This window comes from Perognathus longimembris, chromosome 11 (genome assembly GCF_023159225.1).
Source record: "Perognathus longimembris pacificus isolate PPM17 chromosome 11, ASM2315922v1, whole genome shotgun sequence".
NCBI classification, from domain to species: domain Eukaryota; kingdom Metazoa; phylum Chordata; class Mammalia; order Rodentia; family Heteromyidae; genus Perognathus; species Perognathus longimembris.
In genome coordinates this window covers 15408263-15480351 of record NC_063171.1, presented here as the reverse complement: position 1 = coordinate 15480351, position 72089 = coordinate 15408263, and the positions used below count along the sequence as shown (strand labels likewise).

General features: G+C 35.8%; 1 pseudogene; it reads right to left on the bottom strand.

The window, feature by feature from the left end:
• Positions 1–31486: 31486 nt before the first annotated feature.
• LOC125359282 lies at positions 31487–36848 on the bottom strand (annotated as a pseudogene).
• Between the last annotated feature and the right edge of the window lie 35241 nt (positions 36849–72089).

Sequence of the window (72089 nt, the reverse complement as noted above, 5' to 3'; positions counted from 1 at the left end):
ATGGGAAATCTAAAGCTGTTTTGTGTTGGTGAAAGTAAGGTTTCATGGTAATTTGCCATGTTATGGAAAAAACTCAGATTACAACACAAATGAGCACATTGCATTAAACAGCTACTACTATTAAATTTACTCATTTCCTTGGCTTTTCCTATATCTGTTTTTGAGCAGGCTGTAGAATTGTTCTGTCATTGCTCCTGGCTTTAGTATTCTGTGTTTATTGTAATGTGGTGGAAATTGTTCTTTTCTATTTCCTTGAGTGGACCTAATGTATTACTCACTCCAGGAAGAGCAAGCAGTACAAGGAGATTTCAAATAATATGTATAATATTGAGTTTTATCCACTGTAATTTCTGGTGTGTTACATTTCAGCAATCCAAATTATCTACCTTTTCAAGGGATTCTTTTTTAGCCTCAGGCCAGAATTAATGGTGTGGGTCAAATAACAGAAACAATAAGGACCCTCTCTCCAGAATGCTGGTACTGGGCTCTACTTTTTCCAGTAGCATACCTGTTATTCGAAAACATGTCCTGTCATCAGAGCAATCAACAACAAAAACAATAGCAGCAGAAGAATTCTAGTTGCCAGCAAGAGCATATCATGATGGCTCTTCTCTAGAGCATGACTGCTTCACCAAGGGTGATTATAAAGTGTCTACCCTGGGCAATGTTCCATCTAATGTTCTAATTTGTTTTGGTATTAGTTAGTACTTTGGCACCTATAATTTATAAAGAAACAAACACATGAATATTTCATGTGATTTTGAAATATGTTCTTTTGGCATTACTGCTGTAATGAAAGAGAAAATATCATTTATTCTGACATTAAGAATCAGAAAGCTGATATTACATATTGGGTTAATGGCCTACCTACCCAAAAGTCAAGAATAAAAGTGAGAGAGAGGCAGAGAGAAGCACAGATACACAGAGAGAAAGTTAGTGTCTTTGAATCATTTAAACTCTCAGAATAAACACTGAATAGAGGCAGAAGAGAAATGTACCAAAGGCCTTACTTATGAAACTGTAACCTCTCTGTACATCACTTTGACAATAAATAAGAAGAAAAAAAAACAGCAATACTCAGGAAGAATTACACTTCTAATTTTATACTACATTAGCAACACAACACTGAAACACATTTTCATAATTCTTATCATAGTAAATAGATGGAAATTTTTTATGATTTTTATTAGTTTTTTCCTATGTAAGTAACCTCTTATTTCTCTTTATTAATCTTCTTTTTCATAAGCAAGTTAACATACTCATTTTTGTAAATTTACTTTATTGTTATTTTAGAGATGATGTACAAAGGGATTACATTTACATGAATCAGATAATGAGTGCATTTCCATTGCCTTTCATACTGTGTCTTCTGTTCCCTCATTCTTTCCTAATCCTCCCTCCTCACTTCACTCACAAGTTGCATAGTTCACTTCCATCAGTGTCCATTGCAATCCATGGATGCATGTTTGTAACCTTTCCCTTACAGTTCTGTACCCTCCACACAACCATTCCAAAGTTGTACACTTGAATACACGATACATAATATAAAGAAGACAGAACCATAAAAAAACAGAATTAAAAGAATAAAAGGGGGGATTAGGTCTCTTGTTTCCATATCTTGACGTTTATTCTGGATTCATATTATTTTACATAAATATGAATCGGCCCTTAGGCATTATGCCTTTGAGTTTCTCTAAGAGTATCTGCTTTTGGTCTTACTGAGTGTGTGTATCCTGTATAGGATCCTGTATAATTTCTCATATTTCAATTAATTTTAGATCTAATTTTCATGTTATCAGAGAGAACATGTGCCTTTTGTCTCTTCAAGCTTGGCTTACATCATTTAATATGCATTGTTCTAGTTCCAGCCATTTCCTTGCAACTGACATCATTTTACTTTTTTTTTCTTCCAATTTCTGTGTAAAATTCCACTGTGTGTATGAACCGCATATTTTGGACCCACTTATTTGATGTGGGTAATCTGGGCTGTTTCTATATCTCGACTAAAGAGAATAGTGTATGGCAATTAACATGGATATACAAGTTTCCTTATCATATCCTGGTTCAGGATACACAGGTTACATCCCTAGGAGTGGTATGGCTGGGTTATAGGGAAGATTCAGGTTTAGACTTTTGAGGAACTTCCAGACTGCTTTCCAAAGTGGCTATACTATTTTACATCCCAACCAACATGGCCATAGGGTTCCTTTTCCCCCAAATCCCCACCAACATTTTTTGTTGGTTGAATTCAGTTCTGGCTAATCTTACTGGGATGAGATAGCATCTTATAGTTGTTTAGATTTGCATTTCCTTTATGGCCAGAAATAATGAGTATCCCCCTGCCCGCTTCTGAACCCTTCTTCTAAGAAGTCTCTCCTTAGCTTCTTTTCCCATTTAGTAATTGGTTTATTAGGTTTCGGAGAGGTAATTTTTTTTTGAGCTCCTTGTATATATTGGATATTAGGCCTTTGTAGATACATTACTTTTGAAGATCTTTTCCCAGTTGCTTGGCTGCCTTTCTAGCTTGGTAACAATATCCTTAACTGTACAGATGTCTTTTGTTTAATTTTTTTTGTAATCTCACTTATCAAGTCTCTCTTCTATCAATGTAATCTTAGATAAGACGAATAAAGGCAAGAAGAGAGAAAGAGGAAGGAGTGAAGCAAGGAATAAGGAAAGATAGAAAGCAAGCAAGCAAGAAAGCAAAGAAAGGAAAGAAGAAAAAAGAGAAAGAAAGAAAGAAAGAAAGAAAGAAAGAAAGAAAGAAAGAAAGAAAGAAAGAAAGAAAGAAAGAAAGAAAGAAAGAAAGAAAGAAAGAAAGAGAGGGAGGGAGGGAGGGAGGGTGGAAGGGAGGAAGGGAGGAAGGAAGGGAGGAAGGAAAAAGAAGAAAGTAAAAGAAAGGGGGTCTGATTATTATCTAGTTGCTGAAATTTAAAAGGGAACTGTATATTTTTAGAAGATAACTGATTAATGACGGATCTTCTGTGACAGTATGATATACACCATTCCTGTTATTTTGGATGCTAATAATTCTATTAAGTACAATAACAAAATGACTGTGGATCTGTGAGAAAAGTATTAGAACAAAATACTTTATCATTTTAGTCTTTAATGATCTTGTTATGGTTTTAAACTCTAAGAGTTAAATTAAATTATAGCTAGACACAATATTTCACATATTTCCTCCTAACAACTCTTTGTGAATTAAAAAGGCAATCTACAAGTTTTCTATCAGTTTTCTTTCAACATACAGTTGCTACTTATTTTAGGCTCCAAGTTTCTGAATAAATTGAGGATATCTTTATAGGAGGAAAACAGTTTGAAACAGTCTCTATTTCAGACTAATCATTCAATTCACATGTATTTTGAAAAGGATTTTGGAGGGAGACTATAACCCTGCAATATGTACTTCTCTAAGACTGTATTTTCTAAAAGTCACTACAATCATATGTAAATGATAGCATAATACAACTTTTGACAGCATTAATTTCCTAAGCTATTCCAATAAAGAGATTGTTCTTTTAGAGCTTAATCATATTACATCATTTCCTCATTTTATTACCTTCTTCTGAAAAAATAATCACCTGTTCAGGAAAATGCAAAGAAAAGATTATCCTTGAAATATGAGCATGTATCCTAATGTTTTCAAGGTAATATGTGCAATACAATACTCCCTATTATAATTGTGTTTTAATGCAAACATACAAGTGTTTACATCAAAGTTCATATAACATACCTCATAATCAATCTCATCAAAACAAGCATATTTACTGTCATAAAAAGTGAATACATCTGGGAGCTGGTAGCTCACACATATAATACGACCTAGTCAAAAAGTTGAGATCTGAGGATGGCACTTTAATGCCAGACTGAGCAGGAAAGTCTGTGACACTTATGTCAAGTTAACTTCTAATAAACTGGAATTAGAGCTGTAGCTAAAGTAATAAAACAAGAGCCTTAATGGAAAAGCTGAGATAGTGCTGAGGATTTGAGTTCCAGCCACAGTACTGGCACACACACTCACACACACACACACACACACACACACACACACACACACACACAAATTGAATGGCATATATTTCCATCGAATTCTCTAATTGGTGTAGCAGACACTGTAGTTTAGCAATGCCACATAGTGAATGCAGTGAGAAGTCACAAAGAAGTCCCTAAACCTAAAAATAAATTAAGTTGTAATTTTCAAAGGCAAATAAAAGAAAAATCAGTGTAAAAACTGATGTAAAACTTAAATTCATCTAGAAGTAATCCAAGTGTTTGAATGATTCTCAGTAAGTTAAGATGCTGGATTTGTTTGTTGTTGTTGTTCCCCAAATCTGATCTCCACCATTGGGCAGGTAGGGAGGCACCTAAAAACAGTACAGGAAAGAGGATCACACAAAATCTATATTAGGCAGGTGACGCAGAGAGTGGGTTGTGCCTCACAACCTAGGAAAGGTAGTTGTCACATGCCATGAGGGCCATGAAGGGAGGGTCTGAACTTAGAGTAAAGCATTTGAGGCTGTGGGAAAGGAGTTTTGCAGTGAATATAGTTGTTGGTTTTTGCTTTTTTTTTTTTGACTGACACAGTCTTATTTGAATAATTTTGCTGGTGTGCAGTGAACTGAAACCACTGTACTCAGAGATAGGCAGGCACTGCCTGGTTCCCATGATAAGGAGAATTTGGATCATAAGATCTTACTCAGGAGAATGCAGTTGAGAGGGAGCTTCTGGTGTTCTTTCTGAGGATTTCTTAATTTTTCTAAGTGTCAAGACAGTTCTTAATATTAAACTTTAACTTCATGAATCACTCAGCATTTAAATAAAAATATAGTAAAATATAGTATTTCTTCTCATTTGATAAGCATACTCCTCATCAACACTGTTTATAACTTAATCCATTAAAATAATTTTTAATTTTCTGCTTATCTGTTTTTAACTATGAAAATGTCATTTACTGGTGAGCTAAATCTTCAGGTGAAATTTAGATACAATAAATATACATAACATAAAACAGTAAGTACTAATGTGATGATTCATTTTATTATATCTACCTAGTGCTCACACACAGATAGATACATTGATATACAGATATTTCCAATTAAGCAAATTAGTAAAGAGAAATTACAATTTGGTTTATAGAAGTTCAAAAGCTCAATCTCATCATCATTTTCCTGAGAAGTTGGTATCAGGTGTATTTAGGTAAGAGTTATTTTTGTTTTGTTTTTGTTAAATTTTTCTCAAATAAACCCTCTGTAAGCCACACATGTACTATGGATAATTACTTCTGTCCTCCAACAATAATTCCTACTTTGACAGTTTAAATGGACTTGTGGTTTCTTTGTAAGATATCCCAAAGTAGTAAAGGTCTTTAGACATTTTATTTTGTTTTATGCAATTTGAAGCTAAGATTTTAGAATGATTCATCAAAAATCACCATATATATGGGGTGAGGGTATTGACATCATAATGGTGAGTTTGCAGCATATGTTTGCACCCTATATGTTAAGGCCATTTTAGTTGTGGGCAATGGTATATTCTATTTTTAAAATACATTTTCACCATGGTTTATGAATGAAGAGATGTTAACTCATAGTAGACATATATTCATACTTTGGAGCTGTACTCAGGCAGGAACACATCAGTGCAGTATATAGGAAATGAAAACAACTTTGTAGTTTCTAACAAAATTTTAGTATAATTTGTAGAACTGAGCATATGAAGGAACTCAACAAACTGAAGTTAACAACCTGACCATTATTTATGGCTTCATAAGTAGATTAGTGTTTTGTTTTAAAGAATATAGCTCACTGACTTTAAAAGGAAGCCTTGAACATGTTAAATGCTGACTGTATACTTAATGTAGTTTAGATGTGTCAGAATTCATACTACAGTGTCTGAGGACAGGGCCATACCTTTGTCCTTATTTTCCTTGTGATAATGTTAAACTAATCTTGTGTAATAAATCTGAAGTACAGTCTAGTATCATTGGATCTAGTCTTTAAGGAGTCTATATCAAATGTAACAAAAACATAAACTTAAATTTCCATGATCCAAAAAGATCTACATGAGCTAATGTGGTTAAATTGTGCTGGGTTTTACATTGTGAAACCCTAAATGTCAGCGAGTTTAGATGAAGGGTTCACTGAAGTGTGCTGTACTCCATAGGCTGATTATACCTTTAATGTTCATGAGAAGAGAAGCAGTGTTACAGTATTTCCATATTATAGAATATTTCCAGGATAGAAATCTTTCTAGGATAAAATATTTCTAGGATAGAAAAAAATTCTTTCTGAATTAAAAGCCTTTCTCTTAATGGGCAAGTTTAACCTAAAGGATACCAAATAATTATATTATTCACTCTCTTTTTCTCTGTATGCATATGTATATATACATATATATTCCATATAGAGAACATAGAGAATATATATGTATATAATCAGTGAATTCTATTATTCACTGAATCACTGAATACTTTTATTATTGCTATCTTTAAATAGTTGCATGAAGGGATTTCAATTCACTGTATAACTTGAGTATAGTGCATCTTGATCAGTCTCACCCCTTTCTGTCCCCACCTCATTTATCTGATATAAGTTGGAAAGCCTTTTCTAAAATTTTCTGGCCATGGAAACAACACAGCCTTAACAGGTTAATACCACCAAGCACAGAATTTAAAAATGTAGAATAAAAAATTTATTAGGTAGAATGGAACTTAGTAAAAACTACAGTATGTATAGTAATGTTCATAAGTCTTTTTAACTGGTGTGCAAGAAGAGCTCTGGCACTGTAAATAGTGCTATTTATACTTCTTACCAAGTATTATCAGATATAAAGCTATTGGTTCCAAACAATAGTTTTAAAATATATTCACAGTTATAATAGACAAGAACTTAGAAGAAAAAATGTTCATAAGTTGAGCTTAGTGAACAAGCATTGGAGTTTTGAATCAAGTGTATAATTTATCAGTATTTATATGTTATAAAATGATAAATGGAAATGAATGCTATGAAGGTTCAAATAGAAAGGCATCAAAAAAGTTAAGCTTAATTTTATTTAACAAAATGTAAATAATTGATTCCACCTATTGATTTAGAAAAACTCAGAATACATCACTTTGAAACAAGCAATCGGTCCGTTTACATTTCAAACATCTATTCCAGCCCAATTATTTATTAAGTGAGGTTTAATTTTCAATTCAGAGAGTTTTATCCTTCTCTTTCTTTCAGCCTCAAAATAGGTTGACAAAAGAAAGAAAATACTTTGTTAGACTTGATGAGAAAAATCCAACATCTATTGTCATTTTGAATGGCAAGACACTTATCTTACAAGTTCATATGGTGAAGTGAAAATGGAAAGCAAGACTGGTTACCAAATACGGACTTGTCAGTTATACTGGAGATGCCTCAAAAAATATAAAGAAAAATAATTGTAATTATCTATGTTAAATATAAGAATTATTCAGTCTAAATTGCTTTGTTTTCCCCAGCCTCCTGTCCTTCTATCTGAATGAAACAGGTACTTATAATTACATGCAATGGTGTAAAGGGCCCTCTTTTCTTTCTGATATGGAGCTTTAATGAATTTCATTATTCTTTTTTAATTTACATGCTCTTGCAGTATAAAGATTCCCAAATCATTAACTAATTTGATATGTCTGAAATACCAATTCAATTGTCTGGTCCCCTGAGATTTTAAAATATCTTGTTCAAACACCTCTTAACTTAGTTTCTTAATTAGATACACTATGATGGATAGGCTTTTATATTGTAGTCTCTCAGGAACAGTGAATAAGCCTAATTTTTATGACAAATTAGGAGACTTAGATTAAAAGTCATTTTAAACACTCCAGTTCGGGTTGGTGAAGAAATAGTTGGGGTCCCAGGAATAACTGTGGAAGTTATACAGACATGCCAATAGTGCTGATCATGCTATTAGTTAATGATAAACATTGGTGAATGAGATTCAAAAATATTGGTTGGTTGTAAATATAGGAAAAGAATGATATCCACTTTAAAAGAAGAGAAGGAAATTAAATATTGGAATAGACAATATTACTGAGATTTTTAAAAATCTCAGTTTAATTTGCTGTATCTTTAGTGTATGTGTGAGGAGTGTAAATGTACATAACATTTTTCCCTGTAATACTCCCTTAGTGAATTGAACATAGTAATATGTACTGGTTAAAAAGCAAACTTGAATAAAGTTTGAAGGAAATGATGAAAGTTTCCTATATTTCATAATATTATACACAGAAAAGTGACACAATAATAATTTAGGGCAAATGTTACATTCTATTTTATTAATCACATTTTACAGAATCTGTTTGATCTTTAATAATGTTATGCATTTGAGAAGCTTTGATTTAGTTTTGTAAATTAATGCAACTTATCTTCTCTAGGAGGAAAATGATAGGTAATGTTTTGCACTTCATTCTACAAACTAATGAATAAGATACACTTGAATGGTAGAGCACTAATAATTTAAGAGGAATCTTGGAAATACTATATTGTCATGTTATTTCATTTTATACAGTCCTTGTAAGAATATATTCTTATGTTATGGTACATGAGAAAATTATAAAGTACTGGTGTTTATCAGAATATTTACCAAAATGTTTAGTTTTGACTCTAGGAAGAAATTATAGAATAATGGTAGTGATTCAGTGGCATATTTGAATGAAAAAATTCAGAATAATTTAGAAAGACAAGATTGAATATTAATATTCTACAAAGTTGGTTTAGTGAGATATAATAAACCATTAACTAACTTCTGTACATCAGTCAATTTGATACATCTTTGTTAGGTTTTGCCTAAGAAAAGGGAGAGATCCTGACTGACAAGGCATTTCACTGGTGTTAAGGCACTTTGGTCTGGAGTTTCCAGAAACAGCCAACTGACTCCATTGTACAGAACATGGTGATGTAGTGCAGGAGCATCAGAGTGGAGTCACGACTTCACATCACAATTTCTTTAGTTGTTAATTGTACACAACAATTTGACCTTTTGAAACATCAGTTTCTTTATAGGTAATATGAGGAATGCATTTCTTTTGATAAAAATAATTCCAAATTGTGCTTTGCTGCTATACACACACACACACACACACACACACACACACACACACACACACAATATACTTTCAGTTAGCGGCATATTTGTAGGATATTAACATATTCACTGAAATTATATATGTATATATATTTATTATGTATTGAACGCATAAAATAAGGAAAAATTACATATGAATAAAGTATTGGACATGTATTTGAATATAGAAGTATATGTATGTGTATGCCCTTACAAAACATCCGGACCTACATAATTTATAGCTAGTAGAAACATCAATAATGAGACAGATTCAATTCAAAATTCTAAGAAATAAATAAAGAAAAATTAATGCCAATTAGTCTAAATTATTTCAAAATTTGAAGAATTGGTCATTTTTGCCAATCATTTCTATAATATACCTAATAACTTGTTACAAAACCAGATGAAAACAAGACATATAGAGAAAACTGCAGGACAATAACCTTATTGAAGATAGACATAGAAATCATTAACAATATCTATCAAATAACACATTAAAATTCAACAGCACACCAAACAGTTTTGCAAGTATTGTTTTTGTAGTCGTTTGTCTTTTTACCCTGTGTCTCTCGATTTTGGTATTCCCTTTCAGTTTCCTAGTTCTAATACCAGTATACACGGTTTCCAATGTACTCAGATAAGATATAGAGATAGTGCAGGTACAACCACAGGAAGGGGATACAAGAGGATCATCAATAATAGATCAACTGAAAAACTCATGGGGGGAAATGGAAAGAGGGAGGGGGAAGGGGGGAATGAGGAGGCGGTAACAAACAGTACAAGAAATATATCCAATGCCTAACATATGAAAATGTATCCCCTCTGTACATCAGTTTGACAATAAAAATATAAAAAAATTCAACAACACATTAAAATTCAACAACAGCACAATAAAAAGAATATTTATGAGCAAGAGGTATTCACCTACGTCATTCATCCAAGGAAGATGTCAATGGTTAAATATATGAAATTCTGTAAGCATGACTCAACAGAATAAATGAAAGCATTATGATCACTTAATAGATGCAGGGAAGGTATTTGAAAGAATTTCTTATTTCAACATTTTTTTGTATTAGGTCCTCAGAATCTTACAGGAACTATACACTCATTACTGTAGTGTACATTTTATATGACTAATCACAGAATTAACATCATGCAGAATGACAAATGCTGAAAGGTTTTCCCTTATTATCTGGAATAATATTAATGTAACTACTCAGAGCACTTTTAGTTAGCACAAGTCCAAACTTCCCGTGTGGTGCCGGGGAGAAGGAGATGGAATTGAGGAGGAGGAATAGTGGGAGAAATATAAGGAAGGAGATAACAAGTTTGATAAGAAATGTACTCACTCCCTAACACATGAAACTGTAACCCCTGTGTTTATCACCTTGACAATAAAAATAAAAATAAATAATAAATCCCAGACTCAGCAATTAGGTAAAAGTTTAAATGACTTCTGTTTTCTTAAGGTTATTTTATATGTGGAAACCTTTAGATACCCTATTAACTATTAGAATTGCAAAATGAACTCAATACTATAGCGAGTACAAAAATCCCTGATTAAAAACTCAGTAGTTTTCTATAGACAAATATCAAATCTGCAGAATTAGAAATTGAGACAGTGAGGATTTTTAATGGTTACAATTTTAGGAGTATATTTAAGCAAGGAAGAGAAAATTGTCTTCAATAAATGATATAATTCACAGAGAAACGAAATTAAAGAAGACTCATATAGAAAAATGCCTCACACTCAGGAATTGTAAGATTTAGTTATTAAAATTTCCGTGTTACCAAAGTGAGTTACAGATTAAATGCAGTCTCTTTCAAAATGCCAATGATATATTCAGAGACAAAGAAAAAAATAACTATCTTGCAGTTTAAGGAACTTAAAAAGATTCAAAAAATCTAAAGCAATAAGTACTGAAGAAAAATAGTTGGATGCAGTAAAATACCAAGCCTCAAAATATACTACACAGTTTTGTAATGAAGACTATAAAATGGTATAGAAAGAGTCATGAAGACCAATGGAAGGAAGAGAAATCCCAAATGTACAAAATGATATAGCCAACTGATGTCTAAACAGGTGTCCTTGAAGAAAGGACAATCCTTTCAACATTATTATTGATAACACTGGATATCCACTGCAGAAGAACGAAGTTATATTCTTATTCTTAAGTGTACTTATAAGTCAATTCCTATTGGATTATATACTTAAGTACATGACATATACGGAAACTACCAGGACAAACTGAACTAAAAAATATTATTTGATCTTATCTTGGATCCTTTTGAAAAAGTTATGAATATATGAAGGTATATTAGAAATGGATATGAATATTAATAAATTATTGTTTATCTTATTTCTCTATGTTGTTAATATAATAATTTTATTTTTGAACACTTTCTTATTACTTGTAATATGAATGCTGATATTTAAGTTAGATTCTTGTAGTTTTCTTTTGTGTTTCATAATTGTTTATCACAAAGCTAACTCTTAAGAGTATTTATGATCTGGATTTATATATAAGCTATTAAATATATATGAACTGTTAAAATGAAATGCAAGTTTTTCAAAATCCCAGGTCTAAATGTAATAATTGGTTTATTGTTCTACATCCCCAGCCCATCATTTTCTGTGTAAATCATAAACAATAAACAGGATATTCTCAAAAAAAAAAAAAGAAGAAGGTGGAGTAGAGCTGTGATTCAAATGTAAAGGGATAGCCTTGAGTCAAAAAGCTCAAGGACAGTGTCCAGCTCCCACATTCAAGCTCCATGACCATCAAAATAAAATTAAAAAAATTAACATATTGCTATATATTATATTTCAGTAATCACTTCTTGGAATATCCAGTATGTCAAATAAACATTTATTATAACATGATTCACAATTCTATACAAAGATACCCTCCATTTAATGAAGAAATCACAAAACATTGTTCATATATATATATATATATATATATATATATACATATCTATCTATCTATCTATATAAACTCGGGGCTTTTCATTCATACAATGAATGAATACTTGTCAGTTGTTATATCGATGAAAACAGAGATCATAATGTTAAGAAAAATCAACTAGGCACAAAATAATGGGCACATCATGATCTCATTCATAGGTAGGATCTAAAATGGATGGAATGCTAGAATTTGAGAGGGCAGTATTTGAAATTATTATAATGCCTGTTAGGATAACATCAGGCTTAATAGGTCATAGTAAAATATTTAACAACTGGGGCTGGGGATATGGCCTAGTGGCGAGAGAGCTTGCCTCATATACATGAGGCCCTGGGTTCAATTCCCCAGCACCACATATACAGAAAATGGCCAGAAGTGGCGCTGTGGCTCAAGTGGCAGAGTGCTAGCCTTGAGCAAAAAGGAAGCCAGGGACAACAGTGCTCAGGCCCTGAGTCCAAGGCCCAGGTCTGGCCAAAGGAAAAAAACAAATATTTAACAACTAAATAATGATTTTATGACCAGAAATTATTTATAAAACATTCTTACCACATAGTAAGTTACTTGGAAGGCTATTCATTGTGATCATTCTCCTGGAGAATTAACCATCTAGAATTATTTTCACATGGAGAAATATCTAAATTAGATGGATGTTCCTTCTATATTAGCAGTTAGGTTAACTTTTTGATGAATATTTGTATAGATTTCAGTGTATAAAGTAAGACCCAAATCACTATCTTCCGAAGATAAATGTTTTGTTTCCATGTGTGTTCTTTTCAAACTAATCGACAAACTTACTTAGTCTCCCAAATGAATTAAAACACATACTCAGGATAAAAAGGAGATATTTACTCATCCTATTTTTACAAAAGTGTTTGTGCACATCTGGCTTAAAATCTCTCTCTCTCTCTCTCTCTCTCTCTCTCTCTCTCTCTCTCAAATGATTGCAAATAAAACTTATTTGCAAACTTACATCAGCTCAGGTCAAACATCAACTCAGCACTAGAAGATAATGAACACGAGTAAAAGAATTGATGGTTAATATTCTGTACTCTTCAAGGGTGAACATGGAGGCTGTGTTGGCTATTCTCTTGCTCTTTTCTCCTTTTTTTTTCTCCTTTCACCTTTTTTCCCCAAATGAGTTTGAAAGACTGACTTTTCCAACTGCCTCCCAGACCTTCCTTGCTGGGTCTCAGTTTTGCTCAGCCCATGGGAAAACCCTGAAAGGACATAGAAGGACAGGAAGAGGGAAAATATATGTGAGATAATTATTCTGAAATTCTGTGTTCACAGTAAGGATTCCTTTTTTTTACTTGTCTTCAGGCTTACTCTTTTTTTTTTTTTTTTTTTTCGGCCAGTCCTGGGCCTTGGACTCAGGGCCTGAGCACTGTCCCTGGCTTCCTTTTGCTCAAGGCTAGCACTCTGCCACTTGAGCCACAGCGCCACTTCTGGCCGTTTTCTGTATATGTGGTGCTGGGGAATCCAACCCAGGGCCTCATGTATAGGAGGCAAGCTCTCTTGCCACTAGGCCATATCCCCAGCCCTCAGGCTTACTCTTTTTCTAAGACTTTAGATCCTCTTCTTAGACCTCTCTTTTCTCTTTTTGTCCCTACAAACTCAGCATTGATGGGGCCTCCAGCAGTTGCTAACTACTTTTTATGGATTCTTTCAAATTACCTTATCTTTCTTAAAAATATTATCTGTTAAACTCTTTAAACTTGTTTAGCAGAACTTCTGTAACGTCCTTTTGAGATCATCATTCATTTTCTTTTCTAGTAGAAATGCATTAGAATATTGGAAGTGGACATGAATAGCAAGAGAAAGTAAATGTGACATTGAGTTGTGCAATGTCAAGTCAAATACCTCTGTGTTAGTTACCAATGATTTATCATGCACATTGAAAAAATGCTTAAATGCTCTTGGATGCCAGTTTCTCCATTCATCAAATGAAGTTATTGACAAAACACTTCTATGACTCTTAATATTGTCTACAGGCAACAAAGTGAAAGTAGATGTATGAAAAGAAAGATTTCATGAATGTTAACCATCTGAAATTTGTTAAGTGATATAGAGATCTCATTTTTTCAGGAGATGTTATCTGTCATTCATCACTCCAATCTTGTATGAGCATCATATCCATGGTTAGGAGGAAGTTACTTTCTCCAGGTTGACTTTGGGTTCAGACATGCTATATGTCTTGGCTAGTGGAGTATTGTTAGGCATAATAACAAGTTGACTTTCCATATAAGGAAATACAAGTGTGAAAATTGGTTTCCAATGTGAAATCCAGACAGAAATGTGAATCAAAGGCTTTCAGTCTGGATGGGGAGGGCAATTGAGGAGGGCACATAAATGGAGGAAGGAGAAGGAGCCACTATGTTCAATGTACATTATGTATAAATTGAAATATGTAAGTTGAGAGTAGTTATGGGAAGAAAAAAATTGGGGAGAACGATGAAAGAAGTAAAACTGATCAAGGTATATCTTACTCATATCCTGATTTATGACTTTTAATTCCTTTGTACATCTAATTAATAATAAAAAAGAAAGCCAGTCAATCTGTATCCAGAGTTAGACTTAGCTTTTCTAAATTGATATAAGAAGAATATATGCACACAATTTTGATTTTTTTATGTATTAAAAATTTGTCAGTTTTTTCTTTCTTCCTATTGATGTGAACATTAGTACTCATCCAAAATTTGAAAGTTACACATATGCAACCTGTATAAAAATATTTGTTGTTTTTGCAAAGGAAATGTACAGAGGTTATGGTTATGTAAGTCAAATAATGAATTCATTTCTTCACCCCTTCCCTGTCTTCCAGTTTTTCCCTCCAGTACTCACCCATGAGTTGTATAGTTTTTTTCAACAGTGTCTAGAAAATATCACTGCTGTTTTTGTTCATTCCTTTTCCTACCATATACTCCCAAAGACAGATAAAGGAAGAAATAAGGCAAAAAGAAATGAAAACAACAGCAACAAAGAAGGCAAAGAAACATACATTATTAAAACCCTTGTTTCCTGGAGCTCATTTTGATAAATACTATTTTATATATTCAGATGCACATAGCTATTGTGCATTTGTGATCCTCTCCTAAGAATATTCTCCTTTGGTTTTACTCTGTGAATGATAGAGAAATGTATAATTTAAAAGAAACCGTTGCTTCTATTGTTGATGATCCTCTTGTATTCCCTTCCTGTGGTTGTACCTGCACTATCACTGTATCTTATCTGAGTACATTGGAAACTGTATATACTGGTATTAGAATTAGGAAAGTGAAAGGGAATACCAAAATCAAGAGACACAGGATAAAGAGACAAACGACTACAAAAGCAATGCTTGCAAAACTGTTTGTTGTAAACCAACTGGACAACTCATGAGAGGAGAGGGAGAGGGGGAGGGGGGGAGTGAAGGAGGAGGTAACACACAGTACAAGAAATATATCCAATGCCTAACGTATGAAACTGTAACCTCTCTGTACATCACTTTGACAATAAATAAGAAAAAAAAGACCAAACTCAGAGCTTCCCTACGACCCAGCAATTTCACTTCTGGGCATTTATCCAATAGAACACAAACAAGACCACACTAAGGCTACCAGCACAACTAAGCTTATTGTAGCATTTTTTTCCATAGCCAAGATACAGAATGGGCCCAGATGCTCCTCACTGGATGAATGGATCAAGAAAATGTGATATATATACACATTGGAATTCTACTCATCCATTAGAAAGAATGATACTGTATCATTTTCAAGGAAATGTAAAGACTTGAAAAAATATATTAAGTGAGGTAAGCCAGACCCAGAGAGACACAAGTTGCATGGTTTCCCTCATTTGTGATAACTAGAATGTGTCTATAAATCTACAAGTAAACATATTGGATGGTAAAAAGAAGTAGAAATATACATATATATATACATATATACATATGTACATATATATGTGGATATATATATATACATACATTTTCTTGATGGTTTCACCACCTCTAGAGCATCCTGTATATTTACGTAGCTCATTTATTATGAATAGTGCTGCTTGAAAATTAAAGTAACATTTGATCCAGTACATCACTGTTTTAGTATATATCCAAAGGAATTTAAATCAGGGCACAATATAAGAAAGTATGTACTTTTATGCTAAGGTTTGCTTACTAGTATGCAATGCTAAATAGTATTACATGTCATAGTGTAAGCCACACAGAACTTAGCAAGTCTTACATGTACTGATTCATCTCAGCACCCTCCAGTCTTCAGAAGTAAGTTGTTCCATTCTCATTTCAAAGAAGTATAAATACTTTATGGTGAATCATCAAGACTGGTATTTAGGGAAAAGAGGAGAGAAAGTGTTAGCATCTTAATTATACAACCTCCTTTCAGAGAAGAAGATAGTATGAGTAACTTCATGTTGTATTGTTTCCTCAATGCCAAGGTATCATATTTTGGGGCAATATGTCCTGAACCACATCAAATAAATATTACTAAATATCATATTTTCCACAGTTCCATGCTAAGCACATTTTATTTTATTCTAAATAAAACACCAGTATTTTTGAACAAATTTTTGGACAATTTTGTCTGACTCGGACTATAAGAAAATGGTTGTAACAAGAAATAAAATCTATTTTTATATCTGTACTTAACCTACAGAGAAAATTTGTGCAAGTCCAGACCAAAGTTTTGCTCAGGTCTGTATAATTTAAAGACATTAAAGCAAATGATTAGAAACTGAAAGAATAAAAATAGCTTAGCCTGAATTAGAGTGGAACACAGAGAGTGACATGAAGAGAACAGAATTAGGAAGTAGAATGAATACTAAACAAAGAGTTTTCAGCATTGTCAAGGAGTCAGGAAATATTCTCTCTGTGGGATATTCATAGCAATAGGTAGCCTTGTACTAATGGAATAACAATGCATGAAAGCCATCGAAAAGAACAAAATGTGCAACTTACCAGAAGATATATGCTCAGTATGTAAAACACACAAAAAAGTCTGCCCTTACCTACATGGTCCAAAAAGTTAGCATATCAGTCTACGAACAGAGGGACCAGGCAAATGATTTGGAGAGTATTTTCTTTAAGCAGATAAAACAGTCAAAAGAATAAAGGACTTCTATTGCTACTATTTCCATACGGCATATTTTTTGAAGAACAACATAGACAATAGAAAGCTTTTTAACATACACACTAACAAGAGATGTGCATCCTAGCTTATTTGGTTGTTATATTTTAAAAGAAGCAGTTTTTTTATCTAAGAAACTAAGATATCAAACATGATCTCAGTAAAATCTATCCATTCCTTTGAATGTGGACAGAATAAATTTCAAGGTAAGTAAAATAAAATATTTAATGTTTGTTGATCAAAAGCACCTTCTCAGGGGAGGAGGAAGGGCAGAAGTCTCCTCTACTTTGCCCGGTTTGGGGAGCAGAGGCCGCACACAGCCACAATGCTTAGTGCAGGCAATAGCCTGTTAGAATTATTTGGCATCCCCAAATGAACATTCGTAGCACTATTGGCTATCTCTATTAATGTAAAAGAACGGCAGTGGAAAAGATTCCCTAGAATACGCTAAGGAAAAAAGAAAGTAGGAAGACAGAAAAGGAGGAAGGAGGAGGACGAAGAAGAATAGAAGAAGAAAGGATGTAAGAAGGGAAAGAAAAGGAAAGGAAAGGGAAGGGGTTGAGGATTTAGCTCAACGGAATAGCATTTCCCTGGCAAGCATAAGGCCCTGAGTTCAGTCCTCAGTTCTAGAAGGAAAATAGAAAGGAAAGGAAAGGGTGGGAGAGAATGGAGGAAAAGAGGGAAGAGGAAGGAAAGGGAGGGGAGAGGAAAGGAAGGGAGGGGAAAAGAGATGAGTAAAGAAGAGAAGATAGCACCTAAGGGGAAAAAGCTATAAATTATGAAAATTTAGGTTGAGAATAGATAAGTGCAGTTAAAAAGTTAAAACAAGGCATATTTAGATAAGTAGGAAAAACAAGATAAAGAGCTCAGTAAAACTCACATTTGCTGAAGGTGATGCAAAATACTGCAGATTTTCAAACAGAACATGAGTCCATTTATTCTAACAACTGGGGAGCCAGTGGGGCTTATTAGGGAATATTTAGAAAGCTTATAGATGTTAAGATTAAACAATGTCCACTGCCTTTCATTCTGAAGGTGCAGATGAATTTCTACATAGTGATAGAATATAATCCCCTGGGGAATGAAAAGTGAAAGAAAGCATAAGTCAAGAAGTAACAACTGGCTCTGTGAATTCGGTTGATGGAGTTAGACCTTAAATATACATGTGAATTAGGGCCAAGTGCCTGTCACACAGGTCTGTAATCCTATGTATGTATCATACTCAGGACATATACATGGTGTATCACGATATTAAGATGGCTCACTGGACACCACATTGAAAATGAACTAGATATCTTGTGAGTGGGGATGAAAAGAGTGGTGGAAGAGGAGACATCGTTCAAAAGGAATTGTACTCATTATGCATTACCTTATTCATGTAACTGTAACTTCTCTATATATCAACTTACAGCATCAATAACAAAGAATTCATTCAAAAATGAAGCATTTATTGTAAATAAACCATAGGCTTATGGAAACTTTTATAAGGTAAGAGTATTCATCGCATGTCATTTTTTAAACTTTATTGTCAAAGTGAAGTACAGTTACAGTTTCATATATAAGGCAGTGAGTACATTTCTTATCCAACTTGCTACCTCCTTCCTCATTTTTCCACCGCCTCCTCCTCCCTGTTTCTCTCTTCCCCACCATGAGTTGTACAATTGGTTTACACCAAATGGCTTTGAAAGTATTGCTTTTGGAATGTTTTTTCCTTTTATTCTTTGTCTCTCAATTCTTGTATTCCCTTTCCCTACCCCGGTTCCAATGTAAGTATATACAGTATCCAAGGTACTAAGATCAGTTACAGTAATAGCAGGAGTAAAAATCACGGGAAGGGAATAGGAGAGAAAAAAAAAAAGGTATGGTTTCACATAACATGTTGAAATTAACTACAACAATGATATACTATTTATTTCCATAACATGGAGATCATTTTGCTTAGCATTATCTTATGTGTTCACACAGGCATAGCTATTGAGCTATTGTGATCTGCTGTGTCTACCGTAGAGATGTACTAATTATTCCCTATGAAGGAAACCATAGCGCACTTCCTTTTTAAGTAGCTAGATCCTTATATAATTTTTTCTATTGAAATTTAGCAATACAGTTTCTCATGTCTTGGTGAGTTTTTCCTTTATCTTATGTATATCTCTCTATATAAAGATGTATCTTCTGCATAAATCAAATAAATATGCATATAATTGATTATATCTCAAAAGTATTCAATGTTTAAATAAACTGAGTGTTTTAAGTGAAATCGATAATATCACTAGTGACTATTCATGCATGACTGGCAAAAGAAGTTATAACTCTAGGAAAATAAGCAGATGAGATACAGTGACAGAGATTGCTCCTAATGCCACTGAATATTCTGCATGTATGAAGAGAATCACCAGGGTGCCTTTGTGCCTTTTTTTTTTAATTGCCACATAAAAATAGGACATTAGAAAAGGTATAAAATTAAAATCATGCCTTCCTGCCTTTTTTTTCTTTTTTTTAATATATATATTTTTATTATCAAACTGAATTACAGAGAGGTTACGGTTTCATACACTAGGCATTGGATACATTTCTTGCACTGTTTGTTACCTCGTCCCTCATTCCTTCTCCCCCCTCCCTCTTGCCCTTCCCCCTCCCCCCCCATGAGTTGTTCAGTTGTTCAGTTCATTTTCACTAAACAGTTCATAAGTATTGGTTTTGTAGTTGTTTGTCCTTTTTTTACCATGTGTCTCTCGATTTTGGTATTCCCTTACAATTTCCTGGTTCTAGTACCAGTATACCAGGTTTCCAATATACTCAGATAAGATACAGAGATAGTGTAGGTACAACCACAGGAAGTTGATACAGAAATATCATCAATAATAGAGGCTACAGTAACATATGGCATGTTGAAAGTAGTTACACCTGTGATATAACAATCGTTTCCATAACATGGAGTTCATTTCACTTAGCATTATCTTATGTGTTCATAAGGGTATAGTTATTGGGCTCCTGTAATCCTCTGCTATGACTTGCCTAAACCTGTGCTAATTATTCCCCATAAGGGAGACCATATAGCCCATGTTTCTTTGGGTCTGGCTCACTTCACTTAGTATAACTTTTTCCAAGTCCTTCCATTTCCTTAAGAATGGGACAATGTCATTCTTACTCATAAGAGGCATAAAATTCCATTGTGTATATGTACCACATTTTCCTGATCCACTCATCTACTGAGGGGCATCTGGGTTGGTTCCAGATTCTTGCTATGACAAATTGTGCTGCAATGAACATTGTTGTGTTGGTGGCTTTAGTGTGATTATGTTTGTGGTCTTTTGGATATATACCCAAAAGTGGGGCTGCGGGTAATAGGGGAGTTCTATGTTTAGCCTTCTGAGGAATCTCCATACCACTTTCCAGAGTGGCTGAACCAGTTTACAATCCCACCAACAATGAAGTAGGGTTTCCTTTTGGCCACATCCCCTCCAACAGTTGTTATTGTTATTTTCTTGATATAGGACATTATTACTGGGGTGAGATGGAATCTCAATGTTGTTTAGACTTGCATTTCTTTTATGGCCAGTGATGGAGAGCATTTTTTCGTATGTCTCTTGGCCATTCTCATTTCCTCATTTGAGAAGTCTCTTTTTAAGTCTCTAGCCCACTTGATGAGGGGGCTATTGGTTCTTTGCGGTTTTGTTTTAGATGAATGTAATCTTTTTAGTTCTGCATATATTTTATTTTTTTTCAAATTTTTATTATCAAACTGATGTACAGAGAAGTTACAGTTTCATACTTTAGGCATTGGATACATTTCTTGTATGGTTTGTTACCTTGTCCCTCATACCCCCCTCCCCCTTCCCCTTCCCCTTTCCCCCCCTGACGTGTTCAGTTCACTTACACCAAACAGTTTTGCAAGTATTGATATTGTAGTTGTTTGTCTTTTTTTACCCTGTGTCTCTCAATTTTGGTATTCCCTTTCAATTTCCTAATTCCAGTACCAGTAAACATGGTTTCCAATATACTCAGATAAGATTACAGAGATAGTGTAGGTACAACCACAGGAAGGTGATACAAGAACATTATCAATAGTAGAAGCTACAGATACACATGGGACGTTGAAAGTAGTTACAACTGTGATATAACAATTGTCTCCATAACATGGAGTTCATTTAACTTAGCATCATCTTAGGTATTCATAAGGGTATAGCTATTGGGCCTTGTGATGCTCTGCTATGAGTTGCCTAAACCTGTACTAATTATTCCCAATAAGGGAGACCATAGAGTCCATATTGCTTTGGGTCTGGCTCACTTCACTTAGTATAATTTTTTCCAAGTTCTTCCATTTCCTTACAAATGAGACAATGTCATTCTTTCTGATAGAAGCATAAAATTCCATTGTGTATATGTACCACATTTTCCTGATCCATTCGTCTACTGAGGGGCATCTGGGTTGGTTCCAGATTCTAGCTATGACAAATTGTGCTGCGATGAACATTGTTGTGCTGGTGGCATTACTGTGATTTTGTTTGTGGTGTTTTGGATAGATACCCAAAAGTAGGGCTGCCGGGTCATAGGGGAGTTCTATATTTATCCTTCTGAGGAATCTCAGAAATTCTCATTTCCTCATCAGAGAAGTCCTTAAATTGGGCTTCCTGATCGTGTCTTGAATCTCCTGTAGTGATCTGTTTTGTTGATTGGACTGGATTTGTATTGATTTTTTATCTTTCTCCATAGAATCTAAGGAATCTTCAGCTCCTGAGATTTGATCCTCTGTTCAGTTAGTCGGGACTGTAAGCTAGCTACTTGATTTAGAATCTCTTTTCCTTCTGACTGGTCTTTCCTGATGATTTCCATGTCATTTCTTAGGTCTTGTATGGACTTCTTTGATTCATTAACTTCATTACTTTGGTTTTGAGTCTTGTCTCTTAAATCTTTAATCTGGTTAGCTATCTTTTCATTTGACTCTTGATCTTTCTATTTGTGGATGCCATGAAATTCTCCATTAATTGTTGCTTTGCCTCCTCACGCTCTAGAATAATTGACTGAAGAGATTCAAACTTTTCATTTATCATGTTTATCAGTAGACTTTGTAGAGCATTTTGGGGGTTCTCTTCTATGTCTTTGATTGACTGCTCTGCTTCCTGCTTGTTTTGAGTGGGGGATAAGACTTCATTTTTTGCCATCTTTCTTTTGTTCCTTCTGCCTATTTGGACTGGGAATGCCAATCTACAAGCACCTATGAGCACCGTTTAAGACCCAAAGCAGCCCTTACCAAGCACTGTTGTGTAAATTTTACAAGTTCACAGTTATATACAGATACCCTATATACCTGTCTATAAAATTTGATTTGGTGTTCCTAAAGAATATAATTTCAATATAGCAACTGATCCTGGGCCCTGTAATCAGTAGTTACTTATTTACTGTTACAACCCTATAAGCAGTTCTTGTTTTTATATTAAGTTCTTTTAGGACTGGCTTTCTCTATGAACCCCTTTGATTCACTCAGATTAAGCTGGGATACCCTCTATCCAATAAACAGGAGTCAATGGAAACTGGAGGTCCAGGCAGTAAGTCAGGAGGGTAGTAAAGAGAATAGAGTAAAATGTATTGGGGAGGGTGGGGGGGGGGTGGTTTGGGTTTAGTTTCAGTGATGTGGAAATGTGGAGAAGAGTAGAATCAGTAGAAAGAACAAGGTTAAAATGATTGACAATGGAGAGTTAGCAGAAAAGAGTGGAGTTGTTATTCATAGGAAAGTAATTTTTAGAGAAAGGGAATGCAAAGAGAGAAATAAAGTGAAGATGGTGGAATTCAGATGCACAAAACAGAGAAAAAATATTTAAAAAATAAAAAAAAGAAAAAGAAAAAAAAAAAACAGAAAAGGAACAACCCAAACAAACAGCAAAGAAAAAAAAAAACTTGATAAAACAAACAGGTAAAAATGGAAAACAAAACAAACAATCAAACAAAAAAACCGACGACGTTTCAGAAGTGAAAAAAAAAATGGAGTCCTCCTTGTTTGGGTGGTCTTTCCCCAGTCTCTGGTTTCCTCGCGATGGTCTGCAGTCTATTTTGCTGCTTGGCTGTGTTTGACTTGATTTCAGTTTGCATGGGGTGGTTCTGTTCTGATCCTTCACCTCTGTTGGTGCAATCCTGGGTCTCTGTGGTTTGCACAGCTTGTTGGCAGTCCTTGGCGTCCTCTGTAGATGGGGACTTGAGGAGTCTCAGGAACCGTAGCTCCTCTGTCTGCTGTGGGGCCGCTGCCTTTAATGCCTGGCTATGAATAGGCTGTGGACTCAGCAAAGCGGGGCGCCTTTGGCCTGATTTATCCAACTGAGAGTTGCTTGCCTGGGGGAGGCTACATGCTCCTGGGTGGGGCGGCCTCCTTGGTGGAGGTGGCTATGGAGTGCAGCTCCATTTCGGGCTGGGAATTGGGCTTCCTCTGTGACGGGACTGTTTAACTTTCTCAGGAACTGTTTGTTCCCCTGTCTGGTGTTTCCGTGCCACCGGGAGCTGCTCTCTGCATTTGCTGTGAATTTAGAAATTCCGGTGGGCAGGACGGGGCACCTCTGGCTGAGTCGTGGCCCAGGACACGGCTTTCTGTGGGCTTTCTGTTTATCTTGTGAGCTATGTCCTTTGCCCTGCAGAAGCTCTGTAGTTTGATGTAGTCCCATTTGTCTAACCTTTCTTTGATTTGTAGCCTTTCTGGGTCTTTGTTGAGGAAGTTCTGTACTGTTCCAAGGAGCCCAAGTGTTTCTCCTGCTCCTTCCTTTACTGTTTTCAGGGTGTCTGTTTTGATTTCGAGATCTTTGATCCACTTGGAATTGATTTGGGTGCAGCGTGATATATAAGGATCTAGTTTTAGTTTGTTGCATGTGTTGAACCACTTTTGCCAGCACCATTTGTTAAAGAGGCTATCTTTCTTCCAGGCTATAGTTTTAGCTCCTTTATCAAAGTTTAAGTAGGCATAGTTCTGTGGGTTCATTTCTGGGTCTTCAATTCTGTTCCATTGGTCTTCAGACCTGTTCTGGTGCAAATACCAAGCTGTTTTTTATTAATATAGCTTTATAATACAGTGTGAAGTTGGGTATTATAATTCCTCCAGCACCGTTCTTTCTGCTTAGGATTGTTTCTGCTATTCTAGGCCTTTTATTGTTCCATATGAATTTCAGGATTGCTTCCTCTATTACATTAAAAAATGGTGTTGGGATATTAATGGTAATTGCATTGAATTTGTAGATAGCCTTTGGCAATATTGCCATTTTGATTATATTAATCCTCCCAATCCAGGAGCATGGGAGGTTTTTCCATTTCCTTAGTTCTGCCTTAATTTCATTTTTCATGTTTTTTTTTTTTTTTTTTTTTTTTTTTTTTTTTTTTTTTTTTTTTTTTTTGGCCAATCCTGGGCCTTGGACTCAGGGCCTGGGCACTGTCCCTGGCTTCCTTTTGCTCAAGGCTAGCACTCTGCCACTTGAGCCACAGCGCCACTTCTGGCCGTTTTCTGTATATGTGGTGCTGGGGAATCAAACCCAGGGCCTCATGTATACGAGGCAAGCTCTCTTGCCACTAGGCCATATCCCCAGCCCCCATTTTTCATGTTTTTAAGTTTCTCATTGTAGAGGTCTTTCACTTCTTTGGTTAAGGTTATTCCTAGGTATTTTATGTTTTGGGGGGATATTGCAAAAAGAGTTGCTTTCGTGATTTCAGCCTCGGTCTTCGGTTCGTTAGCATAGAGAAAGTCCGTTGATTTTTGAGGGTTTATTTTATATCCTGCAACTTTGCCAACGTTTTGGATCAGCTCTAGTAGCTTGGGGGTAGAGTCTGTGGGGTTCTTTATGCATAGGATCATGTCATCTGCAAAGAGAGATAGTTTAACTTTATCTTTTCCTATTTGGATCCCCTTTATATTTTCTTCTTGCCTAATTTCTCTGGCTAGGAATTCTAGTACTATGTTGAAGAGAAGGGGAGAGAGTGGACATCCCTGTCTTGTTCCTGATTTTAAAGGGAATGGCTTTAGTTTTTCACTATTTAGAGTTATGCTTGCTGTTGGTTTGTCATAAACTGCCTTGATTATATTCAGGAATGTTCCTTGGAATCCCAGTTTTTCCAGGGCTTTTAGCATAAATGGGTGCTGGATTTTATCAAACGCTTTCTCCGCATCGAGTGCTATAACCATGTGGTTCTTTAACTTGCTCTGGTTGATGTGGTGGATTACATTAATTGACTTGCATATATTGAACCAACTTTCCATCCCTGGGATGGATCCACTTTGATCGTGATGTATTTTTTTGATGACCTGTTGAAGTCGATTGGCCAGAATTTTGCTGATAATTTTTGAGTCTATATTCATCAGGAAAATCAGTCTATAGTCCTCTTTCCATGATGAGTCCCTGCCTGGTTTTGGGATGAGGGTTATAGTGGCTTCATAGAATGTGCCTGGTAGTGAACGTTCTCTTTCAGTTTCATTGAAGAGTTTGAGAAATATTGGTGTGAGTTCTGTTTTGAAGGCCTTGTAGAATTCTGCTGTGAATCCGTCTTGACCTGGGTTTTTCTTGGCTGGGAGATCACTTGTTGCATTTTCTATTTCAATACTGGATATGGGTCTGTTTAGAAGGTTTAAGTCTTCATGGTTGAGTTTGGGGATATGAATTTTTTCTAGAAAATCATCCATTTCTTCCAAGTTCTCGATTTTATTGGCATAAAGGTTTGCAAAATAGTCCCTTATTATGGTCTGAATTTTAGTTGTTTCTGTGGAGATGTTACCTGTTTCCTCTCTTATCTTATTTGTTTGAGTGTGCTGCCTTTGTTTTTTAGTCAGGTTTGCTAGGGGTCTGTCTATTGTCTCGATTTTTTCAAAGAACCAATTCTTTGTTTTTTTATTCTTTTGATTTTTTTTTGTCTCTAATTCATTTAATTCTGGTTTGATTTTAATTATTTGCTTCCGTCTATTGACTTTGGGTTTGGCTTGTTGCTCTCTTTCAAGGAAATTAAGGTGCTTCCCTAAATTATTTAGTTGCTATTTCTCCAGTTTGTTGTTCTATGCATTCAGAGAGATAAATTTCCCTCTGGGTACTGCATTTGCTGTGACCCAAAGGAGTTGGTACTTTGTGTCCTCATCTTGGTTCAGTTCCATAAATATTTGAATTTCGATTAAATTTCTTCAATGACCCACTCATGGTTCAGCAGTGTGTTGTTTAGTCTCCATGAACTGTAGGATTTTCTGTGATGGCTGTTTGAGTTGAGCTCTAATTTTATTCCATTGTTGTCTTAGAAAATGCAGGGAATGTTTCTTTTTGTTTTGTTTTGTTTTTGTGGTTTTTGGCCAGTCCTGGGCCGTGGACTCAGGGCCTGAGCACTGTCCCTGGCTTCTTCCCGCTCAAGGCTAGCACTCTGCCACTTGAGCCACAGCGCCATTTCTGGCCGTTTTCTGTATATGTGGTGCTGGGGAATCGAACCTAGGGCCTCGTGTATCCGAGGCAGGCACTCTTGCCACTAGGCTATATCCCCAGCCCAGCAGGAAATGGTTTTGACACTTCTGAATTTGTATAGATTTTCTTTGTGCCCTAAGATGTGATCTATTTTGGAGAATGTTCCATGTGCCGCTGAGAAGAATGTGTATTCTGTTGTTGCAGGGTGGAATATTCTGTAGATTCCGATTAAGTCTAGTTGGTCTGTGCAATTATTTAGTGCTGTGGTTTCTTTGTTCAGTTTTTGGCGTGTTGATCTGTCCAGAGGTGATAGTGGAGTGTAAAAGTCCCCAACTATCAATGTGTTTGGGTCTATGAGTGTTTTTAGATACAGTAGTGTTTGTTTGATGAAGTTGGGTGCTCCTGTATTTGGTGTAGATATTTAGGATGGTTATATCTTCCTGTAGGAGAGATCCCTTTATTAGTATGTAGAAAACTTCTTTGTCTCTTCTTACCTTTTTTAATTTGAAGTCAATTTTGTCTGATACTAGGAATGTAACTCCGGCATGCTTATGGGGGCCATTTGCTTGATATATTTGTTTCCAGCCTTTCACTGTTAGAAGATGTTTACTTTTGCTGGATAGATGAGTCTCTTGGAGGCAGCAGAAAGATGGATCTTGATTTTTGATCCAACTTATAAGCCTATATCGTTTGATTGGCGGATTAATTCCATTAATGTTGAGAGTTAGGATTGAGAGATGATTATTTGTTTCTTTCATTATCCCTATCTTGTTAAAGATTGAGTATTCCCATTTGTTGATCTGTTATTCTTGTTTACTATTTAGGGTTCATTTCTCTGTCTGCATTGGGATCTTGATTATTTTCTCTGTATAGTACATCTTTGAGTATTTTTTGTAAAGCTGGTTTGGTGGAGATACATTGTTTCAGTTTTTCCTTCCTGTGGAAGACTTTTATTTGACCTTCAGCTATGAATGAGAATTTAGCTGGGTACACTATTCTTGGTTGGTAGTTATTTTTATTTAGGTTTTGACATACCTCATTGCAGGCTCTCCTTGCTTTCATGGTCTCTGCTGAGAGGTCTGGGGTAATTCTGATTGCTTTTCCTTTTTATGTGATTGTTTTCTTCACCCTAACAGAATTAAGGATTCTTTCCTTGAACTCTACTGATCCTGTTTTTATCACAATATGTCAGTGGAATGTCCTATTCTGTTCTGGTCAGTTTGGGGTTCTAAATTCTTCTTGTATCTGTATATGCCTTTCCTTCTGGATATTTGGGAAGTTCTCAGCTGATATTCTGTTAAATAGGTTGCCTATTCCATTAACTTCCTTCTCCAGGATTTCCTCAATACCTATTATCCTTAAATTGGGTTTTCTGGTTGTATCTTGAATCTCCTGTAGCGATCTGTTTTGTCGATTGGATTGGTTTTGTATTTACTTTTTATCTTTCTCCATAGATTCTAGGGAATCTTCAGCTCCTGAGATTCGATCCTCTGCTTTAGCTAGTTGGGACTGTAGGCTAGCTACTTGATTTCTAATCTCTTTTCCTTCTGACTGGTCTTTCCTGATGATTTCCATGTCATTTCTTAGGTCCTGTGTGGACTTCTTTACTTCATTATCTTCATTAATTTGGTTTTGAGAGTTGTCTCTCAAATCTTTAAGCTGGGTAGCTATCTTTTCATTTGACTCTTGAAGTTCATTTATCTTTCTATTTGTGGAGGCCATGAAATTCTCCATTAATTTTTGCTTTGCCTCCTCACGCTCTAGAATAATTGACTGAAGAGATTCAAACTTTTCATTTAGATGTTTATCAGAAGACTTTGTAGAGCATTTTGTGGGTTCTCTTCTATGTCTTTGATTGACTGCTCTGCTTCCTGCTGATTTTGAGTGGGAGATAAGATTACATTGTTTGCCATCTTTCTTGTGTTTCTTCTGCCCATTTGGATTGGGAATGCCAATCTACAAGCACCTATGAGCACCGTTTAAGACCTAAAGCAGACCTTACCAAGCACTGTTGTGTAGATCTTAGAAGTTTACAATTATGTACAGATACCTTTTATACCTGTGTATAAAATTAGATTTGGTGTTCCTAAAGAACACCAATCTAACAACCAATCCTGAGCCCTGTATTCAGTAGTTACTTATTTACTCTTACAACCCCATGAGCAATTCTTGTTCTTATATGAAGTTCTTTTTGGACTGGCTTTCTCTAAGAACCCCATTTGATTCACTTGGATTAAGCATGGCTCTGTCCAACAACCAGGAGTCAATGGAATCTGGCGGTCCTGGATCCGTGTCTGTATGCTGCCATCTGGAGGATTTCTCCCTGGTCTTTGTTGAGCTGCGCTGGGTGCCCAGCGCTGTACCAGCGCCGGTAATGGCATGGTGGCGGGATGCAGCCTGGAGCTCAGAACTGACCAGCAAAGTCGATTTTTATTTCCTGGCCAGAATCCCTGTACTGTTATAACTTATTTGGGCAGTGTATCTAGGGGTAAAAGTTTCTCTGGGGTGGGAAAACTGAGCTGTTGGTGGGAGCTCAGCTTGGGTTCTGCTGCTCCTCTGCCGTCTTCCCAGAACTCCTCCTTGCTGCCTTTTAACTGTTGTGTCTCAGAATTAAGTATGCTCAAGCAATACATGATTTTTTTTTAAAGAAATACCCTTGTCGGGTATAATAGGTTTCCTACCTCAAGAACAAAAAATGTATATTATACTCTTAATGTTAATATATAATACAGATAATGTTTTGTATTTCAATTAAATGCGTCTTGTTTTTGCTCCTCTCTATTTTAGTCCAACCAATTACTAAATAGGTACCATCAGTAAATATGAAACATCTGTTATTTCATATATTAACAATAGCAGAACAGTCTCCCTCAGCACTGAGACTCATTTCTCTCAGTCTTACATGAATTGCCATCACTTTGTTAGTTTCTAAACAAAGTTCTGGTTAGTACCAAACACATTTTTAATATAGAATTTCCAAGAATGAGAATTTGTGCTCATAACCTGACAAGTTGAATTGAAATCACTATGGAAATTTATTTTAAAAAAGTTTAAGTATGTATTTAAGTGCATTTGGAAGATATAAATGATATAGTGGATATTGTAATGAATACATACATATGCATTGCAACGTATATTCATCAAAATATATATGAGCATAGTGATGTAAGGCTATATTCATAGTTAATAAATAAAATAAAAAACATCATTCACAATTTGGTAAATACCAAAATAGTATCCATTTATATTTTAATTCAATTAAAGGTCATGATCTCATGCCAGCTCTGCTAAAATTTTGTTCATTCCCATTGGTAGGAATTTCCTTGTTTGTATATTCAAAGACATACTCAAAATATATTCATTTTAGCAAAGCTGTCACTAATCTGAAACTTGAGTTTTGTGAAATTCTATATAAATTATTTCCGCAATTTTTTTTCCAGTCCTGGAGCTTGAACTCAGGGCCTGAGCACTGTTCCTGGCTTCCTTTTGCTCAAGGCTAGCACTCTATTTCTTGAGCCACAGCACCATTTCTGGATTTTTCTGTTTATGTGATGCTGAGGAATCGAACCCAGGGCTTCATGCAGGTTAAGCAAGCATTCTACCACTAAGCCACATTCCCAGCCCTTCTGCAATAATTTTAACAATAAGGCAGAAAATTGCAAAAGGAAAACACTTCAGTGAAAACAAGTGAGTTATATTTTTTTAGAAATAAGTTTGCCCAAGAACACTCAGATTGATAAACCCAATTTTAGAGAACAATGTTTCTGGTTAGTCTATTGTTCTTCCTTTCGTATAAGACTGTTTGGTTAATTTGTGCTATTTATCAGATAAGGTTTAATACAGAATTTCCACCAATTAGAATTTGTGCTCATATACTGACATGTAGTATTGAAACATGTTGAACTGAATTGAAATTTCTTTTTTTTTTTTGAAGTTGCTCTAATTACTATTTTCCTTTTCAATACTTTTAAAGATTCCACATAATAGACAAAGATTTTTCTGATAATGTGTTAATTTCTCTGGAGACAACCATATATAATCATTTAAAATGACATGTACATGTGAGATAGAAGTTTCTGCAGCCTATAAAAGCCTCTTTGGGGGAATACAAGCGATGTGCTGACAATTAACTTTTTCTTTTCTTTTTTTTTTTTTTTTGGCCAGTCCTGGGGCTTGGACTCAGGGCCTGAGCATTGTCCCCGGCTTCTTTTTGCTCAAGTCTAGCACTCTGCCACTTGAGCCACAGTGCCACTTCTGGCCATTTTCAGTATATGTGGTGCTGGGGAATTGAACCCAGGGCCTCCTGTATATGAGGCAAGCACTCTTGCCACTAGGCCATATCCCCAGCCCTGACAATTAACTTTAAAATAAATGCTTTCCTTACCAAACACGAAAGTCTATGCATGGAACTATCATCTGTGTAGGCAAAGAATTTGGGTCAGGTGAACCCTAGACACTCCCAATGCAGCCCTTTCAGTTACTGCAGGCAAATCTAGTCCTCTAGAAAGACTCTCCTCCCTCCTCCAGAATCTCTTCAAATCGCTTCTTATTCATAAGCAAGAGAAAGAACAGTCTTCCTAAGATGACAGGAGGAGACAAACATTTGTGGAGTGTTTTCTATGAGTACTTTCTGGGGCATTTCACACCCACATCTCACTAATTCCAAGAAAACATGCCTACAATTCCCTCCACTGCTCTTTTCATTACAAAAAAAGGAAGGAACCACTTCTTCCTAACTCATTTTTGGTGCCTGCAACAACCAAACATTACACCGAAAGACATGTAATAATGCCAATGAATAGAGGTGAGAATAAGGAAAAAGCAAAACAATCTACTTTCATTTGACTTAAAGGAAATAAAACCACTAATGTGCTTTACTACATACTAAAGTATCAGACAAGTGCAAACATACTGCAAAACTTTAATACAATGTGGTTAAACACAATACTCAGATATTAAACTTTTCATACACGTAAAAATCATCTTCTGAAAGATCAATGGGCTTTCTATTGTAGCTACCTTTGTGTAACTTTATGAGATTTTCCCCTCAATGTCTGACACTGATCTTGATACTTGTTGGGAAGTTTGATGTAAGATAGTAGCATCTCTACAGTTGGAGGCTTAGATTATTCCAGTGCCCATCTTCAGAATCCATCATCAGAGGACGGCTCAGCATCTTCATCCTTTACTTCTCGGTATTTCCCCAAAGACTCTCCTTCTGGATTATAGTTCTGCATTTTAATATTCAGTCTTTCAGCTAATTTTTGTGCTGCGAGCTTCACTTGCATCTCCTCATAACTCTGTTTCTGCTGTTTCTGAAGAGCCAAGGATTCCTCTATAGACAGCATCTGTGTAGGCAAATGGTGAAGTGGTAGGTGTCTCGCTGCAGTGATGTCATCAAGATGCTGCTTATCCCTGTGCCACCGCTCCTCTGAGGAAATGGGGGGTTCTCCCCTCTGACAATGACCAATTGGGTCATTCTTCTGTGATGGCAACATGTTGGTTTTAAATTTATGTGGCAGGGCACTGGGTTTTGGGCTCGCATTTCTAGCACTTTCATGTAATGAGGCTTCTTAGTGTTGTGCCAAGTCGCAAGACCACTACCAAGAAGACCACCGAGACTCAGACATTCCAAAATGCAAAAGCAAGGCAAGGCTTTATTTAAGCGAGCTGCAACTTGGGCCTCGTCCTACCCACCAACACAGTGGAGGTTAGGAGGGAGCCGGGAGCTGTGATTACACAGGGCTTATAAAGGCAAAGACCAAGGTTACAACAATCAGCTGTTCAAGCAAGCAAGATTAGGACACAGGTACAAATCTGATTGGCTCAGGGTTCGATTCTAAAATGGGGTTCACATGGTAAAATGGGGTTCACGTGGTAAAATGGGGCCTGACTTCAACGTCTGGCACTTCATTTCCCCCTTTTTCTTTTTGGTACCTTGGGAGCCAATCATGGCTCCATTCTGTCCATTTCAATGGCTTGCATGTCTAGGGGATGATATAGATGTAAGGCATGGGCAGTAGGGCCCAATGTAGTAACCAAAGGGCCTGTCACCATTTCTTACAAGTATAGTCTCTGTACCTCTGTTTTGCATTCCTCTAGTTTATCCTGCCCAAAAACAACTCTGGTCCCTCGGTTTTAAAGGGGGGCTGATGGGTGAAGATCATCCATCTTCTGTAACTTCTTCAGGCTGACTCAGGGGCGTTGAACCTTACCTAGCCAGGAACATATAACCTTATCTACTTTACCAAGGGACTGCAGGATTCCTGCAAACTGAAAATTAACTTTCAGCTATACAGACTTACCATTAGCTGTATAGTGTTTAGTATACAAATGTAAGCAACAAAATACATAAACTTCTCAGCTGTGCTCTAAGGGTCGGGTGGCTATACCCGTATTCCTGAGCAAGCCCAAAACTACCTAAAATGAGGGGGTCACTTTGGAGTGAGCTGCCAAAATAACATCAACACTAGCCAGGGTAGTAAGAAGGCAAAAAGAAAATTATAACAATATTCAGTCTAATGTTCTTTTCTTGAGGTGAAGGTGAAGTGGCTGAGTTGGGTGCTTGGAGACCTCCCATGTTCCACCACGGTAGTCATTGTCCAGGGCAAAGGGGTCAGCTGGCCTGGCATGGAAGCCCAAACCATCCCCAGTGCTGCAGCTATTCCCTGACTTTTGAGACGAAAGCCTGTCCGTTGTCTGACCCAATGGTGGATGGGAAGCCATACCTGGGTAGGATTTCTTCCAGGATCTTCTTAGCCACTACATTCTCAGTCTCATGCTTTGTTGGATAGGCTTCAACCCATCCTGAAAAGGTGTCTACAAAAGCTAGCAAATATTTGTAATTTCTGTGAAATCTACTTCCCAATACACACCTGGCCTATTCCCACAGAGGCGAGCTCCTTTAGTAATCTGTTGATTGGGGGCATTGGCAAGCTGACAGGCCTTTAACAGATCTCAATAAGGACACAATCTCAGGTCTACAAGCTTTCTTTCCTAAACAGATGTATCAGCTTAAAATTCTTACTGCCAGTCAGAGCTTTGAGTAAATGCGGGGAGGGGGGGTGAGATTGTAATCTATCCTCTCATTTGACAAACTTCCCCTTACTAACCACTATCACAGATGACTGGCAAGTTCCTGCCCACTAGACAGACATGGGCATTGGAAAGGCATGCTTATGAACTATTCTTCTAGGACTTCCCGGCTTTGATTAACTTTTGAAAGGCCAAACAGGAGTGACTCTAGGATCTGACACCATCTCTGCCATCCAAGCAGTGGCTTACTGCCTCTGGATGCTCCATCACTTTTGTACCAGGAGGAGTGACTTTCCACTAGACTTGGACTCAGGGCCTGAGCGCTGTCCCTCAGCTCTCCAGCTCAAGTCTAGCACCCTACCACTTTTGAGCTCCACACCACTCTGTTCCCAGCACTCTGCTGGCTGATTAGAGACAAGTCTCTCACAGGGACCTTTCTCTGCCCAGGCTGGCTTCGAACTGCAGATTTCAGATCAGTGAGTCTTACAAGGGGCCACTTTACTCCTATTAGAAGCAACAAGCTGGTCCACACAGAAGTAGTTTTTAAGCATGCTCTCTCACCTGGAACTTATTAAGGGTCAGTATTAGATCTCGACAAACTTGTAGGAATCAACTGTGCTTCTCTGTGGGCCTGCTGGAAACTGTTACAAAAAACCTACAAAGAAGCTGGAATGGTAATTAAACATTTTGGTAGCCATAATTCTCCTTTTCTCACTTTGCAATAATTATTTAGGACAATTTTACTTCCAAATTTCTTATCTAGAAATGTATTCTTGATTTCCAAAGCCTTTTTAACACTAACACAACACTTTAGCTTTTATCTGCGTCGGAAAAACTGAAGCTCACAGGCATTCTGAAACCAGGTGCCACCCTTTGCCTACAAGCTGCTTGTTTCAAAAGAGGCTCTTTTTTTTTTCTTCAGTCCCAGTTACTGCATGGCATGAAGACCTTTGAATTTTTCCTTAATGCAAGAATTACAATTAGAAATACTTATCCATTCAGCTTTCCAATATATTAGTGAGAAACATTGGCCCATTTTGCCATTTCTTCCTACATACATAGAGTTAATGAGAGTTTACTTCTTTCCCCATTAGTTTAATATATATATATATATATATATATATATATATATATATATATACTTTTAAATCCAAATTTCTGACACTTAGCTCTGATTTTTTTTTAAATTTTAATTAAAGAACCCTGAGAAATCCTTTAAAGCATTTGGTAATGCCCAAACTGATGACCCTTTGACTTTAAACTTAAACTTAGTTTTGCATCATACTGCAGTCTTGAACATGTTCACATTCATACATGCACACACACATACATTTTCAAAAGATCTTAAAGCGCGCAGCATAAGCATCGGCCATACATTTTACGACAAAAACCTTTAACAAATGATTTTAGCATTCTCCAGCCTCATTTTCCAGGGCTTGATAGTTTTAGTAAAACATTTTTAGTCTTAGTAAAACATTTTAGCACACCAAACAATTTACTGCTTAAGAAGGCTGGGTGGGGGTCCCCCTAGAATTCTTTTTTTGCAGACACTCTCACTGATTGACTGATTGTGGGCTGTCACCTGTACATCTTTCCAGTGAGCTAAAGTCAAGTCCAGGGGAGTGGAAGGAACGTTTCCCATCATCCATTTGTCAGTCAGGCACAGCGCAAGAAAGAAACACACAAAAATAATCACAGGCACAAAGACCAGACAACACTTACAGACAGACTTAGGGAGCCGCGGCTTACAGGTTCAATTGTGTCTCTCCTGCCCCTGTGAGGAGGCAGACCACACAGTCTCACTGTGTCTCTCCTGCCCCTGTGAGGGGGCAGACCACACAGTCTCACTGAGTCTCTCCTGCCCCTGTGAGGGGGCAGACCACACAGTCTTGAGGTTCTCTCTCTCCTGTTCCTGTGTAGGAGCGGACCAGACAACCCCGAATATAGAGTGGACTAGACAGGCGCCCGTTAGAAGGGCCTCCCGGTCCAGTCCTTCAGGTCCAGGGTGGTAGTGGGAAGCCTGAGCCCCTTGTGGAGGGCTTGAGGTGTCCCCCAAGTCCCCCAGGACTACCCATACGAGCGTGTCCACTCCTGCTGGTCCTTCACTACCTACAGATTCAAGTGGCTGGCCTAAACAGAAAACAAAACTACAAATCACACAGACACAGACACACAGAATGAACTGCCCTATTTTCTTACCTTCGGAGTCTGGGGTCTCGGGGGGTCTCTGGGGCCATCCTGGACGAGCCCCCAAATGTTGTGCCAAGTCGCAAGACCACCACCAAGAAGACCACCGAGACTCAGACATTCCAAAATGCAAAAGCAAGGCAAGGCTTTATTTAAGCGAGCTGCAACTTGGGCCTCGTCCTACCCACCAACACAGCGGAGGTTAGGAGGGAGCCGGGAGCTGTGATTACACAGGGCTTATAAAGGCAAAGACCAAGGTTACAACAATCAGCTGTTCAAGCAAGCAAGATTAGGACACAGGTACAAATCTGATTGGCTCAGGCTTCGGGGTTCACGTGGTAAAATGGGGCCTGACTTCAAAGTCTGGCACTTCATTAGGAGTCCCACTGCAAAGGTCTGTTGAGATCTCAGCACTCAGGTTTTCTTCTGAATGGAGTTCACCTTGCTCTGCAAGTGTAATTCTTTGTAAACTGTCAATAAGCAAGTTGTCGAGGCTGAAGGAAATGTCGCGATCTGCAGCAGAGTGCTGGGGGAGATGCTCGCTAGACCCAGATGAGGAAGGTCCCTTGGCTCTGCCGCTGGAAACAGGGCCCTTGCTCACTGTGTGCTCAACCTCCAGAGTGTCTTTACTACCTTTGTGAGCAGAATGCACAAGTCCCTGCTTTTCTGAGCTTGTTTCAGATGACTTGATGCTATCCACGGGGAAACAGCCAGGAACTGGTGATGAAGTATCAAGTATTTGGTCCGAATTCTGGGGCTTACCTACATCCACATCAACTCCTGCAATCGCTTTTTGCCTTAGCTTATAGTCTAAACTAATAGGATGAAACAGTTCACTTTTTCCTCTAACCTCCTCACGTTCGGCAATGGACTTTCAGTTTGGCAACAGTGCCATGGACCTTTTTACCTTTGTCAGGCAATCTGCAAACAAATTTTTCGTTGTGCAATAGTCTCTCCTGGTGCCTCAACATCTCCCGCAACTCCGTCAAACTCCACGGCCCCAAGTCCTCGGGAGCTGGGGGCTTGAAGCCACGGGGCAGCGAGGACATTCTGCGAGATCTGAGGCTGGCGAGGCAGCGCCAGACAGTTGGCTTCCTCCGCAGGCCCCACGGCGGGTGCCGGATCCGCAGCCGGAGGCGACTCCGGGGCACGGACTGGAGTCGCCATTTTCCCCTTGACATTTCTTTAACAAATATTTATTGCAGACATTAGGCTATATGTTGTTTATGAGAAAAAAAATTTCTTTTTTTCATTTTTCCTGACTGCCAACAGGACCATTGGTACTATATATAAATTAAGGTACAAAAGGTAAACTTTGGTTGAATAATTTGCAAATATTTTCTTTGACCATATCTTGAGAATCAAAAGTGCTCCTGTAGGTAGGTAGCCTCACCATGATAGCTACATATTTGGCCATGGAGGGAAAGGCTGTGTGATCGTAGGCTGGGTGTGATCACACAGCAGTACTCATAATTTCCATGTGGTAAATATAGATTGATATTTGAATGATTTTATATATTTTGTATATAATCTTATTTTTATATACTGAAGTAGGTAAATATACTGGTATGATCATTAGATACCCATTTTAAAGTCTTCAGAAAATATAAAGACTGGTTATCCCTCATTGGTCAGGTAGGGAATATTATGGTGCTTAATGATATGTAAATAAATAACTACCCCATTTCTGAATATGATTACATTTTATATGCATAACAGTATTTAGTGCTTCTTTTACCTATAATCCTAATAAAAGAAAGATCACTGGCCTATGACTCAGTCAATGGGAAGAAATATATGATAAACAAGATTCCTTTTCTAATATACCTATTTTTTGCATTTTTCTATTAGTTTTATATTATTTTTTTGCATTTCATATTAAGCTTATCTTTCTCAGTCCCTTAGCTTTTGTGTGCAAATCTAGTGCTCATTCACTTTGAGTTACAGTCCCATTTCCTGTTTCCTATGGTTAACTGGATTTAAGAGTATCAGCGACTTTTTTGCCCAGGCTGACTTGGAACCATGATCCTCAGCTCTCAGCATCCCGAGTAGCTAAGATTATAGGTGTGAGCCACTAGTGCTCTGCTTAATACTGTTCTTGTGTCATTTTAAACTACATGAAATAGAAATATAAAAATCTCTTGAAGACTTTAAATAAGAATTGATTTTTATTCTATTGTATAATTGTCCTTCAGTGATAGTCTAATAAATTTATACTATCAAAATAAGCTATTATTTTATTACTTATTGCTTTCATATGCCAGTCCGGGGGCTTGACCTCAGGGCCTTAGCCATTGTTCCTAAGCTTTGAGCATTCTTCACTCAAGGCTGTCACTCTACTACTAAAACCACAACTCTCACAATTCTGGTTTGTTTTGTGGGTTTTGTGTGTGTGTGTGTGTGTGTGTGTGTGTGTGTGTGTGTGTGTGTGTGTGAAACTAAAGGTAAAATCTCACGTTCCTCCTCAGGCTGGCTTTCAACCAATATGTAAAGTTCTCGGCCTCCTGAGTAGCTAGATTTATAGCCATGGGCACCTGGCTTAATAAATATTTTCAATATAGAACAAAATTAAGTTTGCAACAAAGAATGGAAAAAAATCAGGTTTCTTTCTATATATGGGTTCTCTGACATCCTGCCCAGGGTAGAGCTAGAAAAATCAGTAAAAAGAAATGCCCTCATATGTTTTATACTATTATAGGAGTTAATTAAAAAATGCCCACTTTCTGTTGTGTAATTCAGGAATTCATGGGACTTTTCAGCTATGGCTGGCTTGTTTGAATCATGACCCTAAGATCTCAGCCTCCTGAGATATTAGGATTACCAGTGTGAGCCACTGGCACCTGGCCAGGAAAATATTTTGCTGTCAAGCACCCCAAATTCAGATTGTATCATTTCCTTATTGTTGATACTACCCCCTGTGATCAAATGATTTTCTAACCAATGTCACTAAAAGAGGAGAGCAACCGCACCTTTGTGTAGCCTCTCATCTTCCAGAAAAGCCCCAGAAACAGTGCATGGCAGTGACCTTGAAAAGCACCCTTTCACATAAAAATATGTATATTTTTCTCTCTGGTAGAGAGTTTGAAAGCTGTAATATTTTCTTCTACATTCAGTTCTGAAAACCCATGCTCTTTTCCTGGAATCATCTTTTGGGTACAAGTTTTGAACAATATTTTTGAAAACAAAAAAGCTACTTATTACTAAGGCAGTGCAGGTAAAAGTTCAGTATATAATTAACTTATAATATACCTTGGAACCTATCTTACTAATCATGCTTTAATAAGTAGTTGCTCTCTGCAAAAATAAAACAGAATTTTGATTACAGAGACCTTGACTCATATCTAAGTATAAAACTTGAACAGTGTATCGTCACAGGAAATTTTCATATCGCCAAACAAATGAAAGCAAAACATGGCAATTTAATTTTCCTGACTTGTCAAGGAGTAAGAGAGACAAGTCAATGAATTTTTTTTTGTGTGTGTAGGCAGAAAAACAGCTCCTTCTTGTCACATAGTTAAGAATTATAACATATTTGGTGTGTGTTTAATACAAAAGCAGCTTGCATGGCTCAGCCACAGAATGTTATTTTGTATTTAAGAAACTTGAAGATAAAGAGAATGTGCCCGAATGAAGCCCTAGATTTACAGTGACAGAATCTATTCAGTGTTTAGGCACCAATGTTATGCAGAGTCTGTAGAGCTCTTTTTGTGTGTGTGTGTGTGTTTGTGTATGTGAGTTGTTCTGGAACTGGGGGCTTGCACTTAGGGTGTTGGTGCTTGGATGCTGACCCTTAGCTTTTGCTCTGAAGGAGGGTGCTTTACCATGTGAGCTATAGCTCCATTTCAGCTCCTTGATGGTTAACTGGAGATAATAATCTCATAGACTTTGCTGCCTGGAATGCCTTTGAGTCATGGTCGTCAGGTTTTAGCTTCCTGAGTTGCTAGGATTACAGGCATGCTCCACATAGATGAAAATGCAGTAATACATTCTCCTAATGTTGCAACCCATGGTAAACCGGTTTCATATGCAGCATGAATTAAATGCTGGAGTGTAGGGGATGGCTATGCCTTTAAGACCTGGGACGGCTGGCTGCTAGCCCCTCCCACTTCCTTCCGGGTCTGAAACCAGAAGAGATGCCAAACCAGCCCTGCCTCTCGTCTAAGAGCACATGTGCTACCATGGCACCGGCTGAGCCAGGCTGAGCCAAGAGGTTGGGCCTCTGAGGGAAGTTCCGTGACATCACCGTGATGGACATGCTCATTGGCCTATCGTTAGCACCAGGTCAGTCCCTCCCCTTTGCTCATCACTACTGCTATAAGTCTGCTAGCCCCTCCCTTGAATAAACAGAATGCTCTTTGAAGCTTCTCCGAGAGCCCATGCACCCGTCTTCCTTGGCAAGTATAGGGAGGGTGGAGGGCATTCTCCCAACCACACACTGACCAAGGCTGCACGTGGACCTCGCTCCCGCAGTAATTCCTACTGGCCAGAGGATATGCGTTGAGAGCAAAAGGGGACCACACGGAGGGGGCAGAGAGGCCCAAAATCTCTACACGGAAGAAGGTGTAGACTTAGCCCAGCACTGGTGCTTACAAATTCAATTGTTAGCATACTATGTTCCTAAAATATACTGTTTCTTCGTTTGTAGAGCATATGAGAATCTATTAGAATGGGATGGAGAAGTAGAGAAAAATTAAAATTATGAAAGCTATCAATATTTAGTCATTTACATATCCTTGCTGAGATGTTTTCAATATTATTTTGATCACAGATTTTAGGGAATAGAAATCAGGCCAAGCAATGCAAGGATGGATTCAAAGTCCTCAAAGGATCAGTTTAAAGTACAGAAGGGTTGACTTATTCCTATGGAAAATATAGAGAAAACAAAAATCAGTAATTATAAAAGTGGTAGACTTTTGTTTCATATAACAGGGATAGTCAGGGAGGAAAACTGTTCAACAAAAGAGATGGTATTTCTATTTCTCAAGAAGCATATTGACAAACAAGAGAACACATAATTGTCCTGGTATGAATTATTTATTCTTGAGGAAATGTATATTCTATAGATATCTAGTAGCAATATGAATAAGAAACTTTGTAAAATATTATCTAGTTCATGTCAACACCATTCTCAGAAAATAATACCAAGTTATTTATCTATGTTTTCCAAGTACCGATATCAAAATCATCAATCAAGATGCATTATATTCATAAACAGCTCTCTGAATTGAAACCTCTTTGTATAATGATTTCAAGATAATAAGTAAAAAAATGGACAATCTAGTCATATATAGAAAAAAAATTCAATATGTGAATCCATAATCAAGGCCATTGAAATATAAATTAAGATCCAGGTATTCCTCCACATTTAGCTATGGATGTAGGAGAGCAAGAAAATAAGTTATTATTATACATTTTAACTAAATTGAAATGCTTACAGGTAATGAATCTTTACCTAAATTTAGGTAAAGAACACAGAAGAAAGATTCAGAAAAGTAGATATCTGAATTATTGTAATAGGTTTCAATTCATATTTTTGGATAAGATTTTGACTCAACATTGAATAGGAGGAAAAACCATCTAAGCAATTTTAGCATATATTAAATTGAGCTTTCAAGGAGTAAAAAGGTAAAAGGGGTATGAGTTTGTCAATGAGAAAATAGAACGCAGAAAATATAGAAAATTTTTCTGTAGCTTTTTGGTTATGTAAATGATGGCTGATTAGGAATGGATATCAAAATTTGTAGGAAGCCGGCATAATTTTTATGCGTGATGATGAAATATTGTTGGAAAATGAGATTAACAATGAGTGGAGGCAATGTAATCCAGAAACTGTGAGATGGCAGATGGAGCATTCCATGATTGGGTAACATCAGACAGATGGGTGGCCTTTTCACTCTGTCTTTAGGCTCTATGTCTGCTAGAACAGTAGAGGAGATTCTGCCTTTCGTTCTATTAGCTCCTGACATTTGGAAGTCTTTGATGTGATATTTACATAATGAGCAAATCATAATTGTGTAAAGACATGTAGGATTCGGCAGTCATTTATCAAGAAATGTAGAAAACTGTTAGTCCACAAGTAAATGGGACCAAGAAAATTGATCAGAATGAAATAGTGCTCCACAGTACAATAAATGTGCTTGAGGATAATCCCCCCCAACAAAAAAGTATGGAAATTCAACTTTATTTGCTGACAGAGGAGGATGGCATTACTTGAACATTGAAAATTCTGCTGTGGGAGCAAATCCAACACTATCAATGACTTCAGGTTGTTACAGCATTATAATCTGTAGGATAACATTTTTAATCCAACTAAAACATACTGAGCCCTATCTTATGTTATACTCTTTATGTCATTGGAATATAGTAGTCAACTAGTAAGTAATATTTCCCGGTTTTATGAGTTAAATATAATAGTAAATTTATGAAAAATAAATTATAAATATTACATATAGTATACATAGATACTAACTGCTATAATGTAAGTTAATTTAGATTTTTTAATTCTAAATCCCTAAATGATATTTTTACTTAGTGATTTTATGCTACTATTATTTCTTCACTTTCAACACTTAATACCTTAAGAGTTTGCAAATTATATTACTGCTGTGAATATTATTAGCTATGATATCACTAATTAACTTGTGAATAAATTCATATGTCTGCAGAGCATTGTCCCTCTAAGTACTTTGGGATTCTCCTTTGTCCTTCATTCTAATGAAAATTAATCTCACTTAAAAATCTTTATATAAAATTATACTTTGTACAGTTTCTTGGTAAAGATTTTCCATTATCATACATAAAACAAGTTTGCTTTAAAAAATTTCAAACGATTGCAGAAACCCTTAATAATCTTCACATATTTTTACTCATTAAAATGCTTTTCTTTTCCTGGAGTTTAAGTTACATAGAGTAAGACCATAAACTAAAGAAGATACTATTACACGCTCTAAAGTCAAGCAGTTTAAACTATTTTAATCTTCTTTATAGGTGTGTGAGTTAATAGATGACTTAACTAATTAGATTATTTGCTTAGAGTTATTTTTTAATTTCCAGATCATCTTTCTGGTTTATTTTCACTAATGTCCTAGTCATCTGTGTCCTGTGAGAGTGTTTGCTTAGCTGAAGTTTGGATGAACAGTTTCTCAATCATACAGTGATATTACCTAGAATGCAAACTTAAATTCTACAGTGGGCCTGGATTTTCCCTTTGCAATTCAGGAGGACTTCTTCCAAGTAAACCTTCCCAGATAGTCTACACATACTAACTAGTGCTAACGTGCTAACTAGTTCTCCGCAGACCCTTGTTAATATTTGGGAACACGGACAGAGTATTTTTCCAGCATTTTCCCACACAGAAAGCATCTGTGTCCTCTCATTTTATATGTCAATTGGTTTGTAATGTAAGCCAGTGTAGCAAGGAAGAAGCAATTCTTTGTGCCTTCCTAAATTCACTTACAAAGGACCCATCTAACTCCATTGTTGTTTGTGGGAGCACTTGTGAAAGATCCAATATTGAAATAATAGTTCTATGTCAGAATATCTTTAGACTCTATGAAAAATGGCCAACAGCCATCTTAGCCAGGATGTCTGACCTTGTAGTGAACATACATCTGTCACTGCCAATTGACTGATAACATTGATCTCCACAGGGCCACAAAAAGGAAAAGAATGACCCAGATCAACTATCTCTGGTCTCCTGATATGAAAACCTATGAGACACAATAAAATCAACATTTATTCAATGCACGAAGTTGTAGAGTAGTTTGTTATGCATTCACAGATAACTTGGTCTCCCCTGTCAAATTTCACATAACTAATGAGTAATTTATTTTGCTCAGATCTCTTTACTTGAGAGAATGTTATTTGGATATACCCATATCAAAAAGCACATTGTTAGATGTTAATGATTGATGACAGGATTTTAATACTTATCTTCCTTCAAGATCATCCATATATTAACCTTGGTCAATAACTGTAGTTTAATTATGTATTTTTAATGAGCATATTGCAGCCATCAGTATTGGAAAAGCACAGCCATGTTTAGGGACATAAAATATATTTGGCCAATTTTTTCAGAAAGCCTATACAGGAATTCACTAACTTGGTACATCTAAGACTAGATTTTTAACTTTTTTTAAAACAAATATCTACTCTATTTCATAAAAAAAATGCCTATTTCTTTTTTTTCATTAGAGTAGTTTAAAAAGGAGTTTTAATTCAACATACCAGTTTATAAAGTACAATGCATCTTAATTGGTGTCACTACTTTCATTGTTCTCCCTAATCAGTTTCTATTCAAAATGATCACTTATGAGTAAGTTGTTAATTTCTAGACTTGTTGGAGAAGATGAAACTGTTTCTAAAGTGATTTCAAAGTCCAATGATACAGTTTTCTTGGAAGCAGAATAAATAGAATGAATGGGAATGCTGTTTATCAAATGAAATTGCATCTTCCTTGAGGAAGGGTTTGGTATGACTAACACAAGAAATGTGCTTGGTAAAAACAAAAGAAAACAAAATATTTTTTTTAACCCAAAGGATTCTTCCTCCCTGTAGCAAAACTCACCTTATAAGTGTCATAGCCAAAGAAAACAAAGCATTTTTGTGGTTGTTGAAACTCTGCATAAAATGAATACATTTTTTCCTGTTCATTTTGCCTTACATGCTTTGATTAAATTTAGTAAACAGAATTTTTATATTTAAAATTACTTGCATCTCATAGCATATTATCTTTTATCATTTTTGTATAACTGGAGACTGAATGTGCACACACAATTCCACTTTAGCTATGACCCATCCTAAATTATTTTTAGTTTATTTAAATACAGACACTTCAAAGTAAAAATTAGTAGCAATTATTATTTTCATCTATGATATCAAATAATGCATTATATTTCAAATAAGGTATTGTGTTACAATATTGTATAATGTGTAACAAAATTATATTATGAAGTCTCTTCTTATTTTACTGACTTGAGGAAGGGATAGAAGAAAATTCTATGTTGTAAATCTAAAAAATATTTCTCTTTAAAAGGACAACACTCTTAGTTTCTACTTTGGTCCTAGTACTTAGCTAATATTGAGGAATAGTTGTCAATTAAAACAGGTCAGCCCTCTGACTGAGACAAATAACCAGCTAATCCATGCACTGGATTGCATTAGGAGCCAGGGTAGTACAGGAATGCTTCTATGAAGTACAGAGCTTGTATCAAAGCCAGAATTCATACTATGCATGACTTATTTCAAGTATGATACATAACACAGTGCCTTGGGAGATCATGAGGTAGTGACAGATGGGACAAATGGGGGGAAGCAGATGCTTCATCATGGAAAATTGGTGAAGACATTTGAAGGGTTTGTATTGAATAAATCAATGTGCTTCCACTGGTGTCAGGGAGGAAAGTAACATACGGTTTCCATGTTTTAGGAAAAAATATTTCTGAATATTGCCATATTTTTGTCCAATGTAGGATGTAAGTCCTCAAGACTAGAAAATAAAACCAAAAGAGATCCAATAGGCAAGTTCAGGCTGTAAAGGAATGTCACTTTAGAGTAATAGACACAATGTTTGAATGAACCAGAGAGGGAGCCATTCAAGAACTGAAACAATGGCAGATTGGTTGATGATGACACTCAGCTTACTAAATAAATAAATAAATAAATATATAAATATATATATATATATACGTATATATATACGATATATATACACACATACATATATTTCCATACACATCTAAATACATTTTTACTTATGTAGTACAAGTGGCAAACACAGTCTCATCAGATTCATTGGGTAATTTAAATACCTAATTAGTAACGTGGATTGGCATACTGTATTTTGACTTTATTCTATACATTATATCTAAGTTTTTAATCACTAAATGAATGGGGAATGCATTACTGACTAAAAACTTTTACTATGCTAGTAAGGCAGATGGAGATGAATATAGATTCCTGAGTGCTTTTGCCCTGTTCAATCCCTCCTATAAATTTATTCCATATAGCAACAAAAGATAAAGGCTCGCCATAGAAAGTAACCTGGGGTGGCTTTGAACTCTACTTGTACCACAAATATATCTGATGTTAATTAAGTCAGTTAAATTTTAAGCATCTGTTTCATCATGAATGGAAAGAGAATAAGATCTTGTCCCAGATTTTTTTAATAATTTATTTATTAATTAAACAAAAATTTTTGGCAAGGTGTTCTGCAAAAGGGGTACAGTTACAGAATAGGGCAGTGTGTACATTTCTTGTAATATCTTACACCCTGTTTTTCTTTCCCTTCCCTAGATCACGTAGACATATATACATTTCACAGTGTACCAAGAACATATACAGTAGCCACGTGGCCTACACCAACGGAACCTAGGACTTTAAATGTAATGTCAACAGTAGAGTTTGCTTATCCTTGTCTTATATGAATGTACATACATAGCTTTTGAGCTGTTGTGATCCACTGAGAGGTCTATTTTTGGCCTTTATATGTTGAGTAGTTGTTTGGTTTTAGTTACATAATGTAGGGTCGCTGACCCAAACCTGTGGGAAATACCATTTGACAAGAAGTTTTTGGTTTCGCAGACCTGGTCTCTACTGTCTCCCACCCCCCACCTTAACAGTCATATATCAAGGAGATCATGCCCCTTTGTTTTCTATGTTCTAGGCCTGTCTCACTCATCATTATTTGTTCAAGTTCTGACCATTTCCCTGTGAATACCAATATTTCACCATTTCTAATTGCTATGTAGTATTCCATTGTGTATAGGTACCATATTTTTTGGATCCATTCATCTGTGGAGGGGCATCTGGGTTGATTCCATATTTTGGCTATTGTGAATTGTGTAGCGATAAACATGGAAGTGCAGATGTCTTTTTGCTATCTTGGGACCTGTTGTTCAGGATAGATGTCTAGGAGTGGTATGGCTGGGTCATAGGGTAGGTCTATGTTGAGCTTTTTGAGGAACCTCCATACTGTTCTTAAAAGTGGTTGTACTGGGGCTGGAAATATGGCCTAATGGTAAAGTGCTCGTCTCGTATACATGAAGCCCTGGGTTCGATTCCTCAGCACCACATATATAGAAAAAGCTGGAAGTGGCGCTGTGGCTCAAGTGGCAGAGTTGCTAGCCTTGAGCAAAAAGAAGTCAGGGACAGTGCTCAGGCCCTGAGTTCAAGCCCCAGGACTGGCAAAAAAAACCCCAAAACCAACCAAACAAAAGTGGTTGTACTAATTTGCCCTCTCACCAACAATGGAGAAGGGTTCCTCTTTCCCTGCACCCCCTCCAGCATTTGTTGTTGGTTGAGTTCAGAGTATAGGCCATTCTAACTGAAGTGAGGTGGCATCTCAGGATTGTTTTTATTTGCATTTCCTTTACTGCCAGGGATGTTGAACATTTCCTCATATGTTTCTTTGCCATTTTTATCTCTTCTCTTGTGAAGTCTCACTTTAGCTCCTTTGCCCATTTCCTAATTGGTTTACTGGGCTTGGAGGGGCTTAGTTTTTTGAGTTCTCTGTAGATGACGGATATTAGGCCTTTGTCTGTTGCTGTGCTGGTAAAGATCTTTTCCCATATGGTTGGCTGTCTTTCTAGTTTGGTGGCTATGTCCTTAGCTGTGCAGAAACTTTTTTATTTTGTAGTAGTCCCATTTGTCGAGTCTCTCCCCTGTCTGTTGTGCCCCTGGGACTCTATTCAGAAAGTTCCTTCCTGTGCCTATAAGTCTTTCCTACTCTTTCCTTTAGTAGTTTCAAGGATTCAGGTCTGATTGAGGTCCTTGATCCATTTTGAGTTGATCTTGGTGCATGGTGATAGGCTAGGGTCTACTTTGAGTTTTCTGCATATGGCTACCCAGTTTTCCCAGCACCAGTAGTTGAAGAGGCTTTGTTTTTTTCCATTGTATATCTTTAGCTCCTTTTTGTCCCAGATTTTAGTTGGACAGTTAAATCTGTTACCCAAAAGGTCTTTTCTACCTGTTTCTATTCCTTCAAATGCACAAAAATCATTATGAGATAGCGGCAAAAGAGAGAAGCAAAGACAGAGAAAGAAACAGAGAGGTAAAATTTCCAAGGTAATGGGGATATGATTTAAATAGATGTTAGAGGATGAATATGGTCAAAAAATGGCTTTGGCATGAAATGAAAAATGATATGAAGATCCAAAAGGTATTCCTTCTGACTTTTCCCCATGCCTCTAAATTGTATCTGTTGATCCTAGTCACAGGAAAATGTGCAACTTGAAAAGAGGGACCTTGCTCAATTCCAAAAAGACTGGGATATGTATGGTTTTTCAAATCCTCTTTTTTGGCTCTGTAATGTTACCTCTTGCCCTGAGGCAGTAAGATGTGGGAAGAGTGTGTTAATGCATCTCCATGAAGAGAGAGAGAGAGAAAGAGAGAAAGAGAGAGAGAGGAGAGAGGTGGGAGGGAGAGAAGGAGAGCGGGAGAGAATGAATCTAAGCACAACTAGAAGATACAACAATGGTCAAAGAGACTATGTGATCACAGTTCACCCTAGCAGGGAAAGATGAAGCAAATCTGTATCTCCAGACAGAGAACAGGGCAGATGGGATACTTATACACTTAGAAAACTAATGCCAAAAATCAGTTGAAATTGGCTGAGGTAACCAACTTACAGAAGTTATAATTTCAGTGATATCTTTGGAATCAATAAATTTAAGCTTTATTATTTTTTCTTTTACTACTTTAGTAAGCATTTAAAACATAGATATAATTACAAAAAACAAATATAGCAAGCCTGATAAATATTCCTACAAAGAAAACTGTCAAGACTTGGAATCTAGCATTGTGCTCTTTCTTTTCTCTGCAATTGTTTCATGCTAAATTTTTCTTAAAATATTTTCCATTATTCACAGTGTCCCTATTTTTCTATATTCACTAATGATTTTTTTAATTTTTTGACAATATACAGAGCCTAATCATACACATTTATAATATCCACACTGCTGTTAAACTTCATGTACACCTTAGTGTGTGTAATGGTAGTTTTTTACTCATTTTCATAGATACATATAAAATCTTGTTAAAAACAAAAATCATAATTTACTTAATCATTATATCCTTGATTCCAGATTCTACTTCTATTTATGTTTTTTGTCTTTTCCTCTAAGAAGCACAGGCATTTCTTTTCCATAAGGGCAATAGTTGTTTATGTTGAATTAAAACACAGAATAGAAAACTCTTTTAAAAATGAACATTTTTGGTTCAATCTCCTATGCATCTTGAATTAAAACCTACAGTAATCCTGATCAAAAGGTTATCTTCTCATTACCAGAAACTGGAAATTTGTTCTTTAAGCATACAGGTGTATATTAGAGTTACACTGTGAAGTGCAAGACATTAGACAAAGCAAAAACAGGCTCCGGCTCTTAATAAGTCAGGAAGGTGTACTAGATGATGCAATTTAGTTCATGTGTGAGCAGGGAAAAAATGAAATTTTATAACTAAAAGTATAATGAGGGCACACTATACAATTACCTTGTGAATAAATGTGTACAAATATCAAAATTAACTTTATTCTGTGGAAAACAGAATAGAAAAATAAGGACAAATCTTGAAAATCTTTTGGAGACTACACAGTTCTTTCCCTCATACTTGTGCCTCTTTCTACATTGCCATAAATTTGTTCCTTTATTTGTTTTATATAACCTTCTCTAGAATTCACATTAAGCATGATTTGTTGTTTCTAAATATTTATAGATGTGTCACTCTTTTATAACATTTAGAAGAGTGTTCATATCTCTTATTTGGGTATCTCAACAATTTTCTTGTCATAGGCTATCCCTTGGATTACTTGCAGGAAATAATAATCTACCATCCAATTTGTCCATATTGTATTAATGGAAAATATTAGACAACTTGACATTCTTCCTGCCAAATATCCAGCTTTACTCTTACTACAGCTAAAAACAGCCTGCAGAGGAGGGAAATACCTTGTCACTACACAGCGTTACATTTTTTATTCCTGATAGCAGGGAATAGGTTCTGTAACTCCCTCAGTACACTGAGGAGAACCTTCTTTCTGTTATTCATGCTTTCCAAGGTCCATATTCCTGGTATGCTAATGTTGCTTCACACGATACATGGATACAAGTATGTATCCACATGGAAAATGATGAGAATATTTTGAAATCTAGCTGCAAAGGAGACAACAAAAGTAGACTAAGAATTCTGATATTGTAGGGACTGGGAAAATGGCCTATTGGCAAGAGTGCTTGCCTCCAATACTTGAAGCCCTGAGTTTGATTCCCCAGCACCACATATATAGAAAACAGCCAGAAGTGGCTCTGTGGTTCAAGTGGCAGAGTGCTAGCCCTGAGCAAAAAGAAGCCAGGGACAGTGCTCAGGCCCTCAGTCCAAGGCCCAGGACTTGGAAAAGATTAATTAATTCTTTTTTAAAACACAATTCTGATCTCTAAATGTGACTGTGATAACATTACTTACATCCAAATATATTTCAATTAATTAATTAATGAGAAGTAACAAAATATACTAAATGCCAAGTGATAACCAATTAAACAATTTTAAACTACTACAATATCTAGGAATAATAAGAAATATTATTCATACAAATATAGGTGTCATCTTCTCTGTCCTTCCAAGACTGATGTCATAAAAAGAGATTATGTATTATTGCTTTATTTTGTAAAATTTATTTATACTATTCTCAATCTGAATTATTGTATTTCTACAATATATGTTTTATATTTACAAATATTATGTAGCATATATAAGAATTAATTTAGCCCTAAATATTGATATATTAGAAAAATAAGAAAGGAATACATCATTCATAATGCTTAACAGTCTTGGCAGAAGATTAAGTACACTCTAAGGAAAAAAGAAAAGTGGCAGGAAGTTGCTTATTGCTTCCAAGACATGGATATATGAAAATGCATGCCAAATAACTTCAAATGACAAAATCAGTTACAGAGCAGAAATACTGGAGGTGTGCATAAATTTGTCTATAGTGTGTGCACATATGTATATTTTTGCATATTTACATGTGTACATGTAATCACTGTTTTATGTTAAACATTCTACTTAAATCTTGCTTAAATCTTTTTTTTTTTTGCTTAAATCTTTATCAAAAATACTCTACTATGAACATCCATAGGGCAGTTGAAAATGTAATTAGTTCTGATGACTTTATAGTAGAGTTAAAAAGAACTGTAATCAGAGAAAGGAAAAATATGAATGTAGAGATATGTTGACAGGGAGAAAATATATGAATGTAAAAGCAGAAGTGAAAGAGAGTGATGTATCTATTAGTCATGGAATGATAAATATTGCCAGCATGCTACCAGAAATAAAGAGGCAGATTGAAATATATTTTCTTTCAAACCATCCTTGACTTTGTATTCCTTGATTTATTTCATATTCCTATTCTTCTGACTTGTAAATAAGTTTCCATTGACTAGACTAGCCAGTTCATAGTGGCAGTACTATCAAAATTATACACACACACACACACACACACACACACACACACGGATTACTTACAGGAATCAGATTTATTTTACTTGTGAAAAGTGATTAAATGATCTGTAAGATTGTTAGATGATTGGGCTGTTTTCTTCATTTCACATAATAGGGAGTTAGATTAAAATTCACAGCCAGCAACCAGGAAGATAAAATGAATGAATGAAAGCAATGAGCATCAATAAACCATGTGTACAAGCTGGAACCCAGGCCATCTCTCACCGCTTCTTACCTTTCATCTGTAGTTAAGTGGGGATTTTATCATGGAATTAAACACACACCTCGCTCAGGAGTGAGAGGCTACAGAAGACCCAGGGGAAGTGGAGCCATGTTACTCCCATTCATTGCTCTTTTGTGCATTGTAAACCTGCAAATGTATAAGAAAGAACGTGAGCCATAAAGTGACTTCAGCAAGTCTTCCACTTTAAAATGATCCTAAAGAAATCACTGATGGATGGTGCTAACCTAATGCTTACAGGGAGGAAAATTCCAGGAATGTAATCTAGTCAAATTAACTTGACATATCATAAGGCCAACGCTTGATAAAGAACAGTCTTGGACTTTATTGTAAGGATCTGGAAAGTACTAACAAACATAGAGATAGATAGGTTAGATAGATAGATATATAGATAGGTAGGTAGATAGATAGATGGATAGAGATAGATATAGATAGATTGATGAAGATATAGATAAATAGTTATAGATCTATTTTCCCATCTATATGTCTATCTACCTATCTATCAATCTATATCTATCTATCTATTTATCTATCTATCTATCTATGTCAGATGATATGCTGTCATTATATTACACTGCCCTGTAAACTTATAATCAATTTAGTCAATAGCCTGCTATAACCTGAAGCTTAAATGTCCCCTAAAGTTACAAGTATTGGAGACTGGGTCCCCAAAGTTATTATTGAGAGAGGACAGAGGGTGGGCTTAGGAGGTTGGGCCTAGAGGTCTATTACCTGCCCTTCAGGTAATGAAGTTTAGGACCTGGAAGGGAATGATGAGACCTAAACCCCTTCCTCCTCTCTTTTGCTACCCAGGCATAAAGTGAAAGGTTCTGCCCTACCCTAGACTTCTGTCTCTCCCAGAGTAAAGGGACCAACCATTCATGGGCTGAAACTGCAAGCACTATAAGCCAAAATGAACCCTTATACAAAATGAATAGTTATTTCAGACATTTTGTTAAAGAGGTGAAAAGCTAACAAATAAATGAAATCCCTTTGACTTTTTATAACAGCCTTCAATAGCTTTTATAATGACACTATTTGGGAATACTTGAGGAATTTACCATATTCTTGTTCATTGTATTTCCTTTTTGTCCAGCTCCAAATTTTCCCCATCCTCAGTAACTCCCTAAAAGACAGTTTTCGATTTTACCAGATACCTTATTTTCTCTTTCTAAGTAGATATATTATTTACATCTATATTCATTTTTATATAGAGATATTAATATTTGGTTCATGTATGTTTAACTCATACCAATCTAAAATCCATATCCACCTTTTGTAAACCATATTTATCCATTTCTGACCAACACTTAGGTCTTATAAATACAAGAAATTTATAAGTAATAAGTACTTAATAGACTGCTGTTTGGGAGCCATTCCTACTTCATTGTATTTCTTAGTGTGTTCTTCAGTAAACTGCCTCTCACATGAAACATTTGGTAGTAATGACATATCATAATGATTCATCTTCCTCAAGGGCTCCCTAATCCTCCAAAAAAATTCATTTTTCAATGTGAGTTTCCTTTTTATAAAAGTAAAAGCCAGCCTGAAAATATTGCCTAGTGGTAGAGTTCTTGCCTAGCATGCATGAAGCCCTGGGTTCAATTCCTCATCACCACATATACAGAAAAAGCCGGAAGTGGCATTGTGGCTCAAGTGGTAGAGTGCTAGCCTTGAGCAAAAAGAAGCCAGGGACAGTGCTCAGGCACTGAGTCCAAGCCCCAGGACTGGAAAAAAAAAAAAAAAAAAAGGAAAAGCCATCTTCTGACATTTTTCTTTAATGTTGCATTTGGGTCCATATGTCCCATATGCATCAGAAAAGAACTTTTATTACCAGGAAATAAGGTTACTGCATAGTGATTACCATTTAAAGTAATGTTAGTTATTTTCTTTACATGTAGTCATCTGTAGCAGTGACATATATCAACTCTCCTCCAACATTTACCCTTTACTGCTATATATTTGCTACAAAATACCTTTATTGGTTAGTCACATTGAAAAATGGTCCGTGTGTCTAAACTAAAAGGAATCTAGGGCATATAGTTTTGACTCTGTAAAGTAGGAAGTTAGGGAATCAGATGTAAGAAAAATGTAGAAAGTACATCTTAAAGAGACAACATCAAACTTATTTCTATTTTAATCTTCATACTTTAATTGATTTAATTTGTAATTCATTATATTTTAGTTTTTTACAAAATGATTCTATGATTTATTAATTTATTGTGGAACATTTAAATCAATATGACTAACACCTATCACTTAAACATGTCATATTCTTTAGTGAGGAACACAAAATTCTGAGATGTAAAATACACTATTATTAACCAATCTACTGACTCCATACAATAGATAGGTTAATTACCTCTGGGAGGAAATATATATATATATATATATATATATATATATATATATATATATATGTATCCACAAAATTAATTTTCATTATAAAGTTACTTAAGCAAGCATTACTTATAATACAAACTTATCAAAAATAACCATTACTCCTTTCTTAAAAAATGGCATCAGATTCTTTCTGTGCTTTCCTGAGTAATAGGTTAACAACTGATACAGATATTTTATTTCACGGAATGTTTGGTACGTTTGTTTTATCTCCCAGGAAACACCATGGTCACATCTTATAAACTCATGCTTCTTATTATAACCCTTATAACAGCACATTTCCCTGTATCAACTTTTTGTTTATTGAAATAATCTTTTGCACCTGTTTGTATTTCTGTAATTCAGAGAATGGTTTAATGTTTATACTCATTCTAATATATATATAACATATATATATATATATATATATATTTTTTTTTTTTGCCAGTCCTGGGCCTTGGACTCAGGGCCTGAGCACTGTCCCTGGCTTCTTTTTGCTCAAGGCTAGCACTCTGCCATTTGAGCCACAGCGCCACTTCTGGTTATTTTCTGTATATGTGGTGCTGGGGAATTGAACCCAGGGCCTCATGTATATGAGGCAGGCACTCTTGCCACTAGGCCATATTCCCAGCCCTCTAATATTGTTTTAAGAAATATTTGAATATTTAAAAATGTTTTATGACATGTCAACTCACAATAATCTAAAAGTATCACACCTATCTTTTGTAAACTATGTTATCCATCTCTTTCGGTAGTACTCATCCCTTATAGCTTTAAAACATTTATAAGAACTTAATAGATTGCTGTCAAGAGTCATTTCCATTTCCTGTATTGCTTACTTTTTTTGTCTATTAACCTACCATTAACATTAAACATTATGTGATAATAGTGTGCTACAATTATTCATCTTTCACCAGGACTTCCTAATTCTCTAATATCTTCATTATGTTTTTACCTATTTTTGCAATGTTATTATTGATAATTATTATTTTCCATAACTGTTAATAAGTCAATCAGTGTATATCAGGGGCCAGAAATAAATGGTTAATATTCCATTAAAAGTAAATCTTGTTGATGTTTGTACAGTGATAGCAGACATACCTTAGTAGCTTTCTTAGTAAAAATAGTAAAATCTTGAAAAAATTACTTAGGTAACACTTTTTCATAAGTAAATAACCAGTTTCTCTACTAATATACAACTCATCAGGGTAGGAGACAGCTCTCAATCTGCCCCTCATTTGCTCAATGATGACATGAATGTTACTGATACTTGATGTTGTAACAATGAAAGGATGTTTGTCTTTTTCAGTTACAGATAATATATACAAAATATATAGGACCCAAATTATTAAGAATAATACTATCTGGTAGGTTAATTATTATGAGTGTAATAGGTGATACTTATTCAATGTATCTATAGTATCTATAGATATATATTTCTTAATTAACACAATTGTGCTCCTTTTTTTTTTTTTTTTTTACTTTCTAATGTACTGGGGCTTGAAGTAAATTCCTTGTCTTCTCTAACAGATTTCCTAGGCACAGCTGGCACTTGAACCACACCTCCAATTTGAGCTTTTTGGTCATTAATAAAGATAAGACGTTCACTGTTTCATTTTCCTCTGCTAGCTTTGAACTTCTACCACCAGATCTCAGCTTCCTTAGTAGCTAATATTATAGGTGTAAGTTATTATCATTCAGCTTCTCTTCTGCTTTTTCTGCGAACACACAATGCAAGATGAAATATCACATTTTATTAAATATATATAGTCTTAATTTTTTCTTCCTGTCCTACTACCATGGAACTCTAACAAATATTTTATATAAAGTTATTGCTTTGTAAAACTATAAAGTATTTCTGATATGCATTATTATATTGCTTACTGAAGGTAGCAGGTTCTTTTAATCTTAATACTCACACTAATTTATTAGAAGCCCACCAGAGACTATTATATAATCACAGAATTTAGATTCAACTTTCTTCTTTTTAATTTAATTTTTATTGTAAAGATGATGTACAGATAGGTTACAGTTACATTAGTCAGGCAATGATTAGATTTCATTTCTTTTGAAGAATGTCATTTCCTCTCTCTTTTTCTCTCAGGCTTTTCCTTCTCACACCTCCCACCACAATTTGTATAGTTCATTTCTAGATGTGAACTAATTCTCATTCAACTTTCATCATTTGTTAGAAGTAGATACTATTTTTAAAGAGTTTTTGGAGGCTTATATGCTAGTTATCTCTTAGATATAGGAAGTAAGAAGCACCCAGATCAATATGCCTTCTAAAATTTTCCAGACAGAACTTGTTATTAGAAAGATATTTCTTACATTGATCAAAAACACAACAAACCATCCACCAAACTTCTAATTATTACAGTACCATAGGAGATATTTATATCTTTTTTTACATTGTAGGTAATAACTCAGTGTTTCTGTGCCATAATACCAAGCTCAGATCCTTTGGCATGATCCCTTAGTTTTGCTCTAATATGCTCAAGAAATACTTCTCTGTCATGGCATTCTTTTTTCATATCAAGTTGTTTCTTCTTTTCACATCTGTATCTATTCTTTCCATGGAAAACTGGAAACTGTTTGAAACCTCTGTTTTCTCAACTGTTCCCAAAATGACATCATGCTCTAAGTGATATCATTAATAAATTCCTGTTTGTAATTAATGAACCAGTCTTTCTGTTTGGTGCCACTTTAAATGTCCCAAGCTGAAAACATTACCTCAATTAATTTTTGTTAGTAAGAACATTCTAAAACAGTGAGGTAATACAGGAAAATTAGAATAAGGCAGAAGTTAAAGAAGTTTGGAACAAAATTAGCTGTGTGAGAAAAAGCCCGTTTATGAGTCATACTGAGAAAACTAATTCAAAGACAGCTCGAAGGCAGTTATCACAGCCAAGTTACAGCAAAACAGAGAAACATATCTGACACTTTTAGTTTTGTGAAGGCAGAAAAATCTTTACATCTGGCAATGTCCTATCTACACCATCACTAATGCTCTATATTCATGGCCATACTGGGATTTGAACTGAGACTCTCAAGGACTCTTTTACTTGAACCAAATGTACAGTTCTTTATTCTTTTTCAGATAGAGCCTCATATTCATTTGGTTTTTCCTGCCCCTTAGGTATGAGGTGTGATTTTCCTAATCATGTAACCTAAATAGCTTGACTTGCAGGTGTACACCACATAACCTGGACTATAATGATTCTTAATTATTTGAAAAAGGTAAATTGTTAATATTGGTATTTATAATGGATAGTATCATAATGTATTTTAGTTATATGACTTCTTTATCCTTACTTATTTGACATTCACATTTTTGCAAACTGCAGAACTTATTTCACATTCACTTTTTGAGAACTTCAGAGGCTAGAAAAAAGTTTTTTTTTCCCCTGATGTTATTGAGATTTGAATTCATTCTGTTGCACTTGCTAGATAATTGCTGTACCACTTGGATTTATCCCTTTTATCATTTAGTCATTGTTGTGGTTTTTTTCAGTTAGGCCTTCTATATATGGCTCTTACTTAATTGGGATTATAGACATATATTACCACACTTGGTTTGCTTTTGACTTGAGTTCTGGTTAACATTTTGCCTTGTTGGATCTCAAATCCTCTGTGATCCTCCCATTGTCTATCTCCTTAGTAGCACAGATAGCAGATGTGTGTTTTATCCAGCCCAAACCACACTTACAATAGAGGAATGCACTAGGGGTGAACTCAGGATTTTACTTTGCTAAGTAGGAATTCTCCTAATTCCACTATACTTCTAATATTTTGATTATATATGAGATTGCTTTTTGCCCAAGCCATCCTGGACTGTGATCTTGTTTTTATGCTCCGCATCATAGCTGAAATGACATGTATGCACCACCACCTTTCCTTGTTTTATTGTCAACATGTGAATCTTCAACTTTTTTCCTAGGCTAACACCTTTGTCTTGTGTATAATCTCACCCTTCTCTTGGTTGAGATGGAGTCCCAGAAACTTTTCTGTATTAGGACCTTTACAATTTTTAGCTGTCAAGTAGCTAGGATTACAAGCGTAAACCACTGTCTGGCTTTATGTAAGGATATTGATAAAGCCCATGGAAAACAGTCTGCTAGGAACAGACTACAGATTGTTAACTTGCTACAGAGAGGAAGAATGAGCACTGCTAGAAAGAAGAAAATGATAATTTTTTGTTCTTCTGGAACAGCAGTTTATTTCTACATTGGATATCAGATGAGAAGAAACAGGCTTACCATTGATATTAACTATGGGTAGGCCAAAAGTTCCCACAACATTTTTGTGTATGTGTCATTTTCTGTGTGTTAGTTCTTGATAGGAATACTGTAAGTTGAATAATGGAAGGACTGAGACATAACTGAATGTGCTATATTCTTGGAAACTGGAAATGTAATTTATATAAAATGTCCTTATTTAAAACTTTGCATCTGGAGAGGCAACAAGGTCACTCTCCACAATAAGTTTGTATACTTTCAACAATGAAGATATGTTTCATTTTCTGTTGAGTACATTTCAACTAGAAAAAAAATATATGAACACCTAAATTGTAGAAAGCAAAAAGGCTTTGTCTCTGTTGTTGGTAAGCAAAAACCACCATAGTTTTTCATACAGAACCATATTATCATGGTCATGTTATACTTAGTGGAGGCAAAATAAAACTTACAAAGAGAAGTGAAGAAGATTTAGTGTGCAGTCTTCATTCTCTGAAGGTAGTTTGAACAACCTTCAGGAGACAGATAGATTGCTTTGAAAGACTATGTCGTATTTTGCTTAATTGATTAATGACTTTTGAAATTTTACCTTCAGGGACTTTTGAAGATTAATTTAAAATATAATACTGCTATTGATTAAAATAATAATGGCCCTGTTATTTAAGGGTTGTCCTTCTCCTTCAAACGAACTTGTGCTATTTCTAAAGAAATTGCCTGATCATCAACACACTAGATAGTTGGAAAGAAATGCAACTAATTGTATTAAAATGTATAATTTTAGCATCATTAACATTTACTTTTCAAGAAAAATATAATAATGAATGAAATTACTGTAGTCCATGAAATGCTAAAGAATACTTGGTCTGGGTGCAGAGTGTCTTTCCCACTACACTTCCCTGGAAACATTAATTTTTTTTTAGATAAATGTAGTGTCAGCTCTATAGACTTTGAATAATAACAGTTTCTTTTGCTTAATGAGGTGATGTAACCTGTTAATATTTCAGGTCACTACCTCCAGAGCTTTTAGTACTGAAGCAATTTAGATTTGCAGAAAATGAGCAGAAGGAGAACAAATAGATCAATACATGATTGCTGAGGCAGTGACAAACTTGTAGCATTTCACTTTCCAACCTAAAGGAATTTAAGAAAATACAAAATATGCTGCAAAAAAGGAAAACCACTTTACCTGCCAGTTAAATTATCCTTATGATGCAACTTATGACAAAATATGACAAAAAATTGGAGCACTGTGAAAGAACATTTTACTTCAATGAGACACAAATAAGAAATGTCTCTGAAAACTCTCTACTATGTATTGGATTTTATACAAAGGCTGAAATACCCTGTAGGTGAGCAGTGAGCTGTAGTTATGGAGGACTTGTCCTAAAGTGAGCTCATCAATAAGGCAATAAACTAGCAAGCACCTAGAGGCTAAATGATCCTATGTTTCATCAGTAACTTCTAAAGTCCATTAACTAAGGACAGAAATCAATGACAAATGTTTCGTTACTGCAATACAACTATATAATAAAAATATGAAAATATTACAGTTGCATGTGGTATGATAATCATGAACTTTTATATCTTGGGAGAGTACTGATTTGATCAGTCCTATCAAAAGTAGTAAGGAGTATGAAGAAGTTGTTAACTAAAAAAAAGTCACAGCATTTGACAGGGTAAAAATGCACACAAGAGATTTTAGAAGATTAGAAACAATTACTGTGAAATCCTATAGTGTCAAGCCAATGTTGAGAAAAGCTGCTGGCCTACAAAAAGCAAATAATCTCCCGGGTTTATCACTGTCAATGATTTCTGATCAAACTCTACCTGATTCCCCACAGGAAGTATAGCAATGACTGGGCAGAACATTGATTCTGTAGATAAACTCTATTAGTTATATGTTGATTTTTTTAGAAGCTCACCTGTGCAAAACTAAATAGTTCATATCAGCCCCCATCATATCACAAAAAGTTCTGTTGTAAACTCATCATCTCAATAACTCTGAGATGTAAGTTTCCTGCCTAAGAGGAGAGAGATTTCTGCCCTTGAACACTATTCTCTTCTCCCTTCTGACTTATACTTTCAAATATCCAGTCTTGGAAGAGTGAAACCTAAGACCTTAGTTTGCATTTTAAATTCTGAAATACATACCCTTAAAATGTTGGTCTAACTATTGCCTCCAACCTTTGAGATGGAAAAGTCCTACGGACTAAAGTCTGGATTACTAATTCTGTGGAAAGAATGCTTCTGTGTAACATATGTAAAAATTTGTAGTTTCCGAGTAATAACCTAATTTAACTTTTACTGACATTCTCACTTCTAGAATTATATATCAATTTTCACTTTGATTAATTGGGCCCTTCTTACATTACCAGTGATTAACTTTACCAACCTCAGTGTACACTGGGCCTTAGCATACGTGAGAATGAACCAAAAAGCACTGTAAATGCATACACACACACACACACACACACACACATAAACACACACATTTGAAATCTACTTCCTGAAAAATAATATAATGGAAAATACTGTAGGTGCCTTTGGATATTATATAACATTTAAGGCTTTTGAATTTAGATAAATATTATTTAGTGTTTGTTTTCAGGGTTCACTTTGGTTTACCATGATTGATGCTGTCATGAATCAGCAAGAGTTCAAAGTCTCAGCTCTTCCATGTGTGCCAATCAGATGTTAGAACTACACTTTTGGTTCTGGCCACTGATCTTGAGTATTGGACATAAATTTTGTGTCTAACACCTTTACATCCTTATTGACATTTTTCTCTTTATCATTTTAGGTAATAGACATCTATGTTTAGAATGAAAAAAATAATAGTTCATTATTCAAATCTTCTTTTAAAGGACAGAGAATAGGCACAGAACCTTTCATATGAAAGCCTTATTGATGAAACAAGCTTTACATGCCCCAGATTATCAAATTTTATAGATATGTGTTTTGGAAGGCTCATACTCATATCTGCTATAAAAAATGATCATGGCTATCTAAATTTGTATGTGTGTGCCTGTGTGGCAAAGTTGCAGGACATAAAATAAACCCTCAAAAATCAACGGCCTTTCTATATGCTAATGACCTGAAGACCAAGGATGAAATCAGGAAAGCAACTCCTTTTGCAATAGCCTCAAGAAACATAAAATACCTAGAAATAACCTTAACCAAAGACGTGAAAGACCTCTATGATGAGAACTTTAAAAACATGAAAAATGAAATTAAGGCGGAACTAAGGAAATGGAAAAACCTCCCATGTTCCTGGATTGGGAGGATTAATATAGTCAAAATGGCAATATTGCCAAAGGCAATCTACAAATTTAATGCAATACCCATTAATATTCCAACACCATTTTTTAATGAAATAGAGGAAGCAATCCAGAAATTCATATGGAACAATGAAAGACCCAGAATAAAAAAACAATCCTAAGCAGAAAGACCAGTGATGGAGGAATTAAAATACCCAACTTCAAGCTGTATTATAAAGCTATAGTAATAAAAACAGTTTGGTATTGGCACTAGATCAGGCCTGAAGACCAATGGAAGAGAATTGAAGACCCAGAAATGAACCCACAGAACTATGCCTACTTAATCTTAGATAAAGGAGCTAAAAAAAAAAATAGGATGGAAGAAAGATAGCCTCTTTAACAAATGGTGCTGGCAAAACTGGTTCAACACCTGCAACAAACTAAAACTAGATCCTTATATATCACCCAGCCCCCAAACCAATTCCAAATGGATCAAAGTCCTCGAAACCCCCCCCCCCAAAAAAAACCCAGATACCCTGAAAACACTAAAAGAAGGAGTAGGAGAAACACTTGGGCTCCTTTGCACAGGACAGAACTTCCTTAACAAAGACCCAGAAATGCTACAAATCAAAGAAAGGATGGAACTCAGTTCTTAAACACTGTCCTTGAGCTTTAATTCCTTCAAGTCTAGTACCATTTTACAAATCGGAATCTCATAAACTTCCCTTTCCCAGGCTGTTTTCAAACTACTGACCTTGACATCTCAGCTTCCTGTGCAGCTAGGATTGCAATAAGCCACCAATTCCTGGCTTAAAGTAAATTGTAAACTAAAACTAATCCCCACATTGCACACTTGATATTAGACAATATGAAACTATGCAGTATGTGAGATAAAAGACGGTTGCAACACCAATTACAGATTTTTTTCTTTTCTTTCTTTTTTAAGCATTTTTTTCTTTTTTATTTTTCCCGAGCCTGAAGCTTGAACTCAGAGCCTGAGCACTGTCCCTGGGTTCTTTTTTGCTCAGGGCTAGCTCTGTACCACTTGATCCACAGCACCACTTCTGGCTTTTTCTCTATATATGGTGCCGAGGAACCAAACTCAGGACTTCATGTACCTGAAGCAAGCACTCTACCACTAGGTCATATTCTGCGCCCCTGACTGCAGATTTTTTAAAATCTGTTTTTATGCAATCTTACAATTCTGGCCCTGAATATGGGAGCAATTTCCAGTCCTCCAAATGGTAGGTGGTGTCCTACAATCCATTCTATTTCTATCTTCCTGAAGTATTGTTGGGGTGACAAGTTAAATATTTAGTCATGTGGGTGCTCTTACTTTAATTGCTAAGTCCAAGTCCATAGTATATACACTTTTAATCAACTGGATATAAATGTAAGGCTTTTCCAATCTCATTTTTTTTTTTTTTTTTGGCCAGTCCTGGGCCTTGGACTCAGGGCCTGAGCACTGTCCCTGGCTTCTTCCGGCTCAAGGCTAGCACTCTGCCACTTGAGCCACAGCGCCGCTTCTGGCCGTTTTCTGTATATGTGGTGCTGGGGAATCGAACCTAGGGCCTCGTGTATCCGAGGCAGGCACTCTTGCCACTAGGCTATATCCCCAGCCCCCAATCTCATTCTTGAGTTTGATAGTTTTCTAGAATAGATCAAATAATCTAATAAAATACTTTCTTTACACGTACTGGTTTATTATAAAAGATTCAGTTCAGAGACAATCAAATGAAAGAGAAGCATGGGGACAAAGATGGGTGTGGAGCTTGTTGGGCTTTTATTCCTCTAGAATCCTCAGCACTGCTTTCTTCATTGAAACCCATACCTTAAGTTTGCGGCCAGTATTGCATTTCATGGATATGAGTGATAAGTCATTTTTTGTGTGCTTACTCGTCAGTCCTTCTTTCTTTTACCTGAAGCTCAGAAATGATATTGAAATACCTAAGTCCTTAATTACATAGTTTCTTAGGAAATAACTCCCAGTCTTCCAAGTATATACACGTTAAGGTAAACTCACATATGGCTGAAATAATAAAAGACCCTCTTGCCTTTATCACTCTGGAAATTCGGGGGTTTAATGAGGACTTTGTCAAGAAATGTGGAAAAGATCAAACATGCTTCTTCTTACTATTTCACAATATCACCAAACCTTGTAATGATACGATGGAAGGAGCCCTCTTGGACCATCTCCCTCCTTAGGAAAAAGAATATAATTTCTTCCAAATTCTTTCATTATAAGATCTACTTGACAACTAGCAAGTGTCTTCATTCACACTTGCATTCTCAGAGCACACAGTACTTAGCTGTTATGAGGTTTTAACTTATATAAACACTGTGTCAAGTAGTATATATGAGGATAAAAAAAAAAACAAAAAACTATAAAAGATCACTCACATGTCGGGCAGGGAAGGTGGCTTAGTGGTAGAGTGCTTGCCTAGCATGCATGATGCCGTGGGTTCGATTCCTCGGCACCACATAAACAGAAAAGGTCGGGAGTAGAGCTGTAGCTCAAGAGCTAGAATGCTAGCCTTGAGCAAAGAAGCCAGGGACAGTGCTCAGGCCTGGAGTCCAAGCCCCAGGACTTGCAAATAAGAAGAAGGGGGGGGGGGAATGGGAGAGGGAGGAAGAGGGGGAGGAGGGGGAGGGGAGAAGGGGGGAGAGGGGGAGAAGGGGGAGGGGGGAGGAGGGAGGGGGAGGGAGGGGGAGGGGGAGGGGGAGGGGGAGGGGGAGGGGGAGGGGGAGGGGGAGGTTCACTCAGTATTGGTGAGCCCTAATGTGGATTAACTAATAAGAATATCAGAAATGCTTGATTTGTAAAAGTTTTTTAAGGAAACTATTGAATTATGTGGATTTTTTATTTCAACTATTTGTCTAGAGAGTCAATCTTTCTCTTTCTTTCTTTTTTTGCCAGTCCTAGGCCGTGAACTCAGGGCCTGAGCACTGTCCCTGGCTTCTTTTTTGCTCAAGGCTAGCACTCTGCCACTTGAGCCACAGTGCCACTTCTGGCCATTTTCTGTATATGTGGTGCTGGGGAATCGAACCCAGGGCCTCATGTATATGAGGCAGGCACTCTTGCCACTAGGCCATATCCCCAGCCCAATCTTTCTTGATACAATGAATTATTCTAGGAGAAATAAAAGCAAGTCAGCACTACTCATTCTGTTATCCCCATTCTTGGCCCAGACATCATGGGTTTGTTTCTAAATTCTCATCTGTTTTCATTCTGCCCTCCACTTCATCTAAATCAATAACCAGTTGTTAATCCTGTCATGGTATGTACTCAGTCAATTTTACTAACTCTCTGGAAGTATTATTTCTCCCATCATTAAAGAGTGAAAATTATGTTAGTGTAAAGGATATCTGGAGAAACTTGTATATGATCACTTACAATGAAAAAAAGAAATGTACATGTATATATTTTTCAAGCATTTTATTCTCAAAATATCCTTAAAACACAAATTTAGATTTATAAGTTACATTGGATAAAATGTGTCAGAAAATCCTATTCAGTGAAAATAACGCTTTCAGTAAGCCATGATTGCCAAAGTGCCATAATAGTGATAATGACTGGTCATTTTACTTGTGGCAAGAATCTGAAAAATATTTTGTATCAATTTGGGGAATTGCTACATCACTTTTGGAGCTGTGCATGTTCAAAAAGAAAGTAGAAATTGAAGCATAATTTGCTGATATATACAATCCTGTGGGTAGAGCTAAGTAGTAATGGTTTTCCAGCTTCATAAAAATATCCCTGTAAAATTGATGCCCACTGTGTGTTTCCCAGTGTTTCCACACCCAGGAGTAAGTGCATATGGAGTTTTTTTTCTTTCCCCAGTAAAATAGGTTTCATTGCTATGGCAAGGTTCTTTTGAAGCTAGTATTCATCTATTTATACCCTACATTATCCTTTTAAGTGCTGAGATTGAGATTTTACTATGGTATTTCACATAAGAATACCAGGTGAATAAAAATCTCCTTGGACAATTAACATACACTAAGCAAAAAAGATAATAGGAACATAGAACATGTCCTGAATGAGGTATGAATGGATCCTCATGAGTGAACAGAGAGTGAAGAAGGGTAAAATTGTTTTAAATGCTGTGTGTATGTGCATTTATGTGGGGTGTGTGTGTGTGTGTGTGTGTGTGTGTGTGTGTGTGAAATGGGGCAATGAAGCTTGTTGAGATTAGTTTGGGAAATGAAAGGAAAGATGAAGTGCAATGGATGGGTTAGTCTGATCAAAGTGTATATATACGTGTCAGAAACAAACTCATACAACTAATTGATGCTGATAAAATATATGAAAAAAATTAAAAATGTTGAGTAGATGTGGAGGAGAAATCTTGGTATGTGAATTTTCAAATCACGTGATCTGGGCATGTAGTTTGGTTTATTTACATACAAATAATTATCTATTTCTGTAGATAGAGATACCTATATTCTACATCATCTAGTTTTCCTCTATTCTGGATACATGTTTTGATGATAAATTAGAATATATTAAAATAAACCAAGAGTCTAATCTCAGGTAAAATATCTGAATATGAAAAAATGATTTAAAAATGTATTCTACCTCAAGCTGTAGCTTCTTGAGCTAATCAGAGAGGGATTAAAAACTGACATTAAAAGCTTTGAGAATGGATGCCTGAACTTTTAATAAACAGATTTTCAGAACCCCTGTTTCATTGTCAAATATAATTGGAAAACGATGCATAATTTATCCCTTACCCAGTGTTGCGGTACATCTTGTCACATTAAGAATTTTAAAAGACCTGAAAAACAACCAGTGAGTGTTTTCTAAACCCGTGTTTTTCACATTTATTTGACAAGGTAACACATTTCTCTTTTGTAATGCCTATTAATATGCCACTGAAAGTTGTTTGAAAAACACACTGGAAACATCAGCTGTTAGGCCCTCTAGAGGGGGGGCCTGGACCCCGGAACTGAAACAGCGAAAATCAGGACACCAGGGATGCAGAGGCAAAGGAACCAATGCATATTTTATTTTAAGAAGGCCAGCACTTACATACTGTTTTAGAAATAGGGTCCTAAAACATTAGTTTACAGCTCCAAAAGTAAAGTTCAAACAGAAAGATGTACATCATAAGATAAGACTTATCAAGGCATGGCTACATCTATTACCTAACTGCTGTTTGCACTGTGCTATCTTAACAATAAAATTCCCTACACACAGTAAAACCCTCTACCCATGCAGCTGTGTAAATAAATCTTCCAAGGAACTCTCTTATCAGGAGAGGAATGTCTCATGACCAGATGATTTGCTCCCATCAGATGCAGAAGTGCCTCAGAAGAGGTGCTCTTCTTACAGGCCTCAGGTTTTCCAAGAGGCGTTGGCAGGTCTTTGCCAAGGCTGAGGTCACCACAGGTCAGAGAATCATTCCACCACAATCAGCTAAAGAGAAATTTAACTTCACATGAGCCTATTGTGACAGTTGATTATCAAATATAACTGCTTATAGTTGATTTTGCAATAGCAAATAGAAAATAAAATCTTGTCACTGGAATCAGAAGAGCAGGTGCAGGTTTGAATCTTGAGTGTATTAACCAATACCTGGGGGTTCGAAATTTCCTCTTTGCAAAGTCTGTTTGTTATGAAGCTACAATTACTTTGCAAAAAAAAGAATTTATTGCATATATTACATAGTAAGAGCTCAAAAGTTGTAGCTGGTTATATCCACTCACCACTGTAAAGAGCTCAAAGCTACAAAGACAATGTAAAGAACCTCTTGGATTATAATTAAACAAAAAGAAAATTCAAAGCAGTCACCAAAGTAGAGAATAAATAGTTTAACATGGATAGATATGCTTCCTTTGTAAAATGAAAGTGATTACTTATTGAAGGATCAAAGAAAAAAGAAAAAAAAAGATGGGTTTCTGTAACATCATTTTCATATTTAATAATATTTTCCCTATAATTATATATTTTCTTTATTTTTGATAATTTGTGTCTTTACCATGGGATGAAAGAACCAAGGTAATATTGCATACATAATACAGCCTCTATGAAGTATCAGGGACATAGTTTCTATTATTATATTTCATCATTGTAACACATAACTTTCTTCTTCATGATGTTTTCATAGCAATCAATGACTTCATAGATGCTGGAGCCCAGATAAGGGAGGAGTGATTTTACCATGTGTTTCTCTAGAACTTCATCATTAAAACAAAAAGAAAAGTCTTTAGCAATTATCAAGAATTTGACTTCTTGGAGAATAGGATGGACACGAAAGACAGGGGAAGCTATGATAATTCTTGTGTTCCTCTGACAAATGAGGCATGATGAAAAAATGGGAAGCGGTGGCCACAGGGAGCCCATAGTTAAATTAAATCTCCCAGGAGAAATTAAGCTGCATCTGAAGTGAGGACAAAAATGAATGCAGAGCAAGCATACAAGGGCATTTGCTTCAACAGGGGACTGCTCTCCTTCTTCTCCTTTCTGCTTTCAACAGTGTTGTTTTTTAAATTTTAAATCCAAAATATTGTTTTCATCTGTGTCTTTTTAAATTGTTTCAGAAAGCATAAGAAGATTGAAACTGTAATTTTTAATAATGGACTGCTCACTTTGGAGAGATGAGATAATTTGTTCTGGAAAATGAGTGTCTAGGGGAAAGAAAAGTGGCAGCAATGAAAAGAAGGCTGACAATTCCAGGGAGGCCTTGGTCCATGGTCTGGCCACAGGAGAGGAATGTGAGCTTAAAAGTGTATGTAAATCTACAGATTGAAAACTACAGCAATCAATTTTAGGCCTGGTTTCAAACAATACAAAATGAGTAGAGAACTTGAACTTTAGTATCCTCTTGATCCAACACTGCCCCTCAATTGATGAATGGATCAAGAAAATAATATATATAAATATATATAATATATATACATAATAAATATATATAATATATATTACATATACCCAATGGAATTTTATGCTTACATCAGAAAGAATGATATCACATCATTTATAAGGAAATGGAAAGAATGGGAAAAAATCATATTCAGTGAAGTAAGCCAGATTCAAAGAAACATAGGCTTCATAGTTTCCCTCATTTGTAACAATTTGTATATGTCTAGGATAGTTTTAGCAGAGGATAGTTCAATAGCTATGTACATATGACCTTTTAAAATGATGCTAATCAAAATGAATTCCAAGACAGAGACAAGTTTGTTTGTTTTTTTTGTGTATGTGTGTATGTGTTTGAATGTGTGAAGTTGTTTCTTTTTTCTTTCATCGTTTTTCCTTCTATGAATTTTCCCCTATTGTCAGTTTTTGATTTTCGTATGCTGTGTCTTGTGTAATATGTATTAATAATGTTTGAAAATAAATTTACTCATACTTAACTTATGTAACAATAACCCCCCCTGTACATCACCTTTACAATAAAATAAAATTTAAAGAATAAATAAATTTATCATGAGCTGGGAATGTGCTGTAGTGTAGAGTGCTTGCCTAGGGTGAATGACGTCCTGGGTTCGATTCCTCAGTACCAGATAAACAGAAAAGTCAGAAGTGGTTCTGTGGCTCAAATGGAACAGAGCCAGCCTTGAGCAAAAAGAAGCTCAGAGACAGTGCCCATGCACTAAGTGCAAGCCCTAGGACTGGAAAAAAAATAAATGAATAAACAAACAAATAAATGTAGCCCTCACTCACTTATTGGAAGTGTACTACCTGAAAAATTGGCAGAGCCAAGAAAGAATGTATGAGATACACTGTCCAAATATGTCAGTCAACATGTACTGATGCATTTAAAACCCAATTTTTATCCAGCTACTGCCAGGAAGGGACAGGGAAAGTACTGTGGGGGTGATTATAAGAAACTAACCCATACAATATTATGCGTGTGTGTGTGTGTGTGTGTGTGTGTGTGTGTGACTAACATGCCAAGTTAATCAATTTATTGTATTTACTATGTACCACATTTTCTAAAAGTTGATGCGGGTTATTTCTAATTTAGATCAGTTGTTTCCTTGTGTTAATTAAAATTGAGCCTTTTTAGAATTTGTATCCCTGTGTTTGGTGCCACTCCCTCCCCCTCCCTGATTCTTTAAGATATTAGTTACAAGGTGGCACACATGGGGCATACTCTGCATATTATTATAATTTGCTCTTTCTTAGGCATAATGCTAATGACATACCAGTTTGTGAAGCATACTTTCCTTCACTTTATATCTATAGGATAAATCTATCCATTATGTAACATGGTATTAATGGAATCTTTGCTTACTTCCACATGGTCTACTTTTCTTATGTACATAAACTATTCAAATTCTTGAGTGGTTTTCTTATCTTCATCTCTGGGTAGAAAATAGAACTCTTAATCATGAGGCATATGTGCCCTGAGTTTGAAGCTTTTGTTGCATGTGTTTCTTAATAACCTAGTACAATTATTACTATCACTACTCTGTGCTATGCAGAAGAAAAATGAGTATTAGATAGTTAATACCCTGTCATACGGAAAATAGTGTTCACCCAAGGCTAGTACTGACTAAAAGAATATTCTTTTATTATTTATACTTTGGCTCTGTTATGGGGCAGACAACACTAGATGTGAGAGAGGGAAATGGAGTGGGTGAATGAGAATGAATGTGATTGGAATAAAAATAAAACATATAAAAATAAAACTATGTAAAGTGTTGAGATTCTTTCAAGAAAAGGGGTGGAGGCAGGTGGGAGTGTGATAACTTGAGTTTGTCCAGAGTTTGTGGCATCCATGTGTGAAGTGTCACAATGAAACTTCCTCATACAAATAATACAAGTTAATAAAATGCAATATACATAAACATATCTATAGCTTTCTGATTACTATCACGTAGTAATTTTAAATCATACTAAAATAGCAAATATAGATAAAGTCACCGCATTGTAGAATGAAGTACACATCAGAGATATAAATAATCCTTATCACTTACAGTCTCTGTCTAAATAGCTTTGCTCATATTAGCAGGTCTTATGTATTTGTTATTACAAAATAGTAATAATTAGCAACTGTGAACAAATTTCACTAATGAGAAAAGATTCAGGAACAAGAATCTATTGCTAATTGAATCCCTGTTTCTCAATGCTGATTTGCTTTTCTCAAGTCCTAATAATTCTCATTCTTTTCAGAAAGGAGTAAATGAAGTATAGAGTAACTACAGTTTTTATTTGTTTGTTTCTGGTTTTGGTTGATCATGGGGCATCAATTCCTGGCCTAGATGCTGTCCCTGAGCTTTTGTGACCAAGGCTACCACAGTGATCCACAGCAACAGTTCTGTTTGGTGGTTAATTGGAGATAAAAGTCTCATGGACTTTCCTGTCCAGGCTGGTTTTGAACCTTGTTCTTTAGATCTTAGTCTATAAGTAGCTAGGATTACAAGCATGAGCCATAGACACTTTGTTTGAGTGACTACTTTTCTTGCCCAAGGACAACAAGTTGAATGAAAGAAAGCTATATGGGGCCAGTTAATTTTGACTGCCATGTCTCTTCTGTTTCCCAGTATGCTTTCCTGATATACACCAGTGTGTACATGACTACAACTTGGTTCCTGTATTTCATACCTTACAATATAAATCATGAGCATTTATTATATGCAAGGAATCAATGTAACCCCTCTTATCCTGAGTTCTACAGTACCTATATATCTACAACATATATATATGTACATATATATTCCTTAATTCTATTTATTCTATTTTACTCTTTAATTCTATGGAAAAAATCAAATCACCTGTTGAGAAAGGAATGTCTCAGAACTTCAGCATTGAAACTCTAAAATTATTTTTCACTATATGGATATTTTTACTATGTAAATAAGATTAAAGTATGCACAATTAACCTCAGTTTTCATTGTCATGGTGTTTAAGGAAAGGATGTCACTGGATGTGAACATAGAATATCCGATTTCAAGTTTGTTCTATCCAGTGTAAAAAAATTCAAATAACACAAATGAAAAATGAAGTTCCTTCTTTATAAACAATTTTAATCATAAAATTAAGAAAAAGAGAAAGGAAATTACAATTGAATTTCCATTTCCATACTTACCATTCTTACTGAGTGGTGATACATATTTAAAAACTTACCTCTGTATATTTGTATTATAATTATAAATACCTTTGTAAGTCAAAACTCACACTATTGTAATTTATTATAAAAAGTGAAATTGATTTTATATAATTAATATCTACTGTTTACTATAAAAAATAAAACCAGATTTAATATACATATCTCTAATAGAAAATTTTAACTTTATATATTTATGTATAACACATGTGAATTATATATGTATACTATATATAATACATATGTATGTATATAATTTATGTGTAAATATTTTTTATGGTTTTGGAATACAATTTTATCTACAAATATCCTTATAAGTTTATGTATAACATTTATGTATACATTACATAAATCTATGTATATAATTTATGCATATTTTTCCTTCTGATTTTCTATCTAATTTAAATTATGATTGTCTAAGTAATTCAGTATATGAAGCTTATAGGTTAATTTTTACTGTTTCCCATGATTTTTTAATTTACTTTTTGGTAATTTAAATTTAAATGTGGAATGCGCAGTGATTTTTTTTTCTGAATGCTATTTCTTGTAAATAATTTTAAAAAAAGTACATAGTTTCTAGCTCTAAGTACTATTGCCACAGAAGAGTGAAGCAATTCCAACCGGGAAATGA